This window comes from Drosophila sulfurigaster, chromosome 2R (genome assembly GCF_023558435.1).
Source record: "Drosophila sulfurigaster albostrigata strain 15112-1811.04 chromosome 2R, ASM2355843v2, whole genome shotgun sequence".
Lineage (NCBI taxonomy): Eukaryota > Metazoa > Arthropoda > Insecta > Diptera > Drosophilidae > Drosophila > Drosophila sulfurigaster.
Window position 1 is genome coordinate 1,330,986 of NC_084882.1, and position 71,763 is coordinate 1,402,748.

The window sequence follows — 71,763 nt, forward strand, 5'->3', positions numbered from 1 at the left end:
AGCACGCATAAACTTTTGAAGTCATATCTTTACAACAGAATATTTGTAGTGAGATGCAATACCGTCATGTCAGCTGAACATTATATCGAAGCTGGTGTTCCTCAAAGCAGCGTTCTCGGGCCGACTTTATATCTACTCTACACTTCTGATATCCCCACGAATAGACAACTGACTATGTCTACGTTTGCCAACGACACCGCGATCCTTAGCCGATCTAAATTTCCACAACAAGCTTCAGCGCAACTTGCGACCCATCTAGGCGCTATAGAGAAATGGCTCTCAGACTGGCGTACCTTACCTTAAATAGACGAAATTGCCCCAACCTTACACTAAACAACACCGTGCTCCCTCAATCAAATGAAGTAACGTATCTTGGCGTACATCTCGACAGACGGCTCACTTGGCGCACGCACATTGAAGCTAAACGAACTAACCTAAGGCTGAAGGCAAACAGTTTGCATTGGCTTATAAACTCCCGCTCGCCCCTTAGTCTGGATTACAAGGTTCTACTCTACAACTCCGTTTTTTAAATCAATCTGGACTTATGGCTCTCAGTTGTGGGGGAGCGCCAGCAACAGCAACGTAGAGATCGTGTAGAGAGCCCAAGCAAAGATCCTGAGAACTATCACCGGGGCACCGTCCAAATCACCTCGCTAGATCACTAACATTAGTATGCAGCCGTTCCTGCCTTCGTCGTAATGACCGTCCCTTCCAACGACAATTACCGAAAAGAAACTGCACACTTTCTTTCTACTATAACTTTCATGTTTTTGATTCGATTTAAATTTTTCTTTTTGTTCTTTTTATAGCAAAACTTAAACTTTCAATTTTTATAAACAGAATTAAAAAAAAATTAACTTCTTATTTTTAAGCGAATTTTTCGCTTAATTCCCCTCATCAGGTTCTGCACACCCTCCTTGGTGACCTTGCCGGCTGCACGCATCCAGTTTTTTTTCATTTCTTTGTTATTTTGGGAGAGACTACCATTTTTTTATTAAATTTCGCTTAACGATGGCCCAATATCTCTCAATGGGACGCAGCTCTGCGCAATTTGGTGGATTTTCCTCTTTTGAAACAAACTTGATGTTCTCCGCCTCAAGGAGCGCCAATGTTGACCGGGCATAGTGCGCTGACGCTAAGTCTGGCCAAAATATTGTCGACACGTTGTGCTTTCTATAAAACGGTATTAAACGTTTTTTAATGCACTCTTTTTGGTAAACCTCTGCGTTTATTGTGCCATTTGTGAAAAATGGGCTGGTTTTTAGGCCACATGTGCAAATTGCCTGCCATATCAGGACTTTCTCCCCAAATTTGTCCACTTCTATTTTGGTGACCGAGTCGCTAATTGTTTCACCTTTGGCTTTTGTGTAAAATTGGGGGCCTGGTAATGTTTTTGAGTCCAATTTTACATATGTTTCGTTGTCCATTACGACGCATTCCACTGCATCAGTGAGCAAGCGATCATAAAGCTTGCGTACTCTCGTTTTGCCGACTTCTTGTTGGCGCAAACTTTTTTTTTGGATCTTTTTGTTTTTTATAAGTCTTTATTCCATGCCGTTGTTTTATGCGCTGCACCATACTTACACTCGTTCGCGCTTTTTTGGCCAAATCTCGAACTGACGTCGTGGGATTTTTCTCAATTAAAGCTAGCACCTTCTTATCGACGCTGGCATCCCTTGGACCTTTTTTTCTGCCAGTTTTTGGCAAATCTTTTAGAGAACATGTCTTCCCAAATTTGATAATAATATTCTTAACACTATTAACGCTTACTTTATAGCGTTTGGCTAAGTGTTCTTCAATATGAGGCATTGCGAAATGTGCAAAACAAATAGTGAAAAGAGAACATGCAAACAACGAAGAATTAATAGAGCTTTCTAACGGTGCACCGCATGGCATGATCGAAAGCTCCCACTGAGAGCTTTGCACAATTGAAAGTGTGCAGTTTCTTTTCGGTACATTCCTTAGGACCGCCTACCATAAATACAGTTTAAGAAAGAGAAGATTCAAAATATAAAACAAACATTAAAAAAAAAAAATATGACTTCCTCACCAAAACAGCCGACTAGAAGCACCGTATTTTCCTTGATTTGCATAGAGTGCACAATTATTTTACGAACTGTTGGTGTCATCGGCAGCCACGGATAAGTATCAACCATTAATTCTCCAGTTTGATGACAATATTATTCAAATTTATCCAAATTTATTGGCAGCTGTCAGGACAAACATATCAATATGATATGATTCTCAAATTGCAGAGTCAAGTATCTGTGCAAAAAGAAGAAGCAGCCCGGCTATCAGGAATTATTGAAAATCTTGCGACGCGTTAATCCCTCGCTTCGGCCAGCTCGCGCTTCATACGCACCACGGACAAGTTTGCATTTGTTGCTTGCCTTGTTACCTCTTAATTAAGCTAAATGGATTTATGGCTTTATCTTTGGAAAATTTTTATTTTTTACAGCATTTTCATCATTATCTTCACCACCAATTTCGTCAATTACTTTATTTGACTCAATCTGGTTTATTTTGCACTCAATGGTATATTTTGACTATAATGCTATACTAATGTACCTAGAATAGCCTTTAGTAAATTTCCAGTATTTTTGCGGCTATTTTGGTATATTTGAAAATTAATACCGCAATATTTTGCCTTTATTCAAAATGGGTTGTTATACCCGCTACTGTCCGTATGAACACCTAGATCTCAGAGAATATAAGAGATAGAGCATTTATTATGTTTGCACGCAGATCAAGTTCGTTTCAAATTTTTGCCACACCCACTTCCGCACCCGCAAATCAAAATCGAATAACAAGCGTAATTTTAAAGCTAGAGTTGCGAATTTTGGTATATACAATAACAACTTGCGATCAGAAAAAAATTGTGGAAGTTATTAAAGAAATAGTTTGGATGGGCAAAAACGCCTACTTACTATGGGTCTTAGTTGCTTTGGCTGACAATCTGGTATATTGTACCGTCTATGGTATATTATCAATGCGGGACTATATCGATATACCAAATATAAAATTTGGTGTATTTTAGTATGTTTGTAGTATTTTTTGGTATATTTTGAGAATAATACCGCAAAATATATTGCTTTTATTGAAAATAGGTAGCGGGTATCTCACAGTCGAACACACTTGACTGTAGCTTTTTTACTTGTTTTTTATGTTCTTTGCATGATTAGCTTAAAAGTAAGCAATATTTCGATCTCCAATTACAAATTTGTATGGCATATTGGCAGGTTTGTTTACATAAATTAAAAACGTAAACAGTCAATTTTACTTATTTCCCTGTTGCGATTCTCAAATGGTTCTGGATTTTTGGATAAGGAACTGATCCGTCAGCCGACAGTCATGTGGACATTGTCAAACTGCTACTCAGCCTCAACGCCGTATATACATATACAGTATGTCAACTAACTCTTTACACACTGAAAAAAAAACATATTTTTTGACTTTGCATCCAAAAATAACGACTTTAGTTAGTTTTTTTCAAGATTTTTTTTAATGCAGAACTATTATATAACTAATTTTAAATGAGTATGTATCAAAATAAAAACAAAATAACGAATGGGAAAATTTTCAAGGAACAAAAAATGAGTATACACATTTTTGACAATGTCAAGAAAGTGTTTACACAAAAAAACTTAAACTACAGTTTAATGGATATATTTATCAAGTTATACTATCTTAAACTAATTTTAATATTTAGTATGACCCCCCTTAGCTTCAACTACAAGTTTAATGCGATTTTTCATCGAACTGACCAGCATTTGTAGGTCAACGGAAGGTAGGTCCAACGGAATTTTTTGCCACTCTTCTAGTACTGCTGCTTTTAAGGCGGCACGGTTTGTGGGATACCGTTTTGCCACTTTTTTCTTTAGATAAACCCACAAATTTTCAATGGGGTTCATGTCGGGGCTCTGAGGAGGTGTGTTTATGACTTTTTCGCAATTATAAAGGAGCCATGTGCGTATAGTGAGCTCTTTATGTTTGGGGTCATTGTCTTGATAAAATTTAAATTTTGGCTTATTATCGACGATGAAGCCAAAACATCCCCAAACCATCACACAGTGGGCGATTTGGTCTCGCTAGCGGCATTTAATTCAAATTTTCAAATTTAAAAAACCGTTAATATTTTTTCACATATCGATAGCAGATGCTTTGATTAGATTTTTAAAAGCTTTTTAAAAGCTCTACGATCAACTGATCATCAGCTGTGAACGGTCAAACACGATATGATTTTGCAAAGAGCTCTAGAAAATTCTTTCTTTTTTCGCGCATTGATTTCGAGTTCCTCGGAAATTTACAATTTTTTAGTGAATTTGTTAGAAGTTTGGTTTTTTATTATATTCAAGGTATGTATTTTCAAAAAAAAAATCAATGTTTGTGACCGGTCTATAAATGTGTAGCTCATAAAACGTAGTTGTTCGTGGGGGCGCTGAAAAATGTCCAATAGTTTTTCCTTCCCGAAATATAAAAACACTCGCGTTTTTATCACTATATATATTTTGGTTTATTGAAGACTTTTCGGGTTATTGTTTCGCACAGGAGTGGGGGGTAATTGTACCGAGTTACAAGAGACGTGATTTGATACTGCTTAATAGAAAAAAAGCCGACGGCATTTCGGCGATCTATGCTGAGCGCGGCTCAGCGGTGGTGAGTTGTGGGAGAGAGAAGCTGAGAGCACTGGAGCTTGAGTGCATTCTTACGCACTGAGCGCATTGCTAGTGAGCGAAAAACCTTTGAGTGCTTTTCGGTCGGCGGAGCGGAGGTGTGCCTCTCACTTAGCAATGCGCTCGCATCAACATTCTCCCCCCCTTGCAATATTGGGATTGCAACGAAACTGCTAGTAGCACGTGCCTGACAGAATCCAGCCCAGCGTGGAATTCTGCGCCATAGGCAGTCCGCCTTGGCCCGGGAGGATACCCGGTAGCACGACGTCAGGGTACACATCAGCCCACAAGACTGCCGAGACCGATGCCGAGCGGAACCAGTCCTTGTCAGCCAACACGAGGTTGCTGAAAGAACTGGGCCCGACTGGTGTGACAGTCCTGGTGGGCGTCGTTGTATGGAGCTGTGGATCTGTTTTAAAGACGACCTCCCGGCTCATGGGTGACGTCTTGGAGCGCAACGTTGCCGTGCACACTCCTTCTGCGCCCACGCGAGTGATGGAGAGGCCCATAGCCACTGCCATCGACTCGCTGATGCGGCTTACAGGACAGCACGGATCCATGAGCACTCGCGCCTCGAAGGCCGTCTCCCCCGTGACTAGCCAGACCGCCGCGGTGGGGAGAATACTGACTCCCTTGCACTGGAGTAGTGCCGTCAGTGACAAGGCGGGGCTAGGCACGGGCCTGGTGTGTGGGGAAGTGGGCCGGTCCATCCGGGATGACGAAGGTCCTTCCCCGGTGGGTGCCGGGTGGTCGCGTCGGCCCTTCCGTTGTCGCGCCAACCGCCGCTTGGTACTGCGATCCCGCATGTGCAGCATGGAGTGGTGGTCCTCACCACAATGCCTGCACCGTCCACCGCTGCGGCAAGTGCCCCCGGAGTGCTGATGAGCCAAGCAGTTGAGACAGTACTTATTGACAAGTGCTGCCCGGAGCCGCTTCTCTGGCGTCAGCTGGGCAAACCGTGGACATTTGCGCAGCGCGTGGACACCGCGGCACACCCTACAGCGGAACGAGTCTGTGCCGGGAGGCACATACTCACCCCGCTGGGGGGCGGCCTGGCGAGGCACGGAAACTCCACGCGGAGTAACCGGTGCCATCGGTGCTGGAGAGGGCTCGGACTCCATTGGGGCGACTGGTGTCGGCGGAGAGCCGGCAGTCGGAGGCGAAAGGGAGCGCGCTGGCGAGAAGAGCCCTCGCAAGCTCACTCCGTCGGAAAGGGAGCAGGATGATCTTCTGGAGGACGCCATGGTAAACTGTAACGGGAGGAAACCAAAAAGCGAAAAAAAACCAAAAGAAGAGAAAAAGAACAAAAAACAATAGATTAAATGAAGGACATGGCGCGGGATGAATTGCCTAAGCCGGACGAGAAAACCACAGGATAGTGGATGGCAGTAGAGAAAATAATAGGTGACTCAGAGCGCGCGTCCCGTAGGAAGGAGGACCAGCTTTGCAACTGGTCGGCGGAAAACGCCACGACACGTCTGGATGTCTACCACACGGACTCTTTCATCAGCACCTGGGCAAGCGGTCAACACACGCCCGAGGCGCCATTCTTGAGGTGGTATATTCTCCTCTCTGATGACCACCATGTCACCGATTTGGAGATCGCGTGAAGGTGACTGCCACTTATTCCGCTTATGCAATTCCTTCAAATATTCACTCTTCCATCGCACACAGAAATGCTGATGGAGAGCCTTGAGCCGTTGCCAGCGGTTGCGGATGGACTCCACATCCTCTCTGGACTCTGGCTCCGCCATGGAGAGTAGCGGACCCCCGATCAGGAAATGACCGGGAGTAAGTGCCGCCAAGTCGCTCACATCCTCTGACATAGGAGTCAAAGGCCGCGAATTGAGGCACGCTTCAATTTTAGATAGGAGGGTGGAAAGCTCATCGAACGTATGTTTTACGGAGGAAACCGTCTTGTAGAAATGCGTCTTGAAACTCTTGACGCCCGCTTCCCAGAGACCCCCCATGTGAGGGGCACCAGGTGGGTTGAAATGCCATGCAAGACCTTGATGGCTGTGAGTGGTGACAATCAGGTTGCGGGTGCTCTCCACAAATTCTTTGGAGAGAATGGAGGAGGCTCCGACGAACGTTTTCCCGTTGTCAGAGTACATGTGAAGAGGGCACCCGCGCCGTGCCACGAATCGGGAGAAAGCTTCCAAGAACTTTTCCGCTGTCAGATCCGTGGTCGCCTCAAGATGGATTGCCTTCGTGCTGAAGCACACGAAGACACATACGTAACCCTTCGTAATCTTGCAGCCCCGTCCGACGTAGCTCTTGACGTCGAAGGGACCGGCGAAGTCTACTCCGGAGTTAGTGAAAGGTCGCGAAAAAGTCGACCGGGCGGTAGGGAGATCACCCATCAACTGCGACTGGATCTTGCGGCGATGAATCACACAGGTCTTGCATGCACTGATCACTGTCTTCACCAAGTTCCTTAGCTTGGGAATCCAGAACTTGGTTCGGACCAGCCGCATCACCAATTGGTTGCCTCCATGGAGGGAGACTTGATGCGTGAAGGAAACCAGGAGGCGTGAGAACACGCAGCCGAACGGGAGAATTATCGGATGCCGTTCGTCGTAGGATAAGGAGGTGGACGCTCTTACGCGTCCACAGGAACGCAGGACACCTTGCTTGTCAAGGAACGGATTGAAGCTTAGGATATCGCTTGACCCGATTAGACGATTATGGGACCGGAGGGAAGCACACTCTTTCGCGTATACCCGATTCTGAGCCTGTACAATCAGCCTCTCTTGAGCTTCTGCAAGCTCTTGAGAGCTGAGCGTCTCTGGAAACGAGACCTTGGGTTGGCGGCAACGCTGGGCAAACCTTCGCGCATACGCAAACACTCGGAGCGCTCGATCGAACCTGAAGAAACGGTCGAGGAAGTCCTCACATAGGACTTGCGCTGCATGGACCTTCACTGCTCGACACTCCAATTCAGTATCGAGCCCAATGACCGGTGAAGGCCACTGCGCTGGTGAGTGCGTCAGCCATTCAGGCCCCTGCCACCAGAGGCGACTGGCCAGTAGCTCTTGCGGCGAGACACCGCGGCTTGCCAGGTCGGCTGGGTTGTGTTCGGAACGAACATGCTGCCAAGTGCCATTCACCGAGTGAATCTTGGCCACTCGGTTCGCCACGAAAGTGGTCCACTTGCATGGCTGCTTGTCCAACCATGCCAGAACGATAGTGGAATCTGTCCACAGGTACGTCTCAGCGTCGGGGGTGGGAAAATGTGGTAGGAGGGCGGCGGATAATTCTGCCAACAGGAGAGCTCCGCACAGCTCAAGACGAGGTAGAGAGAGACCGTCTTGATAGATGCAACTCTAGTCTTCGCTGCTAGAAGGCTCACAGACACTTGTCCCGCTGTTTCCACACGTGCGTAAAGAGCGGCTCCATACGCGCTTTGAGAGGCGTCGCAAAAAACCGTGGAATTGGATTTTTGCGCCGGGAGCGTAGTTGGTCCATCTCGGAATGCGGATGTCCTGCAAGGACGAATAGTTCCGCAGAAAACTGGTCCACTGCTCTGTGAGATCCGCCGGTAAGAGTCGTCCCAGCCGATTTCTTGCTTCCAGATTTCTTGCATAAAAATCTTGGCCCAAATGACCACGGGAGCAAGCCAACCTGCAGGATCGAACAACTTGGCGATCTGCGACAGCACTTCTCTCTTACTGAAAGATGGTTTGGACACCATCTCGGCGGTGACGAAAAAGAACTCGTCGGACGTGGCCCGCCAACGAATGCCTAGCGTCTTTGCGACACTAGCTTCGTCGATCTCGAGGAAGTCTGCACAGAGCAAGTGATCCTTAGGGATTCTTCTCAGAACATCTTTCGAGTTCGAGGTCCACTTACGCAAAGGAAACCCAGCACTCTCGAGCGCTGTTCGAAGCTCATCTATAGCAGACACCGCAGCCTGCTTAGTGTGAGCTCCTGCTAGGACGTCATCAACGTACATATAATTGGCGATGATGTCACTAGCAAGGGGGTACCGGTCGCGAACATCACTCGCAAGCTGATGCAGAACGCGGATAGCCAGGTACGGAGCACAGTTCACTCCAAAGGTGACTGTGTTGAGTTCAAAGTCGCATAACTTCTCGTCTGGAGTACGGAAGAGCAACCTTTGAAACCGGGTGTGGTTGGGATCCACAAGGATTTGCCGATACATCTTGGTGATGTCAGCGTTGAAGACGAACTTGAAAAACCTCCATTTCAGGATTTGAATGGTCAGGTCGGATTGAAGGATTGGCCCAGTGTGGAGGATGTCGTTCAGACTCTTCCCGTTTGAAGTCGGGCTGGAGGCGTTGAATACAACGCGGAGCTTTGTGGTGCTGTCGGGCTTGAGAACAGCGTGATGCGGCAAATAGTAGTTGCCGGAACTGGATGGGGGGACTTGAGTCATGTGACCCAAATCCAGATACTCTCGAATAACGGAGTCATATTGTTCCTTCAGAGAGTCGTTCCTCTTTAAACGGCTCTCGTTTCTCAGGAACTGAGCGAGAGCGATAGCCCTCGAGTGACCCAGGTCAACGTGACCAGGATCGCGGAATGGGAGCGTGACCATGTACCCCATGTACGACCCGTTGAGGTTCGCACGGTCGTGGCGTTGAAGTTAGCCTCACAAAAAAAGGTCAGATTCTTTTGCTGGGCTAGCCGGCAGGTCCTCCACCTCCCAAAATTTGGAGAGGAGTTCCTCCAATGGCGGAGTTCGCTCGACGGACAGTCGAGCCGAAAAGGACGAAATGGATTTTGAAATGGATCCCGACACAGGGCCAGTCAGGATCCAACCGAAAATGGTCTCTTGACCGAGGAGGGTCCCACAAATGTTAGGGTGAGAGCCGCCGAGCAGAATGGACGGGAGGATATCAGCGCCTAGTAGCACATCAATCTGCGAACTCTCATGGAATTTGGGGTCTGCCAGTTGGATGCTGGGCAGATTCTCGAGGAGCAGGTTCCCCGCTAACTGGGGGAGGACGTACGCCGACGCCTCGATCTGCAAATCAGGTCTGACCGGGGAGCCAATTAAGAATTGGCAAAACTTTCGGGGCTGGGCTGACACAGCTTGTGTTAGCCCAGAAACGCGGGCTTGCACGGATGTGTACGGCATCCTCAAGCGCTTGAACAACTTCTCTGAGAGGAAGGTGGCTTCTGATCCGGAGTCAATCAGAGCCCGAGCTGTATAGCGGACGCCGAGATGGCATACGTGAATGACAGCTGTGCTGAGCAGAACACCTTGTGTGTTAACTGACACAAATGACTGGACGTTAGCTGACTGGGTGGAAGTGGACTGTATTGGAGATGGAATGGGGGTTGCGACTGTCGGCGCCGGGCTCACTCGATGCAAGAGTGTATGATGACGACCCTTGCAGGTAAAGCAGCTGTGCGCACTTGTGCACTCAGCCAGGATATGGCCTCGTGCGAAACAATTGAGACACAGCTTCTGTTGCTTTATATAATTGACCCTATCGTTGATACCCATTTGGAGGAAACGAGGGCACTAACGAATCGGGTGATTCTCCCGGGAACACAACTTGCACGACTGGGTTTTTGAAGTTACCCGACTCTCAAAGGAGTTTACCTGCTTGGCGACGGGGGGCCTCCTTGCGTGAGGCACGTGGAACCGTCGGAGCGCTCGTGCTGGCTGACACTTCCGCTATCGCTTCTAGGGTGCGATACCGCTCTAGAAGGAAAGCGTTCATGTCAGCCCACGTTGGAACGTCGCTCTTATTCTGGATGGACTGTTCCCAAAGAGAAAGGGTCAATTTGGGGAGCCTCGAAGAACACATGAAAACCAGGATGCAATCCCAATTCTCCGTATTGATCTTTGAGTGCTCCAAAGCCGTCAAGCACCCTTGGATAGTGCTCTGCAACTCTTGAATGGCTGCACCCGACTCTTGCCCGATGGCGGGCAAATTGAAAAGGATACGCAGCTGACTGTTCACGAGCAACCGTTTGTTCTCGAAACGCTCAGTCAAGCTGGACCACGCCGACTGAAACCCTTCATTGGTCAAAGGAGACTTTGACACAATGGCATGGGCTTCACCGCTGGTCTTGGAGTTGAGATGGAAAAGTTTCTCAACTTCCGACAGTCTAGGATTTCGGATGTAAATAGCCGTGAATAAGTCTCGGAAGGTGGGCCAGCGAGTGTAATCGCCTCCGAAAACTTCGGTGTCGCACGGAGGTAGGCGACACCCTGTGGACACGAACGGCACGGCTTGGGGTTGTACGGGTGTACGAGGAGTGATTGCCTGGGAGGCATCAGCTATTTGCTCACTTAGCTGAGCGGACCACTGCTCATAGAGAATATAGCAGTAATCATATTTTGCCTGAATGGTAGGCAACTCGTCTGTCGTCATTTCATCCGACATGACGCAGGAGCAAGCCTCGTACTCCTTCTCGACCTTGTCCCACAAGGCACGCATCTGGTCCCTCCGGACCTGGCACGTGTACAGGGACGCGCTGTCAGTAGAAGCATTGTTAAGTCGCGCCGCAAAATGACTTAGTCGGTCAGTCGCGGCGATGAACTTATTCAATGCCGAATCTACTACATTGTGTGCCATTTTGCTTTGTGAACGAGTAACAATTGGCCGGGGAATTGGGTCGGAAGCAACCTTGGTCTTAGGAACAGACGGAGGTTTCGTGACGAGGATCAGAGGCTTGGTACCGGAAGTGGGCGAAACACTAGCTGACCGTGCGGGGACCTCCCCTTTGGTGTGAACTGGCGATGTGCTGGATACACGAAGAGCCGGTTCCCCCTTGGACTTAGGAAGAGGGAGGTTATTCGAAACTCTAGCGGCGCTAGTAGAAGGCACTGACAGTCTAGGTTTAATCTTATCGGGTTTGCCCGTTGACATGCTACGCACGGAAGGTAGGAAGCCGCTGGTTAGAAAACCAGAAAATCACAGAAAATATACCAAAAAAAAAATACCAAATGGAACTTGGGTTTTTTTTTTTATATATATCCGGAAACGGCCCAGAAGGTGGACAAGAAACGGAAGGCACGTAGCAACTCGTAAAAGAAAAATACCAAATAAAATACTGGAAAAAATACCACAGGTAGTGCTGAGGTATTTTGTACCCCAAATGGGTACGGACTGCGGACACAGGCAACGAACGCAAAGGGGGCCGGGGAAAATTCCCGCGACAATCAAGCAAACGATTGTCGGAAACAAGAACAAAAAAAAGCACGGAAAAATACCACAAAAAATACAATATGCTGGAAAAAACACAAATGTGGTTAAAAATGCACAGGATGGAAAAAATAATAAATAAATTTGTCACGGAAGAACACAAAAAATTATTTATATATTTGTATATGGATATGTGGTGGACGGAGAAGTGTATTTATATGTAGGTGTGTATATGTGTGTGTGTATGTCTATGTGTGTGGGACACTGGCTGGAGGTAGCCTATACACCGACACTTGAGCTGGGAGTTGCTCACAAATACACACAGTAAATATCACTTGGAAAAAAAAAAAAAAAAGGGGTAGGGTATGTCGAGTGCGACTACCGCTGCCCGGCCAATCTGTTACTTCACTCGCAGAAGTACTTATACACGCGGTTAAGCATGCACATCAGTATGTACGTATGTATGTATGTGCTTGCACTGCGCTGCCAACGTCTAAGCAAGCGAAGTGCACGTATATTTGTATGTAACACAAAAGAGAGCGAGAGCAAGTGCGGACAACAGCGAATGCACAAGAGTGCGTGTGTGTGTGTTGAGAGAGCGCGAGAGCAAGTGCGGCTGCAAGCTGGTGCGCTTGCGGACAAAGAGAGTGCACCGAAATATGTGTGTATGTATGTATGTCGGCAATTACCGCGACATACAAACGTACAAGAAATAACGGATAAGAATTAAGCAAAAACGAAATTCTGGTACACAACTTGGATTTAAGTTAATTAATTCGTATGATTATATATGTATGGAGTATACAATATATAATCTTCGCACTTTAAAAAATGTTTCTCTCTGGATGATTTACACTTATCACTGCACTTGCACTTGCAAAAAAAAGGAAAAAACACACATGCATACATACGTACGCGATTGGCGGAAAAAACAGATATAATTATTTATTATAAATGTAATTTGGCAAAAAACCATGGAAAAGGTCGTCCGAAGAACAAAGAAGGCAATTGGCAAAAGCTATGGGAAAAACTTTTGCGCAATATGGCGGAATTGGAGGGGCGGACGACCGTGGTAGAAGGAATAGGAAAGAAGCAAAAACTAGTGGCACTTATCTGCGGATGTAAAACTGGAACGATGAAAAATATATTGATGATGCTCCGGCTCGAAGGACCATTGTTCGTGGGGGCGCTGAAAAATGTCCAATAGTTTTTCCTTCCCGAAATATAAAAACACTCGCGTTTTTATCACTATATATATTTTGGTTTATTGAAGACTTTTCGGGTTATTGTTTCGCACAGGAGTGGGGGGTAATTGTACCGAGTTACAAGAGACGTGATTTGATACTGCTTAATAGAAAAAAGCCGACGGCATTTCGGCGATCTATGCTGAGCGCGGCTCAGCGGTGGTGAGTTGTGGGAGAGAGAAGCTGAGAGCACTGGAGCTTGAGTGCATTCTTACGCACTGAGCGCATTGCTAGTGAGCGAAAAAGCTTTGAGTGCTTTTCGGTCGGCGGAGCGGAGGTGTGCCTCTCACTTAGCAATGCGCTCGCATCAACATAGTGGTAATTCAGTGTATTAACAACGAGTCCGGATTAGCGTACACCTGTCTTTCGTGGAGTCGAACTTACTTTATTCAAGTGGATTCAGTCTAACTCTTTTATTAGCCGAAAGTGTGAATCAGTGGCGTCCAAAATGTGTAATATTAACTGCTAGTACCTGGTAGCCTTCAAACTATGGTACTTTTTAGACACAGTGTTAGTACCCAAAAGGGATCTTTTTTTAGTATTGCACTCAGAAGTCATCCCATTTTTTTCCATCATCCCATCATTTTTATACCCGCTACCCATAGGGTAGATGGGTATTATAACTTTGTGCCGACAGGAAATGTATGTAACAGGTAAAAGGAGGCATCTCCGACCCTATTAAGTATATATATTCATGATCAGCGTCAACAGCTGAGACGATCTAGCCATGTCCGTCTGTCCGTCTGTGTGTCCGTCCGTCCGTCCGTATGAACAACTAGATCTCAGAGACTACGAGAGATAGAGGTATAATTTTTTTCGACAGCATTTGTTATGTTTGCACGCAGATCAAGTTTGTTTCAAATTTTGCCACGCCCACTTCCGCCCCCTCAAATCAAAAATCGAATAACAAGCGTAATTTTAAAGCTAGAGTTGGTATATATAATAATAACTATAGTAGTTATGATTCCTGAAAATTTGGTTGCGATCAGATAAAAATTGTCGAAGTTATTAAAGAAATACTTTTGTATGGGCAAAAACGCCTACTTATAAGGGTCTTAGTTACTTTGGCTGACAATCTGGTATATTGAGCCGTCTATGGTATATTTTGAATGCGGTACTATATTGATATACCAAACATACCATTTGGTATATTTTAAGTATTTTTAAGTATTTTCGGTATATTTTCAAAATGATACCGCAATATTTTACCTTTATTAAAAATGGGTAGCGGGTATCTCACAGTCGAGCACACTCGACTGTAACTTTCTACTTGTTTAGATAAAGTTTATATATGAAATATGTTATTGAAGTTTAAATAAAATAAAAGTACAACAAAATTTTAAATTTAAAAAAAAATTTAAAATTAAAAAAGAATAAAAAAAAATTTTTTAACTTAAAAAATTCTATGATTTTTCTCTCTGATCAGTTAAAAACCGACTGAAGACATCTATTTTAGTTTAGAAGTTATTAATTAAATGCCGCTAGCGAGACCAAATCGCCACTGTGCATCACCGACAATTTGCCAAATTTCACTATCAGAATGATGTTGCGCTGATCTAGAGCTGCTAACGGCTTGCGCCATACTCTAGTTAGTCCATCATTATAGTAGAGCATTATTTTTGTTTCGTCACAGAATATGACGTCATCCCAGTAGTTTTCCAGCTTGATGTTCATGTTGGCAGCAAAAGTTAAACGCTTTTCAACATTTACTTTTGAAAGCAGCGGCTTCTTACGCGCAACCCTAGTACTTGTTCCGCAGAATTAGTTGGCGAATGGTTTCATGCGAAACGACTGTGCCACACTCTTCTTCCAACTCTTTGGCAAGTGATAAGGCGGTCTTCTCGCTCGTCAATCTTCTTCTTTTGTCCTTTTCCACGTTTTGCTTCCAGTCTTTCTTCGTTTTCTGCTCGATTTAAAACATTATAAACTGTTTTCCGGACACAAAAACATCTCCACTAACTCCGCTACAGATTTCCCAATTTGGTAATTTTAATAAATCAATTGGGTAACTTCATAAGTCAATCTAGGTCCAGGCATACTAAATAATTAAAAATCAGTTTTTTTTTTGATAAGTGCGCAGAAAGATTTCGCAATTGAATTAAAAGGAATGCAAAAGAATGCAAAAATAGTGCATAGTGCAGAAGAATGGATAACGGAAAAGTTCTGTTTTTCTAAAAAAATAGAACAAAACGGAATCGAAAAGTCAAGTGTGTAAACACTTTCTTGACAGTGTCAAAAATGTGTATACTAATTTTTTGTTGCTTGAAAATTTTTCCCGCTCGTTATATTGTTTTTATTTCTGTACATAATAATTAAAAATTTGCTAAATAATAGATCTGCATTAAAAAATATTGAAAAAATGTTTTTTCAGTGTGTAAAGAGTTTTTGACAAACTGTACGTACCTTATTGCTTACCAATTGGTGTGACAAAACATGTAGATTAATAAATTAGCTATATTGCATTTGAGATTTGCATTAGGAAATCTATATGATTTCTTTACTTACATACTTGCAGTGTGTTTAAAAAACTGCAGTCGAATTAGCAGAAGTCGCAATATTGTTGCTATTTGCTACTTCGACTGCGAGCGAGTAAAAAGATTGCAATTGCTTTTGCTTCTGCTTTTGAAAAAGTCAGAAGTCGTATGCTTTGACTGCCGCAAAAATCAAACAGCTACGAAAATCAGAAAGCAGCATAAGTCGCCGGTTTTCGTTTTTCTGCTTTCTGCTTTGCTGTTGCTTTCGAACGTATACATAAGTTGCCGCAGCAGCTATCGACAATTTTCGACAGCTGTCGGCAGTCACAGTCGCGAAAAGTAATGCATTCGGCTTTTGCTACTTTTGATTTTTGTCGCTGTTGCTTTTGTACTGCAGCGTAAATCGAAAAAGCAAGAAGCGTACGATTCTTGAAAGTCGGCCGCTGCGACCGTTTTCGATTAGCTACTACTTTAAAGAAATGTTTAGCATAACATCGTTCTCAATGACTTGTGGCACGGTGCATTGTCTTGGTGGATCAACACTTTTATACCCGCTACCCATAGGGTAGAATGGTATTATAACTTTGTGCCGGCAGGAAATGTATGTAACAGGTAGAACGAGGCATCTCCGACCCCATAAAGTATATATATTCTAGATCAGCGTCAACAGCCGAGACGATCTAGCCATGTCCGTCTGTCCGTCCGTCCGTATGAAACACTGGGTCTCAGAGACTATAAGAGATAGAGATATAATTTTTTTGGACAGCATTTGTTATGTTTGCACGCAGATCAAGTTAGTTTCAAATTTTTGCCACGCCCACTTCAGCCCCCGAAAATCAAAAAAATAGAATAACAAGCGTAATTTTAAAGCTACAGTTGCGAATTTTGGTATACATATACTATAGTTACTATAGTAGCTATGATTCCTGAAAACTTGGTTGCGATTTTGGTTTTGTATGGGCAAAAACGCCTACTTACTAGGGCTCTTAGTTGCTTTGGCCGACAATCTGGTACATTGTGCCGTCTATGGTATATTTTGAGTGGTGTGCTGTACCGATATACCAAACATATCATTTGGTATATTTTTAGTATTTTTTAGTATTTTCAGTATATTTTGAAAATAATACCGCAATATTTTGCCCTTATTAAAAATGTGTAGTGGGTATCTCACAGTCGAGCACACTCGAGTGTAACTTTCTTACTTGTTTGTTCTTCATATGTGGCCGTTTTGCCGCGATTTCGACCTTCAAACGCTCCAATAACGCCATATAATAGTTACTGTTGATGGTTTTTCCCTTATCAAGATAATCGATAAAAATTATTCCACGCGCATCCCAAAAAACAGAGGTCATTACTTTGCCAGCGGACTTTTGAGTCTTTCCACGCTTCGAAATCGGTTCACCGGTCGCTGTCCACTCAGCCGACTGTCGATTGGACAGAGAAATGTTTCATCCATTGTCACATATCGACGCAAAAACCCGGGTGTATTACGAGTTAACAGTTGCAAACACCTCTCAGAATCATCAACACGTTGTAGTTTTTAGTCAAATGTGAGCTCGCGCAGCACCCATTTTGCACAGAGCTTCCGCATATCCAAATGTTGATTAATGATATGACCAACACATTCCTTTGATATCTTTAAGGCCTCTGCTATCTCGATCAACTATATTTTACGGTCATTCAATATCATTTTGTGGATTTTTCTGATGTTTTTGACGGTAACCACCTCTTTCGGGCGTCCACTGCATTCACCGTCCTCCGTGCTCATTTCACCACGCTTGAATTTTGCATACCAATCAACTATTGTTGTTTTCCCTGGGTCTGCCTCCGGAAACTCATTATCAAGCCAAGTTTTTTTTCCCTTCAGAAAACAGTATTTTATCAAAACACGAAATTCATTTTTTTCATTTTTTCACAATAACAAAAATTGCTTCACAAAACACGCTCTATCTCACAAACTAATTGACTGGCAGACGTCAAATTTTGATAAAAATCATTTGAAGGTTAGTACTATATAAAAATATTATGCATTCAATACTAGCGACGCCATCTACATGTGTCAGACCGGGGACTTATCAGCCAACCTGTTATGTATAGTGTACTTGAATTTTTTTTTATTATTCTGTTCATTTTACACTTTTATAATTTTTCTTAAGTTTACAAAAATAAAAAACTAAATCAAAATTCGTTGGAATAATATAACATAAAAACATAACAGTAAACTAATTTTTTCATTCCTTTTATTACTCATTTTTGTATTATTCATTACAAAGTTCCTCTTGTTCAAAAAGTGGCAACGTATCAATTGCCATGTCCAGAAAGCTGGGATTTAATTTGACGAGCAATATGTTCTCAAGAACATCGTGGCTTAATCGATTGCGATAGTCGGTAAGCACCAGTCTTAAAGAAGAGAAAGTACGTTCAATCGACATCTTTTATAAAAATAATAAATAAATGATAAAATTTTAATTAATTAGGCCATATTCATTTACCTGAGTCTGCGGTACGGCATAACACACATTAGTAATTCCGTATAATTCCTGGTCGGTATACTGTTTGCCTTTCCAATAAGACAAAACGTCTATGTCAATCCTTTGATAAGAATGTTTCAGGTTTTCAATTTTTGAATAGACATCGATTGTACTGTTCACATCTGATTGAACGCCTTGAGATAAGTACGTTTCTAACAACTCGTCTTCCTCATCAAAAAAATAGTTCTGCATTTCATTAGAGCTGGAATTCGGAGTTGAGCACATATTGCCAGTAGGGTGAAGACTATTAAGTCTATCCCAAATAAATTTTAAATGATTTATTGCGTCATTTTTTTGTTGCGGCGATAATATATTTTGAAAACGTGGATCCAAAAACAAGCAAGAAACTATAAATTTGTTGTTAAACAATATTTTTGTTCGTTTTTCAATAGAATTTAAAATTGCATTTCCAATAGTTTTCGTTAAATTATGATTTGTATCCTTTACAAATTTTTCTGTAGATATTTTAAGTTTGAGCCATTGGGCGTAAAAGTTACTATAATGTAATTGTTCCTCTTCAATTCAATAAAATCCCAAATCGAGCAATTTAGATCAAAATTCTCTTCATCCTATTTGTTTTTAATAGATTCAATTTTACTTAAAATATCTTTGGCTTTTAACAAGTTGTTTAACATTATGTACGTATGTAGATCCCCATCTGGTTGAACAATCTAATTGTGGCATTTTCCATTTTTTAATTCAAATATTTCACGATATCCATTGGAGGTTTTTCTTATGTATTTTGTCATATTTCTGCAATTGAGTAAGTACTTCATAATATCCGATGATTGATCATATCAAGAGCAACAAGCTTTGCTGTATGTGCAGCACAACGACAAACTTGAATATTGCCTATTAATACAAGGGCACTGTTTCCATAAGCTCGATTTTTTGTATATAATCATCGTTGGTGCACTCTTCGTCGTCCGTTTCATTATTTTGTTCAGAAACAAATGATAAAATATTTGTTTTTTGCACATTCGCACCGTTATCAGAAGTTATGGATGCGATTTGATTCAAATTAATATTATATTTATTAAGCACTTTCACCACTTCGGCGGCAAGGTTTTTGGCTCCACTTGATCCTGCACCTTTCAAGTCAATCATTCCCAAAATGATTTTATCTCAACCGCGTTTATGTATTGTGCACTTATTCCAAATATATTTTTGGACAATCGGGCTGCACTGTCCATTTTTTAAGATAATAATTTGTTGTTCAGTTCATTTCATATGTGATTCCTTATATTATTTGCCACTACTTTCAAAGTATTTTTGCAGTTTAATGCATTTAATTTCATTATTTGTCCATCCGCAGTTTTAAGACCTTCACAAATTTGATCGAGAATATTCCTCATGTTTGGTGAATTTAAAACATTAAAAGGAATCCTGTCTTCCGTTACCAATCCAATGTAAGATCTTAAAAGTTGTTTTTTGTTGACTTCAATTTTTATTTTTTTTTTCGCACTGTTTTAATCGAGGAATTTAATGTTTTCAAGAGTTGAATTTAAGTCAACTTTGTGTTGCTTTATTAAATGAGTTTTTAAATTCGACACTCTATTGTTTTTAAGAGAACTTTTATATATATTGCATATTGCAAAACCCTCGGCAACTTTATTTTCAAAATATTTCCACACTGCGACATATCTGAACACGTGTGAGTCTAGTATACACGTGAGCGTTCTAATTGCAAGTAAAAGCAAAAGAGGAAAAAGAACAAGACGGCAACTGCTCATGACTTCAACGAATCGTACGCTTCTTGCTTTTTTGACTTACGCTGCTATACAAAAGCAACAGCGACAAAAATCAAAAGTAGCAAAAAGCCGAATGCATTAATTTTCGCGACTGTGACTGCCGACAGCTGTCGAAAATTGTCGATAGCTGCTGCGGCAACTTATGTATAAGTTCGAAAGCAACAGCAAAGCAGAAAAACCAAAACCGTCGACTTATGCTGCTTTCTGATTTTCGTAGCTGTTTGATTTTTGTCTACGCTTTGACTGCGACTTCTGATTTTTTCGGAAGCAGTAGCAGAAGTAGCAAAATCATATGAATTGAAATTTGCCGCAGTTTTTTAAACGCTGCTTACTTGTCCATTTCGCACACTTTGAGACACAACAATCACCACCAAATTTAAAAGCACATGTGATAGTTACCATACCAATACACTTGTTTAGAGTCACCATACCAGCGGAACAATTTAGTTTCGATCTGGCTCTTTTTGATTTCAGACGTTAATCACTTTTAGAATTGCAAAAAAATAAAATGCATTAATAAAAAAATGAATTCGTTTTTTTTCAAATTTAAAATAATTTGTATCGCTATTAGCTAAAAAGAGCCAAATTCAATAAAAATGGGCCAAAGAGCCAACGAGAAAAAAGGGCCCGTTTTGGTTCAAAAGAGCCAAGTCTGGCAACCGTGATATACGTACCTTATTGTTTAAAAATTGGTGTGCAAAAACATAAGATTTTCCACATTGGATGATTTAAGCAGTGAACGTCTATTTCCAACTGTTTCGCCTGCACCTGCAAATATTCGCTCACATGGCATAGATGTGGCCACTATACAAAGCCGCTTAAGCATAAATGTGTATAACGGCGAATATTGGGTTTTCCGCTGATCCCACCAGACCAATGGATCATCTGTTATGATATATTCCTCGCCTAGATATTTATCTAGTTTCCTAATAGCTGCGGCCGTACTGTTGGAGGGCTTACTAACTTTTTTGGAAAGCGTTGTCATAATCCTTCCAGATGTCGTCATTTTCATTTGGTTTTACTTGACATGCATTATCCATCCGAACAGATTTGTTCAGAGCAGTGGCCGAATGAAAATCATGAATTGCTTTTTTTGTACGCTTCTTCACATTTAAATACTCGTCCTTTGAATCTGGGATCCAAAATGGTGCTTTCAGCATACAAAATATTTGATTCATAATCTTGAAATCGAGTATTCATATCAGTTTGTATGCATTTAATGAAATCGACAATAGTTGTGTTTGTATCAGAGAACTGCAACGAGTATGATTATGCAGTGCAAACGCGGCGGTAAGAAGTCGCCTCAGCGATTTCCTTTTGCAATGTTATTTTTCTAATTTGAATTGAACGGTAAATTCTCAAAAGCCTTCTCGAAGAATCTCAAATTGTTTACTTATGATGGTAAGTTCTCAAAGCCCACATCGACACTTCTCTAACCTAACGTAATGTATGGCTGGAAACTTTTACTGTTTTATTTGAAAGATTTTCTAATAATACGTCTTTTAGAATTAAATTGCTGTTTTCTTTGCTTTGCTGCATTTAACTACTAATACATTTCAGACTAACACTCGTCGTAAGTATGCATTTTTTTCTCAATACAAAAGAATTTCATGAATAACTTCTAGTTTTAATATCCTTCGCAATTAAATTGGAAATCCTAAATGCAGTAGTTATTATTTATTGAAAAATACCATTTTGGTATTTGAAAAATTTCAAGTTTTTGTAATGTCTTTATTTTCCGCGTTGCTCGCAAATGAAATGCATGAACCTAATTGTTGTTGCTACTAGACAAACACGAAACGAAAGCGAAAACGACGAGTGACAATGCGCTGTTGAGTTCTGATTTTCAACTGATTTTATAATTCTATGTTAAACTACATTAAGCCTAAATTAGCTAGAGTGGCAAACCGAGGCGAATTCGCTCAGCGAGCAAAAACGAAAGCTTTATTGCGTTCTCGCTTCGCCCTAATTCTAACAACTTCATTTCAATAATTTTCTGATCTTAAATGAATCTACCAACTGCGCCAAAACCGGCTCCTATGAACGGCTGTGCCTTCATATGATACAACTGGCAGAGGCACCAGTTTGTGTATTGGCCGCTTGAAAATTCCTGCCGCACCAGTTCGCAGGTTTGCGGCGTCTTTTCCAGGGTACACCGCCACGACTCTTCCCACCATCCACTGCATCGGCTGCTGGTTGTCCTCTGGGACGACGACGAGTTCTCCGACTTGAAGATTTGGCTGCAACTGGTGCCACTTGGCCCGTGCCTGCAGGCCCAGCACATACTCCCGTCACAATCGCCGCCAGAACGCTCGCTTGAGCGACGAAATAGCTCGCCATCTCCTTAAGAAGCTTAGACCCTCCTGGTTCGGGGTGCACGACGCTGCCGGTGCCACCAGTGGGCCGGCAACCCGTAGGTGCCCTGGGGTTAATGTCTCGCCGTCGTTTGGGTCCAGAGTGTTGCCCACCGTCTGTTGGAGAAGGTGCTTTGCAGACTTCTTACCTGTCTCCCATTGTCCACCGAAGTGAGGATCCCTCGGTGGTATAAACGCAAATTCGCAACCGCTTCGTGATGCGAAGTCGCTCTCCTCGGCCTCGACTCGCCTCCTGAGCTCCTCCAGACGGCGACTTGCTCCGACGAAGTTGCAATAAACTTGGCTCGGCCATCTGCATCGACCAACAAACCTTTGGAAAGCCTTTAGAAATATATTAGTTAGTAACAAAGCAATGTACGTCTTGTAAGGCGGCTTTCCACGAATCCTGTAGGTGCTCTCAACTGGGCTACAAAAATCTACAAATTGAAAATGGAAGGAGCCCTCGGAGCCCATCAGCAGGCAAATTTCCCATTATCTGAGCAGCCGAGGTTTCCATTTAAAACAACGGATGCATGATCGGACTGTTTAACGACAGAGTTCTTGAGCATTGTCTAACCAAAGTTGTTGTCTAGAATGCTCACGACGGCTCTTGGGCCAGCATGACAATTGGTCAAGTGAAGGTATGTACTTCACATAGCTACGAGCAAATTATGAACGCTTTGACAAGAGGAGTGGAAACTTAGCATCATTCGAAATAGGAGCATTTACCAGTCGCCTCTCAACTCACAAAAACGAAAACTAACACCAAGATCCTTCATACTTATGTATGAAAGGATTAAGTCGTTGTAGACTCGAGCTCTCACCCTATCTATATTTTCTTTGAATTCGAAACTCTGCAGAACTTATACGATTTTATTGAACGCTTCCTTCAGTTTTCATGCCGTTGGAACCAGTTGAAATCGGACTGTTTTGTCTTTACATCTTCGAATGAAGCGGAACACATAAGCGAACACTCTCAACAGACTTGTGTGCGCCGAACAAATTTCGATGGATTCCACTAGATCTGACTACCACCATAGCTGTCAGTCCAACAGCTGTTTTGCGCACTTCCAAATTGCGCGTCTCTTCAGTAACGAAATGGTGGTTAACTGGCCATGCGTCGTGTGGTTCCTATAACCACATTAACGCGCATAGTTCAGTCACATCGCAACTTCTCGATACAATGTCTGCAGGGTTCTGCTTGGTTGGAACATGTCGCGCTCTCTGATCACTCTTGAATCTCGGTCACTCGATTCGACATGAATGTTGCGAGAAAGATGTGACCGGATCCAATGAAGAGGGGCTTCCAAATCTGACCAAAGAACCGTCCGTTCAATCCGATCAGCGGTGCAGAGCGGCACAGCGGCATTGGTGTACTCTCTGATGCGGAGAACCCAGGAGAATTCGAGAACCACTTCGCAAGTTCAAAACCTGCTCCTAGCAGTATCTCTGACACTTCAGACTTAATTGTCTTCAGGTCCTCGACGCATGCGGCAACAATCAACATATCGTCAACGTAGAAGTCTTGCCTGATAACCTCAGCTGCCATGGGGTGCGAGGATTTCGCAATCTCGCTCAGCTGGATCAAACACCGTATGGCCAAGAATGGCGCTGGCGCAGTGCCATATGTTACAGTATTTAATCTGAATAATCTCAACGAGTCTGAGGGTCTTTTCTCCACACTATGAGCTGATAGTTTGGATCTGCCTCGTTCACCATAACTTGGCGGTACATCTTTTTGATGTCGGCCGTTAATGCATATTTATGCAATCAATAACGAAGCAGAGTCGAAAAAGCTCTTCTTGAATGGTCGGCCCGACCATAAGAATGTCATTCAACGCCTTATGTGTCGAATTGCGACACGAAGCATCAAATACGACCCTCAGCTTTGTCGAAGTGCTTTGGGGCCGTAATACACATTGGTGCGGAATAACATAGTGTGGAGTACTTGGAAGTAGGGTTGTTGATAATATATCAAAATATCAATATATCGATATTTTTTTCTAAAAATTATATATTTATATCGTGATATTTTTTTTGCCCAAATATCGAAATGACGATATTTTTTTTATATTTTTTGATATTATTTCCTTGGTCACTCTAAATTCAAAGCGTCGATTGAAACTTTCAATTTAAACTTAAATTAAATTTGAAATTTGACAGAAGAATAAAGGGAAAAATGAATGTTAAATCAAATTACACAAACATAACTGGCGGCACCGCGAAGTACATTCATTGTGAGAAAACAATTAAAACCAGCGGTAATTCATCGAATCTGTCGTCGCACTTGCGAAATTTTTGCAATTTTTGATGGACATACACGTAAAGTAAAGAGTGTTTTTAAAATCTTTAAATTCTGCCAATTAGGCTTGATGTTACATTTAGATACATATAAGACATAAGACATGTATATATATATATTGAATAAAAATATAATTAAAAAATGTAAGTTTATAAAACTTATTTTCTTTTTATTATCCAGGAAAAAACATTTTTATTAATTTATTAAAAAAAAAAATCAAAAATATCAAATATATCGATATTTAGAAATATCGGTGATATTTAGAAATATTATTATCATATTATTTGATAAAAACAATATCATCGATACGATATTTTTTAAAATTTTCGACAACCCTACTTGGAAGGATGTGACTCACTTCGGACATGTCGCCCATCTCTACATATTCTTTCATAAATTCCAAGTACATTCGCTTTAACTCGGGATATCGAGTTGAGCGTTTTTCAAGCGACAAAAACCGCCGTTTACCAACTTCAAATAAGCACCCAAGCTGGTGCGAATCTGATTTAAACGGCAGTCTTACTTCGAAACGACCAGACGGCAATCTTTTCACATTATATGTGAAATGATCTTCACAACTTTGTTGTTCAGCGGAAAGGACTTTGGAGGGAGAGCGCACATCTTCGACAGTCCAAAACTTCAGCAAGATCTTGTCAGTCGAGCTCAAACTTTCTTCTTGATAGCTCAGATTGACAGTCATCTTCTGGTGAGATTTTTCACCAGGAGTGTACCGCCCCGAGACAATCCACCCAAGGTTTGTCCTTTGGAGGATTGAACGCTCTGGACCTTGCTTGATTTGGCCAACGGACAATACGTCAAAGAATGTTTCAGCGCCGATAAGAAGATCAATTTTCTGCGGTTTGAAGAAATAGGGATTATCAGGTATCTTCCAGCCACTGATATTTACTGATTTGAGAATCCATAAATCGATCGCGTACTCATTGCAGCCAATTCGCAACTTCACCACAGTGTGTATCTTTTTCTTAACTTGAGAATTGGATTCACCAATGCCAAGCAAGCTGATGCACGAGTCTTCTCTACGCAAATGCAGTCGCTGAGCTAGTTCCTCAGTCACAAAATTAATTTGTGACCCAGAATCCAGCAAAGCTCGGGCTAAGACGAAATCGCCTGAATTCGTCTTTATTTTGATCGCATCGCATAACTGTAAGAAAGTTACAGTTGAGTGTGCTCGACTGTGAGATACCCGCTACCCATTTTTTTAATTTCCGTTTTTGTATGAAATGTCCGCAAATATGGTCAATCGCCACCGCCTCGATTACCCACGAACTAGTGAAATAGTGCAACATATTAGGGTCTTTAAAGAAACTACTTACATTAGACCCCATGGAACGGCCGGTAAAATAAGTGCTTACATGGGACCCCATGGAACGGCCGGTAAAATAAGTGCTTACATGGGACCCCATTGAAGGGTCGGTAAAATAAGTGCTTACATCGGACCCCATTGAAGGGTCGGTGAAGTAAGTACTCACATTGGACCCCATGGAGGGGCCTGTCATTATAAATTAAAAAACATGTACAATTGCAATTACAGTTTTTATTTAATATAAATTTTTCTTTATTCTATTGGGTTTTGTTCTTTCTTTACTTTTAGGCAGCTCGAGTTTTTAAAATATCTCTTTTTTTGGACCTGCAGGGCCTTTCTCAATTGTTCCTCAGCTGGGCCAATACCGACTGCAGTTATTGAATCTAGAAATAAAAAGGATTAAAAAAGTTTTAATAGATTAAAATGGATAATGATTATTAAATAATTATCTTTTAATATACTCACCGATCATAACGCCAAAGAAATTGTCTTCTTTTCTTAGCGCCGCTTTGCCCTGAACGCCATCCACATTATATGCCAAGACCACTTCATTGGCTAAAATATTTTTTAAGTTTTTTAGTATCCCGCCATTTAATATTAAATTTTTTATTGCATCGATCTGTGAACGAATTAGATCTTTAACTAAAAGACAATTTTTTATGTGCTTATACATACATAGAGCTCTCGGTTAGCAATGTTTATATTCGAATTAACCTCAATCAGATCATCTACGGTCTGAATGGGAAATTGACATGCCAACTTCTGCCTCTGTCCATGGTCCTTGGTCATCCCTTTAATGGAGGCTGTTTGCTTCGAAGAAGCTTCTACGAAGATCTCTATTTTTTTTCCATGACTTTTTGTTCAGCTGAATATAAATATATAAATATAATATAATATAATAATGAATATAAAAATATAAAAATCAGTAATCATTCAACATACTCATACCTTTTAAGGTCCTTACTTCATCCACAACTTTTTCGAGAGCCTCTTTGTTTTGTAATGGTCGCAAATGAAAGAAATTGTACGTAAAGTCTCTTTCTCCTTGAGATTTTAAATTTGCCGCGCAAAGTTAGCGAAGACACAAACCATTGCACGATAAAGGGACAATACACCTCTGCAAATTAAATTTCCCCTTCGTGGTGAGTTGTCTAGCGAAAGATCGTAGGAGAAGGAGACGAGCTTTGTCACTTTGGCAACGACAGCTCTCATTCTTTTCTTATTGGACTAAGATTCAACTCATTTTGACTATTGAACTTAGCGTTGCTTGAAATCGTCAAATAATGGTGCGAAAATGAGGCGCAAAACAAAGAATTTATTTTTTGGTATGTGCATTTTTGCATTCTCTTTCTGTTAATAAGAATGCATGCAGACAACGGCTTTTTGCGTGGCACAAATATTTTTCGCCTTTTTAAGCACGCGAGAACCAAAGAACTTCTGTGCTTAACTTTGAGCATTATTAAACGTTGTTATTAAAAATTATCAAATAACATGGGTAAAACGGGCTAGCTCAGTTTGATTACCAGATCTTCAATGGTAGCAGTGTTTAACTCTGGAATAGCAGCTAACGACATTGCCAATGAGTTTAATCTATCGCGCTAAACTGGGCACTATCAAATTAAAATGTTTAAAAAGCATGACATGCGTAATTTAAGAAGATCAGGTGCTAATCGCAAAACTGACTCAGTGAAGACCTAGTTCTTGTACGGGAATTAATCAATTTAATTTGACAACAAAGACACCCATTATTGAGTGCACACTCCGCAAGGGAAAATCTCCATAAGCCAATAGAGTTCTGGAAAAGCGTTCTATGGACAGATAAAACTCCTTTGAGTATAATTCATCAAAAAATAATTTTTTTTTTAAGATTACCAATGGCACAAAGGCAGAAAAGGGGCCGCCCTTTGCAAAAAGTAAGCCATAGTGGAGACTCAGTGATATTCTGGGGATGTGTGGCGTATAGTGGACTGGGTGACTTCGTTGCTGTCACTGGCTCGATGAACCAAGGCCAATATTTACGGGTTCTAAATGATAATGCATTTACTTCTGGAGACAGGCTTATTGTCTCCCGTGGTGAGTTGTCTAGCGAAAGATCGTAGGAGAAGGAGACGAGCTTTGTCACTTTGGCAACGACAGCTCTAATTCATTTCTTATTGGACTACGATCAGAAATTCTGGGTTGATGACGTTTTAAAAAAAAAAATAAAACACATGCATCACCAGAAAAAAACATAATCTGTCAACATCATCAGCATCCATCGATGCTTCTTTGCTTTGAGCAAAGAAAATAATCCAGCTCGTTACGCTTGCTAAGCGAAGGTAATTATTTCTATAAAATAATCGAATTTTACATTGGCCCAAATTTCGACTTTTTTCTCATATGTAGATTGGAAAATTCGTCTAAGCCGTCATTATTTTCTTTAAAATAATACGGATAGACAAAAATTTCTACCCTTAAAGTGGTTTTTAATACCACAAATCCGGCGCATGTTAGTCAGCGGAGGCCGACTATTTCGTGCCGGAAGACTTTTATATTTCTGGTCTGCCGCCTGCAGAACCAAAAAGCAACAACAGTGAAGTGCAGTGCATCTCTGGGCAGATCACTCTTGCACCACTGTGCCGAGCCGCGCAAGGCTCTAGTACCAGAATCGCCACTTCTCTTATTCGCTGTTTCTCTTCGTCGCAGCAGCATCAGCAGCAGCCGCAGCAGTTCAGTGCCAGTGCTAGTGTAGTGCAAGTTTGAGAAGAATATTATGGCTAAAATCAGTTGTTAAAAAGATAAAAGGTCATGCTATAGCAAGATCCGTGTTAAAAGCCCAAATAAAACGCAATCTAAATAAAAGATTTGCATTTGTCTTAAAATATAAAATAATTTAGTTGGCATAGTGATAAGAAACTAAAAAGATAACGAAAAGAAAAGAGAATATCAATTGTGATTTGGTACTTATTTTTTTTTTGCGCTATTTTTTTGGTTTGCTTTGTTCTGTTTACCATTATTGCCTAGGCTTTAAAGGGTATATCGAACGTGAAATAATAAAAAAATTATCTAAAGAAATAAATAATGAAAATATAAACTTATACCACAATAACAAACTACAACAAGACCCTGTGCAACAAAAACAATAATAATTATAACAAGGTGTGTGTGTGTGTGTGTGTGTGAACAAACATATAAAAGTATACCTTTGTTATATACCTTATAACAAATCATTAAAATCATCATCATCATCAACATCAACATCATCATCATCAACATCAACATCAACATCATCATCATCACCATCATGAAGGCCTCCGTCGTGGAGTTCTGTCTGGTGAGTTAAAAGTCCGAGTGTCCGAATAAAATACATAAAAGAAGATCTGATAACATAAATATTATTCGTACATATGTAATTACATACATATATACATATGTTACATATGTTGGTGCCTGTTCGGCCACGCAGCAGCTGCCCACAGTTTTGCTTGCATTGTATTTTTCATATTTCTTCGCAGTTGCGAAAACTCCCAAACAGCATATAAGCTGTCGGTTGATACCCTAACTTTTGGGTGAGGCCTATACTTTTTATAACTGATTTTGCCTCTGCCATATATTGTTACTATTATTATTGTTCTTTGGTACAGCACAGTGGTTTAAATATGATTTAAAAATAAATAAATAAAAATCAATATTAAGTACGATAAATAAAATAGAGAAAAATTAAATAAATAAAAATTAAATAATAAATATGATTTAAAAATAAATACAATAAAATAAATATTACATATGAGTAAAAATATTTAAAAAAAAATAAAAATAAATACAATAAAATTTTTTCTAAATATGATTAAAATATTGAAAAATAATTAAATAAAAAAAAATATGATTTAATAATGCATACAAAACTAAATAAAAGTGGTTGAGATATTAAAAATCAATAAATAAAAATATTAAATATAATTAAAAAAAAAAAATGTTTTATAATAAAATAAATAAAAATAAATATTAAAATTAAAAAAAATGATTTGAGAAGAAAAGAAAAATTTTAAAATAAAAATAGTAAATTTAAAAGAAAAACATCTCGGTACATTTAAACATTTATAACATCTCATGAATCTGGTTTTGCTAAAGCGCGCATAAAAGAATAGCTGCCAAAATTTGTTTGCTTATTAATTATTGTTTGCCTATTAATTATTATTATATTTTTGCATTCTCTTCTTCTTTCTTATTATTGTAAATGAGTAGTAGCAGTTAATAATAAAATGAATATTTGGTATTGAATTAAAACAACTGCCGATTTAGAGTTACCCTATTAACAAAAAATGGAAATAATAATACCGTCATAATTCTAATTAATTTTGAACAAATGGTTTTGTTTTTGTTTATAAATAAATACATATGTTTAATTTGAGTCATTGAACTTTAAAAATGAAATTCTAAGTTTGTTCTGATTTCCGGAGACATGGGAGCATAAAGTAAAAGGGGAGTTGTAGAATAGTTTTGGGGTCATAAAAAACCAGTTTCTTCTTATGACCATGGTTGGGTGGGTATAGACCAGTGTGTGGCAGTTAACATCTTATAAGACCACCCCTGCTTTTCTTAAATTTGGCCGAATTTCAACAGTGTGCCTGCATTTGTTTTAATTTGATTAGATATTGGTAGTACTCCGATCGATTTGTGTTGTAGATTCGAGTCGGATTAGATTATTGACAAGAGGATCGACTCATGTGTTTTGTTTTTTTTTTTTTAGAATCAGAAGGGACTCCATAATAATTAAGTTTTCGTGGCTTCGTGTAAAGCATAGCAAAAACCCACCCCACAATCCCGAAAGATCTAAGGGTTCAAAGGGTCCCGCTCCGCTATATGCTTGCACGCGAGATGGTCGTGAATGATATTTGCAACCGTCTTCTCACATCCGGGGCTGACTATTCTTAGGAATTTTTTGTCGGCCCAATCGTGGGTCTAGCAACGCCATCATAAATGGTTGGCTAACCCAATGTGGGACTGGCAACGTCACAGTTTCGACTGCAAATAAAAAACAAATTCAAATTGGACGAATTACAAAAATTACTTAGACACTCACCTCGAGAGGAACTAACTTGTTCGGTGAGATCCGAAATAATCTTCTCAAGGCGCTCAATAGTCTCTCCACATTTGCACGATTTCTTATCTAAAAAATAACAGTTTTAATACATAATTTGCTACAGCTGTCTTAAATATTTTTTTAATCTTACCAGTGTTAAGAAACTCCAATCGCTGAATTTTTCTGGCTGGGCTGTCCGACATCGTCTCGTTTATTGATTCTTGGGGCTTTTATATAATATATATGACAAATTTTTGTGGTTAAACAGATAAAAGTACGACAATATCCTCAATCATCAATATGGTGAAGTAACGGCATTATAATCATATCCTTTAAATATGGTATTGCGACTGCTTTACAAATCAACTGGTTTAATTCAAAATTTTCTTCAGAAGATAAGGGCTCCGCATCTACTACGTAAATACCCAAGTCAGAGGATCTTATAGGCTCCGTATAAAAGTTCCGCACATTCTTGAATCGTCTTCCTTTAAATGTATCTTCCATAATTGATTCTATTCTAATCGGAATATCCCCTTCGATGTAACAATAATTGTTTGGTTCCTTCTGGATTAATGTGCTACCTTTTAATATTATTAAATTTTTTCTATTTTCGGTCTCTAATCTCTCTTGGATAGGTAAATTCTGTTCTTCGTCAATTCTCCGCTTTCTGACAAAATTTTTCAATTGTTACAAATAATTTTCAAAAGCATAAGCAGAGCCTTTAACTGGATCGCCAACCTGTTCCACCGTTTCTTTTACATGTAGTAAGCTATGTATGTTATATGAAACACTTTTTTCACCAAATATAATTGGAAAATTTTAAACAAATAGGTTCAACATTTGCTGACAGGTTTCCAAATTAATTGATCGCTGATATGGACAGCAAAGCATCCTATACCCACAATGCAACAACAAAAACACATAATATTGGTCGTCAGATAATTCATTTTTGAGTACAAATATTCCCGTATACAGTAAAAATTTTCTAAATTCCGTTGTTTTCCAGTTGTATAGTTCACTTAAGGGTCTTGGCTTTCTTGCGAATTCTTTAGGCATCTTTTTGCGTATGTCAATTAATTTTTGAGATATTTTAGATTTCTTGTCGTTCGTCAATTTATTATAAGTCTTATTTGTCATCAATCGAACAAAAAATTTACGCATGACTCCTAAGTCAAATAAATGCATGCAGTCTAGTGGAATTTGGGAAAACATTTTTACATTCACGGTTTCAAAGGGTGTAATTTTTGTCAAATATTGTTTTAAATGATGATCGGAATATTTCCTACTTTTGAAGTCCTCGTCGGTTATTAAGTCTTCACTCTTTGTTGTGTATGTTAAAACACTACTTATTTTTTTTTCCAACTTGTAAGCATTTTGAACATCCTTGCGAAGATGTATGTCCGGGAGTCCCACTTATGTAAGCCCTAGCTGGGGCATCACAAACAATAGCCCTTAATTTTAATTGTATATTTCTTTCGTCTGTGTCAATTCCATTTTGAAGATCTTTTTGCTCACAAGTAAATTGGCTTAGAAATTCGTCCAGACTATTGGGCTTAGATTTTCCCAAAAATATTCCAACAGGGACAACAGGAGAATTTTTAATTTTTGTTACTTTTATCAAAATTGTCCATAGTTGCGAATTTGAACTTTTGAATAGCAGGATTCCATCAATGTTTATGTCAATAGTTATGTCGTCAGTAAAATTAATTAAACTTAAAAGCTTAGCAATTTGAGTTTTAATGCCAATGTGCAAATAACGGCCACCACTCATTTGCATTATTTCAGCTTTTTTTAGGTCAGTCACGTGTTGGCCTATAGGTTAGGTAGGACCGGCTGCCCCGGGGCAAAGCATAGACCAGTGGAGGTCCGTAGCTGTACCGATAGCTTATCTACGTCTCAGAATTCGCGCATTTTTGGCAAAAGCCAGCAGCATCCTAGGAGGTAGCCGTGAAACGTCCCGACGTTCGTTGTGGCACGGCGAATTAAGGTATTTCAACCGGAGTCGGGATAACGCTGGGCATCTACAGAGAAGATGCTCGAGTGTTTCCTTAACCCCGGGCTCGTTGCATTTCCTACACTGATCACTGTTTGTGATACCCAGCTTTACAGCATGGACAGCTGACAGACAGTGACCAGTTAATGACGAATTTGGTTAAGTTTTTGTTAGTAGAGGCACACATCAGCCTTGCAGTTTTGCACGGGTTGGCATTGCGCCAGCTAGCGTCCCACTGAAGTCTTGAGCGCACCTCAATTTCCCTGCCTAGAGTTCGCAGGGATATCGAAACATTACACATGTTACCGACATCGAGCCCCACTCCTTCTTTGGCAAGAGAGTCTGCGATCTCGTTGCCATCGATGCCCTGGTGGCGTGGGATCCAATAAATACGCACGACCGCAGATGCGTTCAGCGACTCTATTGCTCTTCTGCTGTCCAGGACAACTTTGGACTTGACCACATCAGAGTGCATTGATCTTATTGCAGCCTGGCTGTCAACAAAGATGTTAATTGAGTTATGATTACGCTGTAAACCCCGAGCCAATTCGGCAGCCTTGCCAATGGCAAAAACTTCCGCCTGGAAGATGCTGCAGTGGTCTGGGAGTTTATAGGAGTGTTTGGAGACCGGATCTGGACAGTATACGGCCGCTCCGACACCATCATCCATCTTCGACCCGTCGGTGAAGAGGTTGAGGGCTTCGGGAATGCATAACCCTTCCCGCCAGCACTCCGGTTCCAAGAATATTGTTTTAATATGGTCGGTACTGGTAAGGGGGATAGTATAGTCCAAGTCTCTACTAGTCTCCCTACCAATGGCGCTGTGACCATAGCCTAGCAGACCCAAATTGCCTGTTGCGGCAATCCTTAGGGACGATTTTGCGGCTATGGATTGCGCGTAAAGGTTTAACGGTTCGACGCCAGCTATTACCTCGAGGGCTTTAGTTGGCGTCGACCTGATAGCGCCTGTGATACACAGTAGCGCTTGACGCTGTGTCCTTTCCATGATGGAGAGGTACGTCCTTTTTCCGTGGCCTGCCACCACACTATAATACCATAGGTGAGGATAGAGCGAACAACTGAGATGTATATCCACCGCATTAGATTAGGAGATAGGCCCCAAGTGCAACTAAGCATCTTTTTCGCCATGTACAAGGCTCCGGTGGCTTTCTTCACCCTTTCTAACACGTTAAGCTTCCATGACAGTTTGCTGTCCAGGACCACACCTAGGTATTTTACTGCTAGGCTCGGCTTTAGCATAGTGCAGCCTATTTTTAAGGGGGACCATGCAGGTACCTTATATCTCTTCGTGAAGAGGATAAGATCCGTTTTGTCCGCGTTAATGCTGAGCCCGGCTGATTCGGCCCATGCTTTAACTTCCCGCAAAGTAAGTTCCATTACGGTGGTTGTGCATTTCCCAGTTATCAAAATGCTTATGTCGTCGGCATAGGCAATTAACTTGGGGGGCCCGTCTAGTAAATTTTTGAAGTAGGCTATTTACGACCAAATTCCAAAGGAGAGGCGAGAGAACCCCACCCTGGGGAGTGCCAACTCCCACTACCTTTGTAATGGCCGCATCGCCCCACGTAGCCACCACCCGCCTGTCACAAAGAAGGCAGTTGACCCGCCTGTGGATCGCTGGTGCCGTGTTAACTGAGGTAAGGCCCTTCATAATAGCGTCAGTGGTGGCATATTCTTTATAGTGGTCTGCTTGGAGGCTACTAGAGCATGGAGAGCTGTCTCAATGGACTTGCCCTTTGTATACGAATGCTGATTTGGGGACAACAGATGCATTGTGTTGCTTCTGATGTGCAAATCAAGTAGCTTTTCCAATGGTTTTTAGCAGGAAAGAGGTTAGGCTGATAGGCCGGAAGTCATTAGGAACCACATGACTACATTTGCCCCCCCTTGGGCAGGAAAATGACTTTCGAGGTCCTCCAAAGAGTGGGGATATGACCCCATGCGAGGCACGCCGAATAGATACCCGATAGCCACGGAACAATCGTGAGCTTACTGGCTTGCAGCATTGCTGGCGAAAGTCCATCGAGACCGGGCGACCTGACCTTCGCAAAGGAGTCGATAGCCCAAATTATTTTATTAACTGTAATTAGACCGGCAGGGGGTCTCATAACTGGGAGACTAGGAAGGAGCTGCCAGCCACTGTTCTCCATTCCAATACATCCCGGGAAATGAGTTGAGAGCAGTGCTTCAAGAGTTTCAGCACTACTCTCCGTCCACACTCTACGCTCGACTTGAGCAGACTAGGACTGGAAGCCTGCTTGGACAGCAGCTTCCTCAGTCTGGAGGTGTCTTTGATGTTGTCCAGGTTTGAGCAAAAGGTTCTCCATGAAGACCTTTTGGATGATCGGATCATCCTCTTGTAAGACTTTAGGAGAGACCTGTACTCGTCCCAGACATATCCGTTGTCCGGCTTCTTAGCAAGTTGAAACATGCTAGTAAGCTCCCCAGGAAGCGAAGAGAGATCTGGGTTCCACCAGGGTGGCTTCGATCTTCTCGTCGGTCTTGAGAGCCTACAGGATTGGCGAAACGCGGAAAGTAGTCCTGCTGAGAGGACAATGACATTTGTTTCTAGGTCCTGAAGGACTTGGAAACAAGGCTAGAGAATTTCGCCCAGTTGGTATTGCGGGGATTTCTGAACGGCTGAGCCGCAGGTACCCTATTAAAAGGAATGGTAATCTGAATGTACTTATGATCAGAGAAGGAGGGTCTATCCAGGACCCTCCACTCTTCTACATTGGTACACTCAGTCGCAATCGTTAAGTCCAGCACATTACAAGAGGTGGGACCTACATAGGTAGATACCTCACCTCTGTTGGCTAGTCTAAGCTTATAGTTAAGGATAAAATCAAGAACTGACTCACCCCTGTCGTTAATGTCGGGACTTCCCCAGACGCTATGGTGGGCGTTGGCGTCCGTTCCGATTATGAGATGTTTTTTGGAGGAGCAGACCATGTCCACCAGCCTCCGCAGCTCGTCAGGTGGGGCCGGCATGTCGTGGGCCATGTAGCAGGATGCCAGCAGCAAACATCCCTCACGGCTCTCCAGCACCACCACGGTTGTCTTCATTGCTGTAATTAGGTAGTAGATGAGCTTTTAGCCCCTTTTTTACAAAGATGACAGTTCTCGATCTACTCACCAATGTCGGTGTCAGCCCAGCAACCGTGTTGCCCGACGCTATCCACGGTTCTTCTTCGCTATCCACGGTTCTAGGCGGACACTTCCTCCAGGGCAAGGAGTAGCTCCGCCGAAGCCGTTTTGGACTTATGGAGGTTGAGTTGCAGCACACTCATTAGAGGTTAGCAAACTCGCGGGGGGCCCGTCTGCATGGACAGTTCCTCCCCCACCTCCTCCGTCTCATCAGTCAAGCTGAGGTGCTGGGTGGCGTCGGTCACGCTCTCAAGACCGAGATCTGCCTCAACCTCCCTGACCTCAACGTGTGTGTGTCCTTGTCGTTGGGATGACGTTTTTTGAGGCGAAGGTACACGCTCCCTAAGCCCCACGCCATCTTCCCGTTGCGTTTATATAGCACATCCTCGGCCTTCTTATTGATCTGAATGATCACGTGCTGCCCACCACTGGGTAAAGGTTCATCAACCTTCAGCACGGACCAATCACTCGCCGGTATGGCCGGGTTCTGCTTTTTAAGCAGCTGAAGCGCCCGCTCGCCCTGCACAACTATGGGGAAAAGGAGCCCCCACCAACTTCGAATTTTTGGCGACGTATAGTAGAGATCTGCTACCCGTTGACAATGAGGTAATACAGATCCTACCCAGCCAGCACCCTCGGGGAGGGTTCAGCAGAGGGTTTTTGCCAGCCAATGTTGGTCTATGTTTTAGAAACCATTTTTTAAGATCGTCATTTAAGTTATTGTTACCGTCGTTTCTTTTCGTCTTGTAGTGGTCGGATTTGACCAAAACGGTTGTTTAGGTCGGCACTGTTAAATTGGATTCTGTTAGGTCAGATTCTGTTAAAGTACATTCTGTAATTTTCTATTCTGTTAGGAGTTTTGTTAAGTCAGTCTGTTAAGTTTGCTTTGCTGCTCCTCTGGTAAATCTGCTGATCTGTTATTCTTATCTATTTTGTCTGCTAATTTTGTTTTGATCATAATTTTTTTCTGGTCGATAGCGAGGCAGCGCAAGCTTACCTCTTCTCCCCCTCCTCTCTATTCTTGTAGTCGCGGTCTCTTTTGGTGTTCAAATTTGTTTGTCACCACCCGCGCATCGTACGATTATACCGTTTCGTATCATAGATCGTTGTTGGTAGATTCGTAAAATATGCAAGCTTACCGCGTCTCCCCCTCCTCTCTATTCTTGTAGTCGCGGTCTCTTTTGGTGTTCAAATTTGTTTGTCACCACCCGCGCATCGTACGATTATACCGTTTCGTATCATAGATCGTTATTGGTAGATTCGTAAATCGTTCGAGATAAGAGGCATTGGCTGGACTGGAGCTAAGCTCACAAAATTAGTACAGCCTAACTCTTTGGTGCATACAGAACAAATCTGTAAACAGCAGCGACAAATTATTTAAATTAAAAGAAAAAGTCCACGCGGGACAAAATTCCAAAGTTGTGCAGTGAAATAGTTTCTTCTTAAAGTGAATAATTATTATTGGCCAGGTATGGATTTTGATTCTTGATTGAATTCATACTTATCTCTGTTTTTGTATTTAATGCATTTTTGCCAGTGCCAGCGGTTCCCGCTTACCCATTGAAGTGGTTCTTACGAGCAAGTGCCGCACCTAAAGGCAATTATGTTGCTTCATCTATTGGCTACGAAACCTCTTCTCAGCTATAGATAATTGATGTTTCGTCCAAACTTCATCAGCATTTTGACCAAACTTCATCATCATTTCTACCATACGTGATCATCACTTTCATTATCATCTGTACTTCGTCATGCATCTGTATTGACTTCGAATAACATCATCATCATCAGCTTAAAGTGCATTTACAAGTTTATTTTGCTTCGAGGGATTACTATCGCTGCCGCTCAAGAGACGGTCCCAGGCTGACCTTTCCCAAATCTGTGCTAGGCTGATCTTTCCCTAATATGTGCTAGGCTGAATATTGTGTTTATATAGAATCCAGTTTTTGGAAGTTAACTAAGACTTATTGTTTTTTCCCTCTCTCAAGAAGTTGACTTCCAACTCGGCCATGTCGAATGTGGTGCCTTCAAAATTGTGTATAAACTAAAATGAATTTATTTGTATGATTATGCATATTATATACTGAAATCTAACTAATTTGCTTTTTATATATATATATATTATTATTATATTATTTTTGCTTCATTAATTAACATTGAATTGCAATTTATATACATTGAATTAATTTGAAAAACTAACTTCTATAACCTTAATTATGAATTTGTAACTTTAACTAAATTGAACTTTAAAAGATTTTCTCCATTTAATGATTTAACATTGCCGAGTATGTCAGGGTAAATTTAAGGTTTATCATTTAAGTTATTGTTACCGTCGTTTCTTTTCGTCTTGTAGTGGTCGGATTTGACCAAAACGGTTGTTTAGGTCGGCACTGTTAAATTGGATTCTGTTAGGTCAGATTCTGTTAAAGTACATTCTGTAATTTTCTATTCTGTTAGGAGTTCTGTTAAGTCAGTCTGTTAAGTTTGCTTTGCTGCTCCTCTGGTAAATCTGCTGATCTGTTATTCTTATCTATTTTGTCTGCTAATTTTGTTTTGATCATAATTTTTTTCTGGTCGATAGCGAGGCAGCGCAAGCTTACCTCTTCTCCCCCTCCTCTCTATTCTTGTAGTCGCGGTCTCTTTTGGTGTTCAAATTTGTTTGTCACCACCCGCGCATCGTACGATTATACCGTTTCGTATCATAGATCGTTGTTGGTAGATTCGTAAAATATGCAAGCTTACCGCGTCTCCCCCTCCTCTCTATTCTTGTAGTCGCGGTCTCTTTTGGTGTTCAAATTTGTTTGTCACCACCCGCGCATCGTACGATTATACCGTTTCGTATCATAGATCGTTATTGGTAGATTCGTAAATCGTTCGAGATAAGAGGCATTGGCTGGACTGGAGCTAAGCTCACAAAATTAGTACAGCCTAACTCTTTGGTGCATACAGAACAAATCTGTAAACAGCAGCGACAAATTATTTAAATTAAAAGAAAAAGTCCACGCGGGACAAAATTCCAAAGTTGTGCAGTGAAATAGTTTCTTCTTAAAGTGAATAATTATTATTGGCCAGGTATGGATTTTGATTCTTGATTGAATTCATACTTATCTCTGTTTTTGTATTTAATGCATTTTTGCCAGTGCCAGCGGTTCCCGCTTACCCATTGAAGTGGTTCTTACGAGCAAGTGCCGCACCTAAAGGCAATTATGTTGCTTCATCTATTGGCTACGAAACCTCTTCTCAGCTATAGATAATTGATGTTTCGTCCAAACTTCATCAGCATTTTGACCAAACTTCATCATCATTTCTACCATACGTGATCATCACTTTCATTATCATCTGTACTTCGTCATGCATCTGTATTGACTTCGAATAACATCATCATCATCAGCTTAAAGTGCATTTACAAGTTTATTTTGCTTCGAGGGATTACTATCGCTGCCGCTCAAGAGACGGTCCCAGGCTGACCTTTCCCAAATCTGTGCTATGCTGATCTTTCCCTAATATGTGCTAGGCTGAATATTGTGTTTATATAGAATCCAGTTTTTGGAAGTTAACTAAGACTTATTGTTTTTTTTTTCCCCTCTCTCAAGAAGTTGACTTCCAACTCGGCCATGTCGAATGTGGTGCCTTCAAAATTGTGTATAAACTAAAATGAATTTATTTGTATGATTATGCATATTATATACTGAAATCTAACTAATTTGCTTTTTATATATATATATATTATTATTATATTATTTTTGCTTCATTAATTAACATTGAATTGCAATTTATATACATTGAATTAATTTGAAAAACTAACTTCTATAACCTTAATTATGAATTTGTAACTTTAACTAAATTGAACTTTAAAAGATTTTCTCCATTTAATGATTTAACATTGCCGAGTATGTCAGGGTAAATTTAAGGTTTAAATTGTATACTTATTTTTACACCAGTCTCGTCAATTGAGCTCTACGACGCAGTGATGGGTGAGTCCAAAGTACCATTTACATCTTAAATTTGATTTTCCCAAGACATACCTTTATTTTGCGTAATCGTTTTCTCGATAAAAACATATTTAATTCATCTATGAGAAGACTTAGAGTTCAATTTTCAAAGCCTTATGTTTCTAATTTCTTTTATTATTAAAAATTAATTTGTTATTTGAAAATTAATAACTAAAGTGTGATTAATGGAGTCCGTCGCCAGTACTTCAGAGGTCATGCCTGTCCAAAGCTAGTTTTTGGTAATTACCTTTAAAAAGGGGCAATATTTAAGATCTATGTTGCCTTGGTAGGGAGGGTGAAGAAGAGGATCCATCGCCATGAGGTTCCTCTCTCCTAAGAGCCAAAGTCTTGTCCGTTTGATATTTTCCTAATATTTGATTTTCAATTATTTTTTTTGTCCGACACACCCAGTGCACTTGTTTATTGTTAAGTGTGAATGTTTTAAAGGCAGAAAGATCCCCGCCCCAATCCGTCGAGCTTAGCTGGAGCCAAAGCCAGAAGTGCACGAATTCTGTTCTTTTAAAACATACCTCAGTCACACGTTACAGTCTTTAGTTCATTGTCAATATTGTCTTCATAAATTATTTCCTCCAAAAAAATTCGCTTCACTGTCATTATTTCCATAAAGTAAATTTTCTCTAATAATTTCCACTTCCTCTTTTGGCACATTTTTGTTCTCCACTGTGGAACTTAACTTTTCTTTATATTTTTCTCTTTTCTGCTGCTTTAGCCTTCTTATATGTCGTTCACTATACATTATTGTAACTGCTTGTCGTACTTTTATTGTTTATATATATATATATTATTTATTAAGTCACTCACCTAATAATCGATTGATCCGCTTTGCACTTCTCAACTCAAATGCTTGCAAAATTTTCGTCTGCCAGCAAACACAGCTGCGTTTAAGCGAAAGAATAGCACAAAATAATACAAACTGTTCTTTCTGGACAATTGTTTTTGTAAGCAGTGCACCGAAGACGCGTAAACAAACAGCGATGTAAAGCATAATCGAAGTTTTGTCTTTAAACTTGTGTATGCTTTTTCTACAAAATAACAAAAAACAAAAGCGATGCTTGCCGTTATTTTGTACTTATGCTTTAAAACGCATACATTTATTAACTAGGTGGTTCGACGTTCGTTTACTATAGGGTCACTTTAGTAAGTACCCATGTAGTGATCGACGAGGTAAGCACTTACCCAGGGCCAATCGCAAACTCGAGTCGACTCGGTGGTTCGACTTTCGTTTACTATAGGGTCACTTTAGTAAGTACTCATGTAGTGATCGGCGAGGTAAGCACTTACCCATGGCCAATCGACACCTCCAGTTCTGCAGGGTATGCTTTAATGCGCATATATTTATTAACTAGGTGGTTCGACGTTCGATTACTATAGGGTTAATCTAGTAAGTACCCAGGTAGTGATCGACGAGGTAAGGACTTATCCAGGGCCAATCGCAAACTCGAGTTCTGCAGGGATGCTAGAAAGCCAAGATGATTACAACATTATTGAAGGATGTTGGTGATACAACTTTGGACTGGCCACCTCAAAGTCCAGATTTAAATTTAATTTAAAACATCTCGTCTCTTATGAAACTTAAAAGAACAGTATTGTTGAATAAAAGCAGAAAGGAGAAAATTTCTGAGTTTGAGAAGAGATATCTAAAGAGATCATCCAAAATTTAATCGATTCAGTACCGGGAAGCCTGGGAAAAGTTATTGAAACTAAAGAAAATTATATGTATATTTTACCAAATTCATTTTTTTTCCTTAAGTTTTTTTTAAGTTTAAGCTTTGATATTTAATAATTTCAGCTCGAACGTCAACGAGTGCAGACGTGTATTTATTTCACTTTGTGCTCCGGAAGACAACCAATTAAAAAAAAAAAATAAAAAAACCCCGATATCAATCAAAACAAACGGCGAAAAGACGCTTAGTGCGATGAAAAGTCGCAACTTACTTTTATTTTGTGTTTAAAACTAGTGCACTTTTGTAACTTATAATAATACACATATAAAATCAACATAGTAAAACATAATTCTTTATGTTTTAATGAGGTGATGCACCATAGCGAACTACGGTCGCAGCGCCAACGTCAGCAAGACGAGCGTCGGAGCTCCCTTAGCAACAGTGTTGCCAGGTCTTGAACAAAAAATAATGCCAGATTTACGAAAAAAACTAGCTGAAAATAGCAAATTTGTTTGTAAAAATGGCTGAAAAAATGGCTAACATTTTGTTACCCCAAAAAATAACCAAATTACCCCAAAATAACCAAAAAATTGAATTTTAATTTAAATGTCCAATAATGATTTTATTAAATCTACATCTTCACTGTCTTCATTGTTATCTTTTTCATTTTCGGCCATCATTTTTAAAAATTTCGTTGGCACTTCATAATCGTGGCAGCATTTTCCATTTCTGCGCAGGCCGTATCTATAAAGAGGAATATTAATAATGCTGCTTTAAAAACTTAAGTAAATGGAAATACCTTATTTATAAAATTGAATTTAGTGTTTTTATATGTAACCTGTTTCTGAGGTTACTTTTTACTATGTTCATTTGACTGAACACACGCTCTACCTCAGCATTTGACCAAGGCAAACAGAGTAGCCTTATAGCAAACAGCGCTAAGGACTTGAAAGGGTTGTTGTCACCTGAGTCCCTAAAGCTCAGCACTTCTGCCCAAAATTTGACAGTGTCCTCCTTGTTCTACCAGTCAAATAAATGGATCTTTCTGTATTGCGTTAGGATATCGCTTATATTTTCCACATTGAGCTGCTCCAAGAAATCTTCAATTTTTTCTTTTGAGCTCTCAAAATCCTATCAACAGAAAAAACATTTATTTTTTCCAGCGTTTCGAAGAACGAACGAAACATTTGGACGAACACAATTCGAAATTAAAGTAAAATATTCAGGCTAGTACCTTGTCATCGTTTATGCATTGATATATTTTTTTATAATTGATTTGTCGCATAGAGCTTTTAGAAAACCAAGAGTAAGTATCATGGATTAAAAATTCCAACTGATCTGGCAAACATTTGGCGCAAGCATGATTGACTGACAGCTGTACCGAATGACAGACACATTTGATCAAAATAAGCGATGGAACATCTTTTTTGAGCTCGGTATAAACGCTTCTCTTTACTCCAGTCATAACGCTTGCATTGTCAGTGCCAATTCCAACCATTTTATTAATATTTATCTTCAATCGAACGAGCTCCTGTCTAACACCTTCGGCTATCGAAACAGCATCTCCGGATTCGATGGGAATAAGGCTTAAAAAAGTAGATACAATTGCGCCACATTTTACACTGAAGTAATTTATGGCAACACCTATGTACATATAAATATACAATAATTAACAATTAAACAGAAAAGAACAAAATAATTTTAATACAGAAGACCAGAGCGTCACCCATACTTGTAATCAGCATACATATATTAACATGCTTACCAACTAGCTTTGTTACGCTGACATCTGTAGATTCATCCAGGAGCAGGCTATAATTCGAATCACCAATGTCTGCAGTTAAGTCTTCATCGAAGTGCTGCGCCAAAACGTTGTTAATAATGCTTGTGCACTTTGTTCGGCCAAGCTTTATTTTTGCAGCAGAAGGACACGCGCCAAAATTATGCACACACAATCTGCTGAGGTGGTCTATTTGTGCAATAGCAGTGTGCTCTGCTATAAATAGGCACAACGCTGCTTCCTGCTCTGTTTGCTTCGTAGGCATCCGAGAGAACGAAATTTTGTTGGTTTGACTGAAGCAACTCGATGCCGAAATGTGCTTCTTCGTCTCAGCATAAGCCCTTAAATCGAATATTTTCGTTTTAATACTGCATTTGCAGTAGCTACAGTAAGCTTTTGACAAATCCGTCTCATCCTTCCGGATCCAGGCCTTGAATTCACTAGCCTGCATCCAAGCATCGCGAAACTTTTGCGTATAAAGCACTTTAGGCATTTTTGCATCACTTTTTTTGCGTCACTTAATGTACACCACAAACTAGAGATGAAACACACAAAGCAGTGATGGTCAAAAGTAGAAATCACTGTTCGATAAGTATTTTCACTCAAGTCACTTAGAGTATTTTCGCTGTAACTGGTAATTTTCACACACCTAAATCACGGGTTCGAGAAAATTGCCGAAAATAGCTGAAGTTTATTTTAAAGTAGCTAGATTTATAGCTAGTAGCAATTTCTTAATTTTTCTAGCATTTCAAAATGGCTAGAACTAGCCATAAAATTGCTAAACTGGCAACACTGCTTAGCAATGCATACTTCAATTTCGTGTCGACAGATGCAGACGAAGCAGCAAAAAACAAAAGCTTCTGTCGATCAACCGCGAGCGTTAACCCTAACACCGAAAAACGAACTCAAGCCTACTCTCAACGAAAGGGCGCGCTCTCTCTCTCCGTCTACGTTACCGACAGCGCAAAGCGAGGTAAGCGATAAATGTGTTTCCCCCCTTCCTTGCTTTGCCTCGCCCCAACCGCACACATGTCTGGCCACGGTTACTAGCACAGTGACGTCAGTAGCAACTGTAAAAGCAATGACAACAACAACAACATCAGTTTCGTCTGTATGCCTGACACCGTTGATCGTTCTACCTGCTGTGTCAGCTGAGTTAGCAACTGCAGCCAGCGCACTGGCTGCACTGACAAACGCACCAAGTAAAAAAGCAAGGTTCGACCATACAGATTGGCATGCATCGCTACGTAAACATTAAAAGAAAACAAAGTCCACAGGCTTCGATAATGGGTAACGTCGCAAAAATCAATCGGGCTTCCTCCAATCAAGGAACTGTGCAGAGCCCTAATACAGCAAATAAATTTGAAATTTTGACTGACCCCTTATAAGAAATGCCTTCTACAGTCACGGATGCGGACAAAAGCAAAGCCAAGCCTCCTCCGCTATACATCCGAGAGAAAAATTCTAACAACCTTGTGAACACAATAATCGATCTTATTGGTAAAGATAATCCACGTAATCCCCTTGACTAAAGGAGACATTCATGAAAGTCCAAGTGAAAAGCGAAGAAAACTTCAGAAAATTGACGGAGCTCCTAAACGCCAAGAAAAAAAGCTACTATACTTATCATCTAAAAAGTAGGAAAGGACAACAAGTGGTCATAAAAGGCATCGAACCAGATGTTAACATTTCTGAAGTAGAACAGGCACTAAAATATAAAGGTTTCAACGTAAAAACCGTTATAAATATCCGCAATAGAAACAAATAACCGCAACCTCTCTTCAAAGTGGAACTCGTCCCTGACTCCAAGGCCCTCAAGAAAAGCGAAGTGTATCCCATCTACAAACTCCAGTTCTTACTGCACCGCAGAATTACAGTCGAAGAGCCGCACAAACGTAATGGCCCGGTCCAGTGCGCAAATTGCCAAGAATACGGACACACCAAATCTCACTGCACACTCCGCTTTGTATGCGTAGCTTGCGGAGGACTGCATACATCTCCTGAATGCAAAACACAAAAGGACCCAACCACTAAAAAATGTAGTAACTGCGGAGGAAACCACACCGCACACTACAGAGGCTGTCCAGTATACAAGGAGTTAAAAAAGTCCTAACAACGCGATCCCACAACGCACCATTAGTACCCTCCAAGCTCACGCCTGAAGTTTTCTTTTCGTCGGCAGCCAGGTCTTCACTCGGTAGTTCCAACGTAACTAAAAACGTAAGCTTTGCAAGCGTTATAAAATCGAATCAGGCGAACCATGCTTGCAATGACCAATCACCACCTACAGTCCCTTACCAACCCGCAGAGCACAAAGAATGTAAAATGGAAACGATGATACTCAGACTGCAACAAAGCATGGAGGAATTCATTGCTTTTATGCGAACAACCATGCAAAGTCTGATGACAAATCAAAATATTTTGATTCAGATGCTCCAAAACACACTATCAAAATAATCAATGCCTTCCCTACGCATTGCACTGTGGAATGCCAACGGCGTTCTGGAAGCCACATCTATCAATATACAGTTGGGTTGTAACAATATAACACTAGCCGTGGTATACTGTCCTCCTCGCTTTACGATAACCGAAGCCCAATTTATTGACTACTTCAACTAGCTAGGCAGCAGAAGGAGACTTTAACGCTAAGCACGCGCACTGGGGATCTCGCCTCGTGTCCCCGAAAGGAAGACAGCTGTATCAAGCAATTATAAAACCTAGCAACAAACTTGACAGCATTTCCCCTGGTTCACCTATTCACTGGCCTAGTGATCCAAGAAAATTGCCAGACTTGATTGACTTCGCAGTTACAAAAAACATCCCTCGTAATCTGATTAGCGCCTGTTCTCTCCCGGATCTATCATCAGACCACTCGCCTGTACTCTTTAGCCTAAACCAACGGCCAGTTAATAATGACAACCCCATCATGTTAACCTCTAACAGCACAAACTGGCTCAAATTCAAAAAATACATAAGTTCACACATTGAACTTACACCACGGCTAACCGACGAAGATGACATCAACAGAACCGTAAACAATCTCGAGACAGTTTTGGCTTCAGCGGCTCGAATCGCAACACCACGTAGGCAAAATATAACACATAAAATAAAGCACACGAATGAAGAAATAGAGCAGCTAGTTCAGGCAAAGAGTCGCTCCCGGCGCGAATGGCAATTATCTCGATCGCCATCTGCAAAGCAACACTTAAAAGAAGCTTCACGTCGACTCACCCAGGCTCTACGACAAGAAGAAGTCAGATTTCAACAGCGTTATATAGAGCAACTATCTCCAACCAGCTCAAAATTCCGACTTTGGAAAGCTCACTCAACACTGAGCTCACCAACAGTAACGGTTACGTCAATAAGGACCCCTGCAGGTTACTGGGCCCGAAGGGACAAAGACCGAGCCGACACATTCGCTGCCTACCTTTCAAATGTTTTCCAGCCAAATCCAGTAACTAACCTGCCTAATATACGTTTGCAAACAGAAGTGGACTTTCCTATTCCCGAACCAATTGTATTTCGAGTATGTGAAGTCATAAAAATTATAAAAGAGCAGTTACAACCGCGAAAATCTCCGGGCTGCGATCTAATAACTCAAAAAATGCTTATTGAACTCCCACTGTGTGCTGTTGCTCGAAAACAGCGATTAAGTATCTGGGAGTGTGGATCGATACAAGGCTCAGCTTTCGAGAGCACCTGGAAGCGACGAGCAATAAAGTAGCTGGCATGAACCGGCTTCTCTCAAGGCTCATGGCGAATACTGGAGGCCCAAAACAATTGCGACGATCTCTGATTGCGGTTGCCATGCGATCCATCGCACTGTTCGCGGCACCAGTTTGGGTACGACCACTGGACACCATGGCTGGGGGCAACTTTCAGAAAAAGTGCTGTGGGAGCCTGAGAGCGAGACAGAGAGTCATTAGTACTCTCAATAATACTACACTCTGACTCTCTTGTATTCTTGTACTCTATTTGGTCTAATTCGTTGATCCGGAGTGAACAGACTACCGCGCATAAATACATATTGTGCAAAGTGATTAATGATTGATTTATTATTGGTACGGTCACCGGGTTAATACATTGGCGACGAGGTAAATAAAACCAAATAGTGGAAGTGAAAGAAAACAAAAAGAAAAAAATAATAATAAATAAGCGACGAATAAAAAACAATACGCATAAGAAGCATAAAATTTTCAACTGCATTATCCTTTTGCACACCGTTCGTCACGTAGGCACATAAAATTTTCAATTGCACTGTCCTTTTCGCACACCGTTTGTCACGTAGGCATAGAACTGGCGTTGCCACACCGGCATACATACATGTACGTGTATACGCATATATGCATATGCATGCACACATATACATATATATAGTAATATATCCACCACCAGAATAATTTCTCGTACATGACAAACACTCATAATTATTCCCCTATCTTCCAAATTCTTTCCCACAAATCATATCATAAACATAAACATTTGTCGCGACGGCACCAACTGTCACAAGCAAAAAGATCCTATTACATTGGCGATCGTGCCACTTCCAAAAAATCCAAAGTCCATTAAAATTTTCCATTTGCAACTTGAGGACTCAGCATTACTGCACTAACACAAACACAAAACATCACATGTATGTTAGCCCTAAGTCGTAATAAGAACTTTCATGTTAGAGCTCAGCATATTGTGAGTTCAGTTTTTAAAGACACTTTCCTCACTTAAGACGCGTAGCCCGCGAGCTTATAAATAAAAATAAAGTAGTCTATTAAGTAAACAAAAATAAATCCTTGTGTTTTATTTTTTTTACTGTTCGTGCACTGCGAACATTTAATTATAACAATAAAAAAAAAAACGAAGACATATTACACACGATATATTTATGTACTTATGTATGTGTGCAAATATAAAATGTGTGGAAGTGAAAGACTATCTGACAAAGATCAGAGGCAGTTAGCCCCAAACTAAGCTGACAAAGATCAGAAACAGAAAAAGAAAAAAAAGAAGAAAAAGAAAACGTACGTATGTATGTACATACGCTTAGCAAAGTATGTACATAGTACAGGATACGAACTGGCATAATTGTCAGTGAAGCGAAACTCAGTTTCCTTAAATAAATGATATACACATATATATGTATATATAGATATTCAAATTTATTACAGATGAACGCGGAATTATCTATTAAACCATTCTTGTGCGAAAGCATTGACAAAGCACTGCTTCGTTGTGAGTGGGAGAAATGGCTGAGAGCATTTCACATCTATGCCGAGTCAGAGGAGATCACTGCGAACAAGCAACAGAGGACTAAATTACTTCATTTAGGTCGAACTCAACTGCAATCAGTAGCGTATTCACTGCCCGATGCCGTAGTCGATTTCAACGAAGTTGAACAAAACGATGTATTCCAGGTATTGGTGGACAAGTTAACAGCGTTCTTTTCACCCAAACAAAACTCGTCATTTGAAAGACATATGTTCAGAAGTTTGATTCCAGCTGGCGACGAAAGCTTTGCCAAATTTGTTTTGCGCCTAAGGCAGCAAATAAAAATGTGCGATTTTGGATCAACGAAAGCTGACATCGAAGGGATTTGTCTCAAAGATACAGTAATCGACGCATGGGCGTCGGGAGATTTAAACAGGAAACTATTAGAAAAGGAACATTCATTGGATGAGATACTCGAGGCTTGTCAAGTGGACGAGGAAATAAGAAAACAATCAGAGATGATGACAAAGGGTACAGAGGAGCCGGTAAACAGGGTCATGGCAAATAAACCGAAAGAAAATAGGCGAAATTTCGAATGCGGGAGATGCGGACGTACTGGCCACAAAGATGACTGTCCTACATGTCCAGCTCGACAGTCAAAATGTAATCGGTGCGGGCGTCTTGGCCATTTTGGACGAAAATGTAGGACGAAGTTAAAAAGACAACATTTCCAATCGAGATCTTCTAACCAAGATGAGACGGGCTCCTATGCTAAAAAGCCAAAAATGGAAGTTTGTTTCAAAATTAATTGCGATGAGCAAGAAGAATGGATTAAATGCAAAATCGGGGGGAAAGATACATCTCTGATCATCGATTCTGGGTCTCGCTATAATATCATCTGTCACGACGACTGGTCCACTCTAAAAAGGAATAAAGCCACAGTGTTCAATGATCGCCCCAATTCACAGAACCAGTTCAAAGGTTACGCTTCGGACCAAATTTTAAATGTAATTTGCGTAGTTGAGGCACCAATTTCTGTTGGTGAACATGCTGAAAATGATTGCCTCCTTTTTCGTCATTGAAAAAGGAAAACAGTCATTGCTGGTACGAGAAACTGCCATTAAATTGGATGTGCTACGGCTCGGACTACAGGTGAATCACATTGAGGAGTTACCAGTTTATCCGAAGTGGAAGGGGGACAGTGTCAAATTGGCAATAAATCCAGACATAAAACCGGTACAACAGCCCATGCGAAGGATACCAATTGCATTAGAAGAAAAGGTGCGCGAAAAGATTCAGGATGCTCTAAGGCGAGATATTATTGAGCCGGTAAATGGACCGAGTGCTTGGATTTCACCAATGATTCTAGTTTTCAAAGAAAATGGAGACATTCGATTATGCCTGGATATGTGGCGAGCAAATCAAGCCATTTTGAGGGAAAATCACCCTTTACCGACATTTGAAGCGTTCATGACTCAACTCAGAGATGCTAGATATTTCTCCAGGCTAGACCTCAAGGATGCATACCACCAACTCGAGCTACATGAACAAAACCGAGAAATAACAACGTTTATAACTCCGTTAGGATTATTTCGGTATAAGCGATTGATGTTTGGAGTCAACTCGGCACCAGAAATATTCCAAAGGAGGCTTGAGCAATTATTGTCGAGTTCCTCAAATGTCGTAAATTACATAGATGACATCATCGTTTTTGGAAAAACTGAGGACGAGCACGATGAAGCGTTGAAAAGAGTTCGTGGCATTCTAAATGAAAACAATGCAGTATTAAATGAAAAGAAATCCGTCTACAAAGCCTCCAAATTACATTTTTTGGGCCACATATTATCGAATCATGGCATCGAGGCAGATCCAGAGAAAATTAACACCATCACATCTTTTCGACCTCCAAAGAATAAGGAGGAGAGTTTTCTGGGCCTTGTAAATTATGTAGGAAAATTTAGTCCAGAGTTAGCAAATAAAACAGACCCATTGCGACGGCTGCTCAGAAAGGATGAGAAGTTCATCTGGGGTGTTAAAGAACATGATGCGTTTGATAAACTCAAATCTTGTCTGACAAAAATTCCGAACTTGCAGAATTTCAATCCAAAGCACAAAACACAGTTAATTGCAGTTGCCAGTCCGGTCGCATTAGGAGCTGTATTGTTGCAATTTCATGGAGACGATGAACCGAAAATAATATCTTTTGCGAGTCGAAGCATGACAGATGTCGAAAAGCGTTATTCGCAGACCGAGAAGGAGAGTCTTGCATTAGTATGGGCAGTGGAAAAATTCTTCTACTATCTAGCTGGATTAGAATTCGAACGAATAACGGATCATAAGCCACTTGAGACCATTTTTAAACCATCGTCGAAGCCTCCAGCGAGAAGCGAAAGATGGCTTCTCCGTCTCCAAGCTTTCAAATTTATAGTTAAATACAAAACCGGAAATGAGAACATTGCGGATACCTTCTCTCGACTGTGCAGATTAAGCCCAGAATATTGCTATGACATGAAAGGCGAACATAGCATCCTGCACGTAATCGAAAACGCGACTCCGTCATCCATGACGATCACTGAAATTGCGGAGAAAAGCATTCACGACGAGGAGATCGTCGATGCAATGTCGTGCCTGCAGGACGAATCGTGGAACACTTCATCGTCAAACAGTCTGTTCCCGTTCAGACATGAACTCTCACTTATTGGATCTATTATGTTACGAGGAACCCGCTTAGTTATTCCATCGGCGCTAAAACAGGCGACTCTAACGTTGGCACACGAGGGCCATCCAGGAGAGTCGGCTATGAAGCGACGATTGCGGTCCAAAGTATGGTGGCCACAAATGGATCGAGACGCGGAGAAGTTCGTCAAAGCATGCAGAGATTGCATAATGGTATCGCAAGCATCAAACCCCACGGCTATGAAACGAACCACATTTCCAGAAGGACCATGGATATTTGTAGCCACAGATCTATTGGGACCACTACCTAACAACGAACACATCTTGGTCCTCATCGACTATTATTCAAGGTACATGGAGTACAAGTTTCTAACATCTATATCCTCAATGTCCTTAATCAGTGCCATGAAAGAGATTTTCACCAGAGTAGGCTATCCTAAAAAGCAGAAAACGGACAACGGAAGGCAATTAGTACAGAATTTAAGGAATACTGCAAGCAATGCGGAATAGAGCAAGTAACATCGCCACCCTACTGGCCTCAAGCCAATGGGGAAGTAGAGAATATGAACAGGTCGTTAGTGAAAAGGCTCAAAATTGCATACACAAACAAAAAGAACTTCAAGGAAGAAATTCAATCATTCGTCATGATGTATAATATCACTCCCCATGGAACCACAGGATCTGCACCAACGGAATTAATGTATATTCGAATAATAAGGGACAAGATTCCGGGTATCCAAGATTTAATGGGAGAATACAGTGATTCAACAGAAAAAGATCGTGATTTGGTAAACAAACAGAAAGGCAAGGAATATGTAGACAAGAGGAGAGGAGCCAAAGAAATCAATGTGGAAGTGGGAGACAAGGTTTTTTTTCCAAAATTTAATTTTTCCTCACAAACTTACTCCCAACATTGACACCACCGAATACGTCGTAGAGGAAAGAGAGGGAGACATCATAAAAATAACAAGCGGAGGGAAGACGTTGACAAGAAATGTGAGCCATGTAAAAAAGGTTCCACAAACATCATTTTCACCTGAGACCGGTGATCACTCTTCACACTCCCAAAGCACAGGTGGCGTTCTGCCTTCCATTTTCAGGACACCTGATGAATCGACCACTGAGACGACATCGACATCCGGATGACTGAAGCTGAAGCTCGTCAATAAGGGAGGGATGTGGGAGCCTGTACCTCCAATGATCTCTGAGAGATTCATTAGTACTCTCAATAATACTACACTCTGACTCTCTTGTATTCTTGTATTCTTGTACTCTGTTTAGTCTAATTCGTTGAGCCGGAGTGAACAGACTACCTCGCATAAATACATATTTTGCAAAGTTATTAATGATTGATTTATTATTGGTACGGTCACCGGGTTAATACAAGTGCCATCCGCATTATTAGTGGATTTCGCACAATTTCTGATGACGTAGCTTTTGTCATCGCTGGAGTACCTCCGTTTGTGGAAATGACTAGAGAACAAGCTGCTACTTATCGGCAGCTGCGATCCCGGTACCACAGCAACGCTGAAACACGTTCTGTTCGTAATGCAGGACGACAAGAATGCCTAGAGAGGTGGCAGCGACGATGGGATAGGTCTCCAAAAGGCCGCTGGACGCATCGGCTTATCCCGAACATGGGCGAATGGTCTGGTAGCAAGCACGGCCAAGTCAACTTCCACTTGACGCAGGTGCTAAGCGGCCACGGATGCTTCAGAAGTAACCTGCACCGCTTTGGTCATGAAGCTTCTGGCGACTGTTTGGAGTGTGGTGCACAGGAAAGTTCGGAGCATGCTATGTTCGTCTGCAAGTTGTATGGGTCACTTTGTAACGACTTGGTCAGGGCACTTGGTGTGTCGATCGCGGTTGGAAATTTGGTCCCGTTAATGCTGCAATCAGTGACCAACTGGGTTATGATGTGCGAGTTCGTGTCAACAGTGATGCAGACCCAAAGAAGCATGGAGACAGCCAGGAGAGAGTCGATGGAATAGGTTTCTACAGTTTTTCGTTCCTCTATGTATAATTTTTTAACTTCACTTTGTATACCTTGCCTCCCTATAATCTATTCAACGAATAAAAAAAACACACATACACGCACACACACACACACACACACACGCACAGAGTGTGTTCAGAGTTGAATTTTCCACAAGCCGGTCGCGTTTTTGAAGGCGCTCCTTTCGATCGCTCTGGAATTCGCCAAAATAAGTCGGAAATCTAAAAAAAAGTGACTACGAGTGAGCTTGAGCTGTGTTCAACCCTTGCGTACTCACGGTCGGTCGCGGCACCTGCTGCTGGACATCGTAGGCAGCCGCGTTACCAGGAGACGCATTGGCAGAGTTGACGGCTGCGAGGGAAATTGTTGTTGGTTCCAGTACAATTGTCCACAACTAGTGGAAAACAATAGCAATTGCACTCCCACGATCAGCTGAAAACGAGGGCTGCACTACCACCAGCTGCTCAGCCAGACTGGGCGCTCTGGCGTTGCCAGACGGCCAACCAGAAGCACAGCGCAAAACTTAAAAAGCTTAAACAGCTCAAAAATAATTGCATACTCCCAGGAGGGCCTGTAGCTTGCCGTGGGTGTTGCCAGTGATTTGAAGGTGCATACTTTCAGGAGCTGCATATTAATATACGCAATAAGCTCCGCTGAAAGAGTGCACCTGCAGTAGCGCAGTGCATAGAGGTGCGAACTACTCAGCGATCCACGGTTCGAGACCACCTAGATCTGAAAAAGTCCAACACTTAATTTATTAATTGGTCTGGTCGGAAAAGAGTGTGTCGGCAATGCAGCGCACACCACCACCACCACCATCAGTTAACAGGCCTAAGTTCCCGTGTGGCGGCAGCGTAGAAGCAACTGCATGCCATAACCAAACGGGCGATAACAGGAGCAGGAGCGAGGAACCAGCAATCTCGTCGGCGGACGCTGTGTTTTCTGATCCCGAAATGGCCACACGTATTTTGCCTGTTGCTGGCCCAGCCAGCGAGAAGAGGTCGCTTAAAGATTTGCTGGAGCGCTTGGGTACGGAGCTGGACGGCCGTTCCGAGCAGTTTACCTCGCAGAGGCACATTATTGAAAACATGAGTAGCAGGTTGGCAAGAATGCCGAAACTGCATCGAGCCGCAACAGCCACAGCAACTGAAGGCGCATTGGAAAAAGCGGCCCCAAGAACAGTCGTGTCAGCGGCAATCGGCAGCAAGCCGTCGGCAACGCCCAAGAGACAGAGGGATATCGAGGCGGAGCCGAGAAAAACTCCACCTAAGCGAAATAAAACAGTAACTCACGCGCCATGCGAGTGGGACTACTGTGGAGTCGAAAAGCACTGGGAAGAAGAGGACCACTACCAAGCCACGCCCAGACGGCACTGGTGGTCAGTGCAAAAGGAGAGATGAGCTATAGCGACGTGCTCTCAATGGTTACCAGACGGCAGGATAGAAAACTGCAAAATGTCGCTGATAGCGTGATCACAGCGCGAAGAACTGCCAAGGGAGATCTTCTGTTGGAGCTCGGCGGCTCTGGGCTGGACAGTACGTCCAAACTAAAGGACGCAATCGAGAATGTGCTAGGGGGTTGCGCGGAGGTGCGCAGCATAACTCAGCGAACCACAATTGCTATTCGCGACTTGGACGAACTTACGCGACAGGAGAAAGTGTTGGCAAGTGCATGCGCAAGCGAGTGCCAGTTGAAGAGCCTGAGAGCGGCATACGCAGGCACGCAGGTGGGAATTCTCCAGGTGCCACCGCTATGGGCTCCAAAAATCCTTGAGTTAGGCAAACTTAAGGTTGGGTGGTCACGCTGCAGAATTGTGGAGCAAGAGCAGAGGACGAGGTGCTTCAAATGCCTTGAGATCGGGCATATAGCCAGCAGATGTAAAAATCTCATTTTACAGGAGTAACTGCTGTCTAAGATGTGGAGTACCTGGTCACAAAGTGGCATCGTGCACCAACGTAGCGAATTGCTACATCTGCAGCGCAAACGGAAGCAAACAGCTAAACCCCCAGGCTGGTAGTCGCAATTGCCCATTGGCAACAAAGAGCGCAAAGAAAGCACACTCATGCAAGTAGTCCAGCTTAACCTAAATCACTGTGCAGCTGCGCATGACCTTCTTCAGCAAGCAGTTCGAGATGATAGCGCTGACGTAGCTATCTTAACAGGCTCAGTCTGGGCAGCGGATACTACTGGCAAGGCAGCAATCTGGGTGTGCGGCAAATCACCGTTGCAGTTCGGACACGAGCATGCTGCACGTGGATTTGTGCGAGCAAAAATTGGCGGTACATGGGTCTATAGCGTGTATCTGGCCCCCAGTCTTTCTCTGGAGGATTACGGGCGCATCCTGGATGAACTCGCAGCTGATGCTATAGGCCGCTCCCCATTAATTGTCGGCGGCGACTTCAATGCATGGACAATGGAATGGGGCAGTCCCTGCACAAATGCGAGAGGCTCTATTGTGACGGAAACGTTCCAAATGCTGGATCTAATCCTCTTGAACGAGGGCACGCAGCAGACTTTCTGTAGAGCTGGCGTGGGGTCCATAGTCGACCTGACTTATGTGTGCAGCGCGCTGTCGCCATCGGCACATTGGCGCTTGAGCGACGCCTACACAGCTAGCGTCCACCGTGCCATTCTGTGCGAAGTTGGCGGACGGCGCCCCAACAATGCAGGTGCTCCATCAAGATGGGTTAACTTTAACGCGGATAAAATGGATGTGCTGCGCTTCAGCGCTCGCATGCAGAGTATGGAAGCGGCAGGAAGCGCTGAGCAGATGGCTACGACAGCATTGCATGCGGTAGCGCAAGCATGCAAAGATACGATGCCCCTCAGAAGACCATCCACCCGCCACCATCTGCCAGTGTACTGGTGGAATGAGGAAATCGCCACCGCCAGGCGGGAATGCAACCGCGAGAGAAGATGCTACCAGCGATTGCGAGGCAGATCGTCCTTCACATTGTGGCAGCGCGAATACAAGGAGAGGCGAAAAGCTCTGAAACATGCCATCAAGGCGAGCAAACGCAAATGCTTCACCGAGCTTTGTGAGAGTGTGGAGAGCGACCCATGGGGTAAGGCGTATCAACTGGTCACGAAAAAGATCTCGATGCACAAAGCGTCTATGCCACCGGATGATGTGATGCACAGCATTGTCCGAGAGCTGTTTCCGACTACAGTTGGTGAGACGGTGCGAAATCTGGATGTCGCCACATCCAATAACAGCCGGCAATTGAGTTGGTTACCAGTGCCGAGATAAGTATTATCGCTGGAAGCACGAAGTTGGGAAAGGCGCCGGGGGCGGATGGCATACCACTGAGAGCTCTTCAGCTCGCCTGTGCTTTGAGGCCGGAAATCTTCGTTGATATGTTCAACATGTGTCTACAGGAGGCTGTCTTCCCAAATATCTGGAAATCGCAGAGACTGGTTCTGCTCCCCAAACCAGGCAAGAATCCGGGCGAACCTGTCGCATATCGGCCAATCTGCCTCATTGACAATGCGGGAAAAATGTTGGAGGAAATTATAAGCACCCGGCTGGAGCGCGCTATTGCCGCAGGAGGAGACCTATCACCAAATCAATTTGGCTTTCGCAAGGCCAGATCGACAGTCGACGCAGCGACTAGAGTTGTGGAGATCGCCTCACACGCCATAGCGGGCAGCAGATGGAAAGGAAGGAGCCAAGGAGTATTGCTTGATGATCACGCTGGATATCCAGAATGCCTTTAACTCGGCTCGTTGGGACTGCATTATCAAGGCTCTGGCAGCGTTTCAAGTGCCGAGATATCTACTGGAAATCGTGCGTAGCTACCTATCCTGCAGGCGGCTATTGTACGACACAAGTGCTGGTACAGAGGAGTACGTCGTGACGGCAGGTGTCCCGCAAGGTTCGGTCTTGGGCCCTCTTCTGTGGAATGCCATGTATGATGGCATCCTGGACTAACCCTCCCACCGGGCACGCACATGGTTGGTTTCGCAGACGACATCGCTGTCCTTGTCGTGAGGAAGGAGCGGATGCAGGCCGAGAGTGTGTGCAACCAAGCAATCGCGACCATCCCGCAGTGGCTTGTTTCAGTTTGGCTGGCGCTTGCGCCGCACAAAACTGAAGCCGTGCTGATCAGCAGCCGAAAAAGTGTCGAAATTGCGACAATTTCGGTTGGATGCACCACTATTACGTCCAAAAGAGCGATAAAGTATCTGGGAGTATGGATCGATACAAGGCTCAGCTTCCGAGAGCACCTGGAAGCGACGAGCAATAAAGCTGCAAGCCTGAACCGGCTTCTCTCAAGGCTCATGGCGAATACTGGAGGCCCAAAACAATTGCGACGATCTCTGATCGCGGGTGCCATGCAATCCATCGCACTGTTCGCGGCACCAGTATGGGTACGACCACTGGACACCAGGAGTTAATGCCAAGGGCTGGAGGCAACGTTCAGAAAGAGTGCCATCCGCATCATTAGTGGATTTCGCACAATTTCTAAAGACGCAGCTTTCGTCATCGCTGGAGTACCTCAGTTTGTGGAAATGGCTGTTCGGACTGCAGGACGACAAGAATGCTTACAGAGGTGGCAACGACGTTGGGATAGGTCTCCAAAAGGCCGCTGGACGCATCGGCTTATCCCGAACATCGGTGAATGGACTGGTGGGAAGCACGGCCAAGTCAACTTCCACTTGACGCAGGTGCTAAGCGGCCACGGATGCTTCAGAAGTTACCTTCTGGCGACTGTTCGGAGTGTGGTGCACAGGAAAATGCGGAGCATACTATGTTCGACTGCAAGCTGTATGGATCACCTCGTAACGCCTTGGAAAGGGCACATGGTGGGAAATTTGGTCCCGTTAATGCTGCAATCAGTGGGCAACTGGGTTGTGATATGCGAGTTTGTGTCAACTGTGATGCAGACCCAAAGAAGCATGGAGAGAGCCAGGAGAGTCTCTTGTGAAGCATTGCTTCACGGACGTCCCACAGAGGAGCGCACTGCCCTATATCCAATATAATTTATTACATGTATATCGTTAGCAATATTAGTATTAGTAATAGTAGAGCAAAGTTGAATAAAAAAAAAAAACACACGCAGACACACACACACACACCGTGGCGGTGGCGGTTATGAGAATACCGCCTCAGCTAACTACTGCTTGTCGTAAAAGGCGACTATCAAGGCCGAGCCCAGTACAGCCTTGATTAGGATACTGGAAACACCACCTCTGATTTGATGAGTTGGGCTGACAGTCACAGTATTCTAGCATCTGAGTAGACAGAGTGATATCTTGTCGAAACGACAACTAGGCTAATGCTGTGACTGCCCCCGTCCCGTTAAAATCGTGGCTGACCTCTAAGCACGCTTAATGTTTCGTCCTCATTCAGTTGGGCGTACAGGGTCAGTTGAGACTGATTTACGTGGATCTGGCTCTGAACATACGACCCCATGAAGGCGTATGTCAACCCTCGCATGGCCTCCCTGCTACTTAGACAACCATGAGATCATTAGACACGACTGTACGAACATTGATAACGACTTAGAGTAGAGACCCAATCACAACGATGTTGACAACAAGCAAAGGAAGGAAGAGAGAAGAGGAAAGAGATAGGAGAAATATACAGGAGTCTGCTGATCGACAGCGATCGGAAGGAGTGGCGAATGCTGACCCGTTCGCAAGGAAGCCAAGGGTTTCACACTTGCCGATAAGAGTGCCTGTAATTGCGGCGGTATCTGCGCCATCTGAACGAGCGTCCAAATTGGCTGCAGGTAGGGAAGCACATCAGGGTGAACAACGACCCCTGCCAACGCAACTTAACCTTAAAGTTGCGCAAACGCAGAGGTCAAAGCCAGTCCCACCATCGGACAACCCCACGAAGGAGAGCTCGTCGACACTACGACCGGACCCAGCGAAATTTTCAGAACTCGGGGTGCACGGTGCTAGCAATGGGATTACCGATCTCATCAGCAGCCCGACTCAAAAGTTTGGAACCAGATCACCACCTGTCTCGCCTTTACGGTCTGTGGATCTGTCCACGGCATGGCAAAATGATGATCTGCTTAGTATTCTTAATAAAATGCAAAGCAGAATCAGCGTACTCACGGCAGCATTCGAGTCTCAGCGACACGTCACTAAGGTATCAAAGGACGCAATAGCTGAACTCTCCGCTCTCAATAATAGAGCACTGAAGCTACAGGAAGGAAACACAAAGGAGGTTCTCGCCAGGAATGTTGGCACCCAAACAGAGGGCCTTAAGAAAAAACGGAAGCCTGTAGGCGAGGAACCGGAAGAAAAGAAAGCGATGCCCCAAAATAATAATGGGCAACATAGCAAAAAGATGGAAACAAACAAGAAGACATCATATGCTGAAGTGATCAAGAAGCCGAGCCCCAATGGCAAAAGCTTTGAGTAGAAGAATGTGCAGCCTAAAAAGCTGCGTAAGAAACCAGAGGCGCTTATAGTGACCAAGACGGGAGAGACTACGTATGTAGAAATACTACGGAAATTGAAGGGGGACCCGAGTCTGATAGATATAGGAAAACAAGTCCAAAAAATTAGACGGACTCAGAAGGGAGAACTAATCCTGAAATCAGGTCCACTAGCTAGTAAGATCAGAGAGGGCATAGAGAATTCCCTGAACGAACTAGCCTGTTGAGTGAGCCCTACATCTCTAGTGGGGGGAACGCAGACATTATACTAGACGAGCGAGGAAAGGCGGCGGTAAAATGCTGCACCGAAATACACTTACAGGAAGTTCATTCCGCTCCCCATCGTGGCTTTACGTATGCAAAATTGAAGGGGGTTCAATTCTACAGCGTCTACGCCCCTCCGAGCGATAGTCATGACCAATTCGAAGAGATGCTGGAGCATCTGGTACAACATGCGGGAGTAAGAGGGCCAGCGGTTATAGCGGCCGACTTCAATGCCTGGGCGGTAGAATGGAGGAGCCGAACATCAAATCAACGAGGTAGGGCAGTCATTAATGCAATGAGTCAGCTCGACCTGATATTGCTGAACGACAGACTCAAACCAACTTTTGACAACGACAGAGGCTCATCATACATTGACGTCACCATCGCCAGTAGGGCTGTAGCAGGGAATGCGAAGTGGGAGGTACTTGACGACGTGACAATGAGTGACCATGCATTGATTGTTTTTAATGTTACACTGACGTGCGTGATAAGCAAACAACGGATAAGTGAGTTAGGACGGGCGTGGGACGTCAACAAAATTTACAATGACATGCTAAATTACGTTATTGACGATCTGGAAAACCCAATTGGACCTGCAGAGACAATGGTATCAAATCTTACGCAATCACTAAAAAGGATATGCGATGCAACAATGCCGCGTAGAACGCGAAAGAAGACTAAACCACCAGTATATTGGTGGAGTGACTCCCTTAGGGAATTGAGGACGGAGTGCTTCACAGCGAGGAGACGGGCACAGCCGGCACGGGGGCGCGAAAACCACTCGCACATGGTTGACCGCCATAGAATAGCTCGTGCCACGTTGAAAAAAGCCATTGCAAAAGCCAAAGCCGAGGCGTCCCTATGGCAGCCGACGCAGGTATCTCCTGGAGCACTTTTCCCTTGCATCACTCCTGAGGAAATACTACAAGCCGCTAGAAAGATAAAGCCCGGTAAGGCACCTGGACTTGACGGTATCCCAGGGATAGTTGTAAAAGCCGTTGAAGTAGCCAAACCGGACATATTCAGCAGCACCTTCCAACATTGTCCCATGGAAGGGATAATCCCGAGCACATGGAAAGAGCAAAAACTTGTTCTTATTCCGAAAGGGAAGGGCGACACATCCAACGCCAGTGGTTACCGCCCACTCTGCCTGCTGGATATTGTGGGGAAGCTATTCGAGCGAATAATCTACAGTAGGATAGAAGCTTTTACGGAGGGACCTAATGGGCTGGCCCATCAACAGTATGGCTTCCGAAAGGGAAGGAGCACTCTTGACGCATTCGCCAACGTCCGGGATATTGCACAAAATGCACTAGCGGGACTAGTCACTGTTGATGCCAGATGACTGCAGGTGTGACCACTCAGGCCAGCTGACAGTGTGGTCGCGATCGAATGTTATCGATAGCGACAAAGCTAGTATACTGTGCGTGTGACCGTGTCATACGCACAGACACACTGTTCTTGGTTTCCTCTGAAGATGGTCACCCTGCCCTTTTTTAGTGCTTTTTCATACTCTTTTTACATATGTTCAAATTTTCTACGCACAAGCACATGTACATTTTTTGAAGTGAGAATAAAATACAAGTCCAAGTGAGAATAAATAGAAAAAGGTGAAAGTGTTTTATTACGACGATAGCAAGCATACCCCCTACAATCATTTGGTCCTTCGAGCCGGATATCTGGATAGCTCGACCCCAGCAGCAGCATTGGTTGTTTTGTTTCAAGATAAGTAATACACTTTTTTTTTCCATCCATACATTTTGTGCAAGTGTCGTGTTCGCGCCATATTTTTTTCTTGTAACTTATATATATGTGACACAGCATATATATAAGTACATAAGCGTTCGACCGGCATTTTCTCAGCCATCTTTTCTACTTTGTGTATACTTGGCACAATATATATATATATATATCCTTATATGTATATGTATGTGTAAGTATTTATACAGTTTAAAAGAGTTCGCTAATATTTTCCGTTTTTGGCCGCGATTGTGTGTATTTTGCTATTTCTTTTTCTGTCGTATCGCGTTTGTCTGTTTTCTTTAACACACTCCTGTGTAGGCAAGCTCTCTATTGGTTATATTCAAATAACAAGAGAGTTGCTCCTCTCATAGCAAACGCGCGTAGATCCACTACACTCCATATATATATATATATATATATATATATATATATATATATACACACATAAACATACGACATATACATCCAAACACAACACACATACACACACGTACAGTTCCACACACGACACTTACACACATATACACTCCGTATATGCTCCGATCATATTAAACCTATACAGTACTTTCACATCTACTGTTGTATATAATATATATTATCCATCACTACACATACACATATATTATTGATTCACGTTTACGTATATAAACAGCAGCAATCACATCGAGAAATAAAGATTCACGCTGCTGTTTGTGTTTTACTGAAACATTTTTTTTGGTTTTTCCAACAGCGATTTTGTTCCTCGTCTGTTTTCTTGTGTCGGCTTTTGCTCACTATCCTGTGACAGCCGAAGTTCTACTCCGTTTTGTGCTTGCTTTCGGCTGTCCGCTTTACCGTGAGTCTTTGTTGAGAAAAGACTCTAAAGTGACTGCCGAAGCATAGTATGTCCAAGAACCAAAAGAGCGAAAAGGACTCAAAACACTCGCTAAAGCTTCCGACCACAGTTCGTCGCCTGTCGTCCGCTTCGCCCGCTCCTTCGGGGTCCAAATCCGCCACACCTGCCGCTCAACTCCGAATAAAAGTCGATCGTCCGTCGCCGTCTGCTTCGTCAAAGACTCCGCTGTTGCGCACATCTTCGACTGCTCTACGTAGTCAGGCAACTACCCGTTCCGTCCAAGCTAAATATAGCAAAACCCGTGCGATGGCTCTCAGCAATTTCGTTGCCGTCTCTGACAGACTGGTGCATTTCGAGAGTCGGGTCAGAGGGCCTGCAGCCGAAGATGACAATGTACACACGTACGAAATCCGTCGTGACCGGCTGCAAGTCCTCTGGGACAACGTCGAAGCCGCTTATTCCACATGTGCTGATGCACTGCATCAAGACGGCGACAGTGAAGGCACACAGGCGATGGAGCCAAAGTACGATCACTGCTATGCAGTGTACGAGCGGTGTCTCGCCCGTGTTAAGGGGCAAATTACCCAGGTTTCCGGGTCCAGCAGGAGTGAAGCATCCGTTCCTCCTGTATACTCCAGTGGCTGCCGGCTCCCTCCAGTCGACACCGAAGTTTTCCGTGGGGATTACTTGCGGTGGCCGACTTTCCGTGACCTTTTCACGGCCATCTATGTCAACAATCCAAGGTTGACTCCGGTCGAGAAACTTTTCCATCTGAATTCGAAGACCGCAGATGAGGCCAATGAAATAGTAGCCAAATTTCCGCTGACGAACGATGGTTTCGCGTCGGCTTGGGGTGCTCTCTGCGAACGGTTTGAGAACAAGCGCTTGTTGATCACAAGCCAGTTGAAGATCCTATTTAACCTGTCCACGGTTACCCAAGAGTCGGGAGCAGCTATCAAGGAGCTGCAGAGCACGATTCAGCGTTGCTTGACCGCTCTTGAGCATTCAGACATTTCCGTCTGTGGCCCGTTCGCAGATTGCATCCTTGTTTTCCTCTGCTCGTCCAAACTTCCCAAGCTCACACTCTCGTTGTGGGAGCAATCGTTGGTGGACAAAGCGAAAATTCCCGCATGGCAGGATATGAGCACGTTCCTCAATGAGCGCTACCGTACGCTCGAAGCGATTGAGGACGTAAAGCAGACTGCCAATTCACAGATCGCGACTGCAGGACCATCCCGTCCGCAGAATTCGAAGCGAGTCAACTCCTTTGAGGCCCGAGTCACTCCGAAAAGCAAATCGTGTGACTTGTGCTCAAAGGAGAATCACCCTGTCCGGGTGTGTCCGCGTTTTTTGCAAATGTCGGTCAACGAGAGGATGACATACATCAAACAGAAAAGTCTCTGTTTGAACTGTTTCGCAAGAGGTCACCAACTCCGAGAGTGTACAAGTGCGCACAATTGCTTTACATGCAAAGGGCGGCACAACACTCTTCTCCATCGGGGTGACAGTGCCCACAATGGTGCCTCTTCATCGTCCAACATACAGTCCACTCCAAATCCAACGGCAACAAATGTGCAGAATTTCTTTGCTAATAACGCTCAGAATGTCCTTCTCGGCACGGCGGTCATCAATGTTTGCCACTTGGGCACTACATATACCGCACGTGCGTTAATTGATTCCGGGTCCGAAGCGACTTTCATTTCTGAGCGTTTGTTCCAACGCATTAAGTTGCCTTTCCAGTCCGTGCGAGCCCAGGTATCCGGGCTAAATCACGCAGTTGCGGCCCAATCGCAGAAGTTATGTCACTTCAGCATTGGTTCTCCGACGAAGCCGAGGCTCCATATCGAGACTTCGGCATTCGTAATTCCACAGTTGGCAGGCAAACTGCCCTCCTTCAACATGCCGCGAACTTTCCTCAAGGATCTACCAGCGATAGAACTGGCAGATCCACATTTCTACAAGAGCGCTCAGATCGATGTACTAATTGGCGCGGATATCCTTCCGTCGGTCATCTTGAGCGGCTCCCGGCCAAACATTTGTGGCTCACTCCTTGGGCTGGAAACCGTGTTTGGCTGGATTCTTACCGGCCCCGTCTCCCAGAGTATGTCGACAACTGTTTCTGCGTTTTCGACAAGAGTCGCCCTCCAAGCAGACGAACAGCTCGACAGCCTACTTTCCAAATTTTGGGAGGTGGAGGATATTCCAGCGAAGCTGATAAAGGAGTCAGACTTCGTTTGCGAAGAAAACTTCGTTAAGACTACGTCTCGTAGCACATGTGGCAGATATCGGGTGACTCTTCCTTTCCGGAAGCCCGATGGCATTGAACTGGGTCATTCCAGATCTATAGCGTTGGCTCAATTCCTCAAGAACGAGAATCGTTTGTCAAGAAATGATTCTCTAAAGGAACAGTACAATGCCGTTCTCCAGGAGTACGTGGACTTGGGTCATATGACACCCATATCGCCTCAGGCGATTGTCACGACTCCTAATTTCTACCTGCCTCACCACGCCGTGTTCAAACCTGATAGCACCACAACGAAGGTGCGGGTCGTTTTCAACGCATCTTGTCCATCCTCAAATGGCAAGAGTCTGAATGATATCCTTCATTCAGGGCCCATTCTCCAATCGGATCTTACGTTACAGATCCTCCGATGGCGATACTATCGATATGTGTTCAATGCGGACATAACGAAGATGTATCGCCAGATCCTCATGGACTCAAAGCACACACCGTTCCAACGAATTCTGTTCCGCACGTCGGACGGTGAGATCCGTGTCTTTGAGTTGAACACAGTGACATTCGGTGTCAACTGTGCGCCTTTCCTGTCTCTACGAGTCCTCCAGCAACTTGCTGATGACACACGCTTGGAGTATCCTCTCGCAAGCCGAGTCATCTCCAACAACATGTACGTGGACGACGTCCTAGCGGGGACACACACGAAAGAAGAGGCCATCCGGACCATCGCGGAAGTGTGTGCAGCCCTGGACAGCGCTGGCTTCAAGCTGAGGAAGTGGACGTCGAACCATAAGAGCGTGCTGAAGGACATTCCAAAGGACCATCTACTTCGAGAAGATTTCCTCGAACTCGAAGATTCCAGTACGGCGAAAACTCTGGGCATCAGGTGGCAAGCTCACGATGACGAGTTCTTCTTCATGCCACCAGAAGTTGCCCATCAGGACTCCTACACGAAGAGGGAAGTGCTTTCGCAAATCGCTAAGCTTTTCGACCCAGCCGGGTGGCTGGCCCCTTTCGTTATCCGAGCCAAGATCTTCATGCAGGAGATCTGGCTGAGAACGCTCGAATGGGACGAACATTTACCCATGGATCTTTCACTCCAATGGAAGGAGTACCTCCAGAGCTATCCTGCTCTGGGAAAGATCCGATTCCAAGATGGGTCCAATTCAGACACGAGTGAAGCTCCAGTACCACGGATTCTGTGATGCGTCAGAACGGGCGTATGGAGCAGCGATCTATGTCCGTGTGGAAACGGCGAACAAGGTTTTCACACATCTCCTTACTGCGAAGACAAAGGTGGCTCCGGTCAAGTCTCTCTCAGTGCCACGTCTGGAGCTTTGTGGCGCAGTCCTGTTGGCTGAGTTATCTGCAGCCCTCCTCCTGAATCTGCCAGCAGAAAGTTTCCAGACTTTCTTTTGGACCGACTCAACAATTGTTCTCGCCTGGTTGAACAAGCCACCCTGCCGATGGACAACCTTTGTGGCCAATCGAGTGGCCAAGATTGTCCAAGCCAGCGACGCCAAGAACTGGTCGCATGTGCGATCCGAGCACAATCCGGCAGATCTGGCAAGCCGTGGTGTCCTGCCACAAGAATTGGTTCGTAATCCGTTGTGGTGGCATGGACCAGAGTGGCTTCATCTCCCGTCGGATCAATGGCCAACTTCTCCAAGTCCCATTCCGGAGACTCTGCTGGAGCAGCGGATTAAGTGCAACGTCGCTAAGTCACCTCCGACTCCCGACTTCCTGATCAGGTTCTCTGAGTTTGGCAGGGCACTGCGCACGTCTGCCTATGTTCTCCGATTCATCGATAGGAGTCGGAAGTTGGCAATTCCAAGCTCTACCGTGGTCCAGGCGGATGAGCTGTCACGGATCCAAGAGCGGCTAATCGTCATGGTTCAACTACACACTTTTCCTCAGGAATACCATTGTCTGCAGTCCAAGCAGCAGGTCCCTTCCTCAAGTTCAATCCGAAACTTGAACCCTTTCCTCGATGGCAAGGGGATTCTACGGGCCTGTGGGCGTCTGAGGGCGTCCCACTCGCTGCGTTATGATGAGAGTCATCCAATAATCCTCTCGTATTCCTCGTCCTTTGCACGACTACTGGTTCGTTTCACCCATCGTATATCCTTACATGGGGGTAACCAAGTCGTCATGCGGCTGATCCGTTCCAGATTCTGGATTCCAAAATTGAAGGTCCTCGTTAAATCCACCATCAACTCCTGCAAGGTTTGCGTCATCTACAAGAAGAAATGATGGGGGACTTGCCCAAGGAAAGGGCGTCCTACTCGAGACCTTTCACGCACACTGGTGTCGACTTCGCCGGCCCATTCGAAATAAAGAATTACACTGGCCGAGCCTGCCTCATCACCAAGGGGTATGTCTGCGTCTTCGTGTGCTTCAGCACGAAGGCGATCCACTTGGAGGCAACATCGGATCTCACGACGGAAAAATTCCTGGCCGCATTCTCCCGTTTCATCGCACGGCGCGTGTGTCCACACCAAATGTACTCGGACAACGGGAAAACCTTCGTGGGAGCTAACAAGGTGATCTCCAACGACTTCTTGGAAGCGACGAGGGAGTGCATCATCGCACAACACGCCCACAAAAGCCTATCCTGGCACTTCAACCCGCCGGGCGCCCCGCATATGGGTGGATTATGGGAAGCCGGCGTAAAGAGTTTTAAGGCACTCTTTTACAAGGCGACATCCACCTCGAAATATACGTTCGAAGAGTTGTCCACTCTTCTCGCTAAGATCGAAGCCTGCCTGAATTCGAGGCCGATTTCCCCTATGTCCGAGGATCCGTCGGATTTACTAGCGCTCACTCCTGGCCATTTCCTCATAGGTGGCCCTCTTATTTCGGTGTTGGAACCACCAATTAATCAACCGGCCACCTCCATCCTCAACCGATGGCAGCGACTGAAGGCTCTTCACCAACAATTTTGTTTCCGTTGGAAAGATGAGTACCTGAAGGAGCTGCACAAACGGACAAAATGGCAATCCCCTACCCGGAACCTTCGGATCGGTGACATGGTCGTCATAAAGGAAGACAACCTTCCCTCTAACGAGTGGCGCCTAGGACGGGTGCTGACGACGTGTCCAGGCACCGACGCCAAGGTCCGAGTGGTAGATGTGCTCACGGCGCGGGGTACCATCCGAAGACCCGTTGCCAAACTCATTCTACTCCCGATGGACAGCAAGACTGACCCCTCCACGTCAGAAGGACTGAAGGACGAATAACATCCTATTCCGTACTCCTATTCGTCGTCCTGTGTTGTCCTATGCTATCCTGTTCCGTGTGTCATTGACATTGCAAAGAGGCTATTACAATAATCGTTTGTTTTTTTTTCTTGTTTCATTCCATGTAGTATGCCATCACATACATCAACCCACCGGGACCGCCCCGCTGGCACCAACTCGTTCCGGTTTCGAGTGTGCCGTGGGATCCACCCACTCCGGAGGTGTCAGCGATTCCTGAGGCTGACAGCGGAGAAACGGTTGAGAGCAGTACTCATCAACCAGTACTGCCCTAACTGTCTGGCCCACCAACACTCCAAGCAATACTGTCGCAGCGCGGGAAGGTGCAGGGTGTGTCGGGGGGACCACCACACACTGCTGCATTTCAAGGAGGCACGCAGCGCTCTCCCCAACCGTCAGCGACGAGGCGATGACCAACCGGTCTCCACCAGGTCCCGAACCCCAACAAGGCCACGCTCGCCAAGGCCGCGCACGCCAAGGCCGCGCTCGCCACGGCCACGCTCGCCACGGCCACGCTCGCCACGGCCACGCTCGCCACGGTCACGCTCCCGCTCGCCGTTACCCCATCGACCGGCCTCACCGACGTCCGAGGAGGCCTTTCCAACGTCGCTCGCATCCTTGCTGCAGGACAAGGCTGTGAGCATACTTCCGACGGCCAACATCCTGATCGACACCGGATGCAAGACGTTCGAGATGCGAGCGCTGATCGACCCGTGCGCGGCGACCAGTCGTATCAGCGCATCTTTGGCAACGGCCTACCGGCTATCCGTCTCCCGCGTTGGTACGGAAGGCGTCTGCACGGCGATCATCCGCTCACGGACATCCGAGTTCCGTCGAAAGGTGCTGCTGCAGGTGGACTCGCAACTCTGCAGCCGCACCCCCCTCCGACCCGTCGATGGCGAGAACTTGGAGCAATTCCGCAGCATCACGCTCGCCGACGAACGCTGGTTCCAGCCATCGATGGTGTCCCTGGTGCTCGGCACTGATGTGTATCCTCACATCATCCAACCTGGCCTCCTGCCGAGCACCAACGGTTTGCCAATGGCCCAGAATTCCACCTTGGGTTGGATTCTGTCCGGTCCATTTGGACAATGATACCGTTTGCAACTCATTGCAAGGGGGGGAGGATGTTGATGCCAGATGACTGCAGGTGTGACCACTCAGGCCAGCTGACAGTGTGGTCGCGATCGAATGTTATCGATAGCGACAAAGCTAGTATACTGTGCGTGTGACCGTGTCATACGCACAGACACACTGTTCTTGGTTTCCTCTGAAGATGGTCACCCTGCCCTTTTTAGTGCTTTTTCATACTCTTTTTACATATGTTCAAATTTTCTACGCACAAGCACATGTACATTTTTTGAAGTGAGAATAAAATACAAGTCCAAGTGAGAATAAATAGAAAAAGGTGAAAGTGTTTTATTACGACGATAGCAAGCATCCCCCCTACAATCAGTCACTTTAGACGTGAAGAACGCCTTTAACACAGCAAGATTGACCAGTATTCTTAGTGCCATGAGCTCCATGGGAATCCCAGATTACCTAAAGGGTATAATTGGCAGCTATTTTAGGGACCGAGTACTTTGGTACGAACCGACCGATTCCCCAAAAAAGTACCAAGTCACCTCGGGAGTTCCGCAGGGGTCGGTCCTTGGACCAATTCTGTGGAACATTATGTATAATGGTATCCTGACCATCAGTACACCTCGTGATACGCAGCTACACTGCTTTGCGGACGACGTGGCCATCACTGCCTTAGCCAGGACACTGGTAGAACTGCAATATCTTTGCAATAATACCATTGTAGCAGCTACTGGATGCAGGGCTCGAAATTGATGCACATAAGACCGAAGTGGTCTTAAGCAGCAGGAAAGGGGTTGAGAAGTTGCAAATATCTGTAAATGGCGTACAATTGGAGTCAGCGGAGGCATTGAAGTACTTGGGGGTCTTGGTCGACCATAGGCTGAGCTTCAAGGAACATGCAAAATATGCCAGCAGGAAGGCGGCTATGACAGCTACTGTGCTAGCTAGGCTAATGCCGAATGTCGGCGGCCCCAGAATGCCTGCTAGGAGGCTGATGACCTCAGTGACGAGGGCGACACTGCTCTACGCCGCTCCAATATGGAGCTGCGTAACGGGATAACCGTCCTATCTGAAGGAGATGCGGGCGGTCTATCGCACAAAACCCTACGCCTGATAATGGGCTTCCGTACCATCTCGGAGGATGCGGCACTAGTGCTGGCAGGGACGCCACCAGTTGACCTGGAGATCAGCGCACTTGCAGACATGCGGGCGGGAGCCAACCCGACCATAGTGTACGAGCATCTGTTAGTTGAGTGGCAGGGCAGATGGCGATCATCAACAAAAGGTCGATGAACAAACGTACTTATTCCAGACCTAATAGCATGGACCAACTGCAAACACAAGGAGCTGGCAGGGCAGATGGCGATCATCAACAAAAGGTCGATGGACAAACGTACTTATTCCAGACCTAATAGCATGGACCAACTGCAAACACAAGGAGCTGGATTATCACCTAACTCAGTTCCTTACTGACCATGGCTGCTTTCGAAGGTACCTAGCAAGGTTTCATCACGTAGATACCCCACAGTGCATTTACTGCGTGAATGCTCACGCTTTACTGACGAGAGAGAACGTTTGACGAGAATGCTAGCATCTCCACTATCACCATCGGGATTGCTAGCTGCGATGATGGCAGACGCTGTGACATGGCAGGCGTGCCACGATATCATCATCAATATAATGACACGAGTGCGAGCTGACGAGACGACCAACAGACCAGGCGCCGATAGCTGATCCTCGACGCCCGTGGGGTGGCGGGTTAAGAATACCATCTCAGCCGTCTCGGCTTGTCGTACAAGGCGACTAAACGAGTACCTAGCGGACGCGAATTCGTGCAATATGATGAAGGAATGCATAGACGCATTACATCCTGCTCACTGACGTAGTATCTTTATTGACAGTCCCGGTGAGCACGTACTGGACAGACGAGACCATACGGAAGTTTTTAGTGCGTAAGAATCGCACATATCCATCTACAGGAGGTAGATGGAATCTTTTTGCAGATTTGCCTGCCGGGGTGTAAACCAAAAAAAAAAAAAAAAAAAAAAGACACACACACACGTCGATACCCCCAATGCCTGTACTGCGAGGACGAGGTGGAGACTGCAGAACACGTACTCTGCAAGTGCAACAGATTCTCAGACGAGCGAGAGGAACTGACTAGAATGACAGGCTTCCAATTGAGACCGAGGGAACTGATGAAGACTATGATGGCGGATGCAGACTCCTGGAAAGCGGGCCATGCCACTATTATCAAGATAATGAGACGAGTCCGTGCCGACGAGATGACAAACAGACAACAGACAGAGGCAGACAATAAAAAAAAATTAAAAAGCGCCTGATGCCCGTGAGGTCGGCGGGAAAGAACACCACCCCAGCTAAATAAGCTTGTCGCAAAAGGCGACTAAAGACAACCGAGGAACCGCAAACAGCGTTGCAACAGAAGGAGTGCATAGGAGCACTTATCCTACTCAACGAAGTACTACCATTATTGACACGTTCCGGTGAGCCGACACAAAGGACAGAGGAGCAGGCGGAGGTTTTGAGTGCGTAAGAATCGCACATAGTAAAAGGGTTACTGGAGTAGAAGGGATCTTTCAGAAGATTTTCCTACCGTGG

The 71,763-nt window shown here is 43.5% G+C and overlaps 6 protein-coding genes across 6 annotated transcripts; 4 read left to right on the forward strand and 2 right to left on the reverse strand.

The window, feature by feature from the left end:
* Positions 1 to 6,082: 6,082 nt before the first annotated feature.
* On the reverse strand, positions 6,083 to 9,243 carry LOC133835626 (uncharacterized). Its single transcript, XM_062265648.1, has 2 exons — positions 8,026 to 9,243; positions 6,083 to 7,957 (listed from the first exon to the last, which is right to left on the reverse strand). Exons 1-2 carry the CDS (start codon positions 9,241 to 9,243, stop codon positions 6,083 to 6,085), a joined length of 3,093 nt encoding a protein of 1,030 aa, XP_062121632.1.
* Positions 9,244 to 25,922: 16,679 nt separating this feature from the next.
* On the reverse strand, positions 25,923 to 26,779 carry LOC133838780 (uncharacterized). Its single transcript, XM_062270006.1, has 4 exons — positions 26,729 to 26,779; positions 26,456 to 26,645; positions 26,246 to 26,399; positions 25,923 to 26,163 (listed from the first exon to the last, which is right to left on the reverse strand). Exons 2-4 carry the CDS (start codon positions 26,567 to 26,569, stop codon positions 26,033 to 26,035), a joined length of 399 nt encoding a protein of 132 aa, XP_062125990.1. The 5' UTR covers positions 26,570 to 26,645; positions 26,729 to 26,779; the 3' UTR covers positions 25,923 to 26,032.
* Positions 26,780 to 49,706: 22,927 nt separating this feature from the next.
* LOC133835652 (uncharacterized protein K02A2.6-like) lies at positions 49,707 to 51,845 on the forward strand. The gene has a single exon (XM_062265678.1). It carries the CDS (start codon positions 49,707 to 49,709, stop codon positions 51,843 to 51,845), a length of 2,139 nt encoding a protein of 712 aa, XP_062121662.1.
* Positions 51,846 to 55,393: 3,548 nt separating this feature from the next.
* LOC133835667 (uncharacterized) lies at positions 55,394 to 56,581 on the forward strand. Its single transcript, XM_062265696.1, has one exon. It carries the CDS (start codon positions 55,394 to 55,396, stop codon positions 56,579 to 56,581), a length of 1,188 nt encoding a protein of 395 aa, XP_062121680.1.
* A 6,378-nt stretch (positions 56,582 to 62,959) lies between these two features.
* LOC133835668 (uncharacterized) lies at positions 62,960 to 67,057 on the forward strand. Its single transcript, XM_062265697.1, has 4 exons — positions 62,960 to 63,195; positions 63,312 to 63,903; positions 64,114 to 65,915; positions 65,947 to 67,057. Exons 1-4 carry the CDS (start codon positions 62,960 to 62,962, stop codon positions 67,055 to 67,057), a joined length of 3,741 nt encoding a protein of 1,246 aa, XP_062121681.1.
* Positions 67,057 to 68,043, forward strand: LOC133835670 (uncharacterized). The gene has a single exon (XM_062265698.1). It carries the CDS (start codon positions 67,057 to 67,059, stop codon positions 68,041 to 68,043), a length of 987 nt encoding a protein of 328 aa, XP_062121682.1.
* The last annotated feature ends 3,720 nt before the right edge of the window (positions 68,044 to 71,763 follow it).

Bases quoted from the DNA above. Each gene is read 5' to 3' on its own strand.
- LOC133835626 (XM_062265648.1), bottom strand. From the start codon at position 9,243: ATGGGGTACATGGTCACGCTCCCATTCCGCGATCCTGGTCACGTTGAC. The intron at 7,958-8,025 runs GTGAGCCTTCTA...CCTCGTCTTGAG, and splicing joins AAACAGCGGGACAAGTGTCT to CTGTGCGGAGCTCTCCTGTT.
- LOC133838780 (XM_062270006.1), bottom strand. From the start codon at position 26,569: ATGACCAAGGACCATGGACAGAGGCAGAAGTTGGCATGTCAATTTCCC. The intron at 26,400-26,455 runs GTATGTATAAGC...ATTCGTTCACAG, and splicing joins TTGCTAACCGAGAGCTCTAT to ATCGATGCAATAAAAAATTT. The intron at 26,164-26,245 runs GTGAGTATATTA...TTTTATTTCTAG, and splicing joins TTTCTTTGGCGTTATGATCG to ATTCAATAACTGCAGTCGGT.
- LOC133835652 (XM_062265678.1), top strand. From the start codon at position 49,707: ATGCTGAAAATGATTGCCTCCTTTTTCGTCATTGAAAAAGGAAAACAG.
- LOC133835667 (XM_062265696.1), top strand. From the start codon at position 55,394: ATGCAAGTAGTCCAGCTTAACCTAAATCACTGTGCAGCTGCGCATGAC.
- LOC133835668 (XM_062265697.1), top strand. From the start codon at position 62,960: ATGTACACACGTACGAAATCCGTCGTGACCGGCTGCAAGTCCTCTGGG. The intron at 63,904-64,113 runs GTGTGTCCGCGT...TCCAACATACAG, and splicing joins AGGAGAATCACCCTGTCCGG to TCCACTCCAAATCCAACGGC. The intron at 65,916-65,946 runs GTACCTCCAGAG...GCTCTGGGAAAG, and splicing joins CTTTCACTCCAATGGAAGGA to ATCCGATTCCAAGATGGGTC.
- LOC133835670 (XM_062265698.1), top strand. From the start codon at position 67,057: ATGGGGGACTTGCCCAAGGAAAGGGCGTCCTACTCGAGACCTTTCACG.